The sequence below is a fragment of the Eubalaena glacialis genome, chromosome 10 (assembly GCF_028564815.1).
Source record: "Eubalaena glacialis isolate mEubGla1 chromosome 10, mEubGla1.1.hap2.+ XY, whole genome shotgun sequence".
In the NCBI taxonomy this organism is placed as follows: Eukaryota; Metazoa; Chordata; class Mammalia; order Artiodactyla; family Balaenidae; genus Eubalaena; species Eubalaena glacialis.
The window spans coordinates 22,776,714-22,848,802 of record NC_083725.1 but is presented as its reverse complement, the minus strand read 5'-3'; the positions used below and the strand labels follow the sequence as shown (position 1 = coordinate 22,848,802).

The following is a 72,089-nucleotide window of genomic DNA, read 5'->3' as shown; positions in this document are numbered from 1 at the left end:
CTCATGAGTTTGTTGGGAGACAGTGAAATATCTTCATTGTGAAGAGCGGTAAAGATAACATGTCTGCAGAATGTTTTAATAATAATAAAAATGATAGCAATAACAACACCTAACCTATATACAGCACTTGCTATATGCCAGGAACTCTTCTAAGTGCTTTTGTATATTTAATCCTCACAACAATTTTATGAGATAAGTAGTATTATATCCATTTTACAGAAGAAAAACTGAGGCACAGAGAGGTTAAATCGATTGTCCAAAGTCACACAGCTGGTAAGTAGCACAGCTGGCATTCAAAGGCAGGCAATCTGGCTCCAAGTCTATGCTCTTAACCACCATGTAAAGATGAATGTGAGCGTTTATAAAGTATGCCTTTATCCATCATCTCAGGTGATCCTCCCTGCTCCCCGTACAGGACAACTCATTGGCACAGGGGAACTTGGGCAATTCCTGGCACTGAGCTGAATCTGCCTCTTGGAGAAAGGTCTTGAGTCTGCTACAGATCCCAAACCTTGGGAAAGCTTGCCTGATGCTTGCAGAAAAATACCAAGGTTCATCTTTGTTCTTATAGGTAGGACAGATAATCTCTCCAAACTCTCTGGATTCCCATTGTTCTGGCATCTCAGTGTCCATCAGACAGGAGCTGACCCTGGCTGAGCGGCGGTTCCTCAATAAATCAGAACTCAGATATTCACTGGGCACCTACACCATGCCCAGCACAGGCATGTACATATCCTGTATAAAGAAGCAGGATATGGTCTCCACTTACAAAGAGTTAGCAGTCTAGTAGGAAAGATCAAACAGATGAAACAATAGATTAATTAATAAACAAGGTAATACCATTAAGTAATATGGGATAACATGAAATCCTTTGGTATTGAAAACAAGGCTGTGGGAGATGAATGGAACATGTTGCTAACTGTGTCCCATTCATCTCGTGGTCTTTTTCTCAAAGGTTTTTGTAGGGACACTGTATGCAGCATGGGTAACCCATCCTCCCTTCCCAGGGAAGAAAACAAAATTCCATGTAGAAGAACATTCTTTTCCCAGCAGCTCATGCCATATTCACCAAGATGTGTCTTTGCCTTTTCCTATGTATTTTTCCATCAGAGATGGTAGAGAAGTTGATTTGAGTTCTGTTACCCCTGTAATAACTGTCATAGTGACATCAGCAGAGGGGACTTGAGGTCAAAGGGTAAGTCAGAGATGCCCTTCCCTCTCCTCCTTTCAAGGTGTGCTCTTACTTCCCCAGGAAACTTGAAGCTCCTTCCTAACCCTGGAAATGTAGGGTGCTTCAGCCAGGGCACCATCTGAAATCTTTGGCGGGCTTCAGCCCTTTCTCTCCTAGCTGGGTGACTTTGGGCAAGTTGCTTAATCTCTTTCAGCTTTAGTTTTTCTCATCTGTACAATGGATATATAAACTTGAATGTGCAGATTGGTTCAAGATGGTGGAGTAGAAGGACGTGCACTCACTCCCTCTTGCGAGAGCACTGGAATCACAGCTAACTGCTGAACAATCATTGACAGGAAGACACTGGAATTCACCAAAAAAGATATCCCACATCCAAAGACAAAGGGGAAGCTGCAGTGAGATGGTATGAGGGGTGCAATCACAATAAAATCAAATCCCATAACTGCTGGGTGGGTGACTCACAAACTGGAGAACAATTGTACAACAGGAGTCCACCCACTGGAGTGAAGGTTGTGAGCCCCATGTCAGGTTTCCCAACCTGGGGGATGGGCAATGGGAGGAGGAATTCCCAGAGAATCAGACTTTGAAGGCTAGAGGGATTTGATTGCAGGACTTTGACAGGATTGGGGGAAACAGAGACTCTGCTCTTGGAGGGCACACATAAAGTAGTGTGTGTATCGGGACACAGGGGAAGGAGCGGTGACCCCCTAGGAGACTGAACCAGAACTGCCTGCTAGTGTCGGAGGGTCTCCTGCAGAGGTGAGGGGTGGCTGTGGCTCACTGCGGGGACAAGGGTGCTGGCAGCAGAAGTTCTGGGAAGTACTCCTTGGCATGAGCCCTCCTGGAGTCTGTCATTAGCCCCAGCAAAGAGCCTGTAGCCTCCAGTGCTGGGTTGCCTCAGGCCAAACAACCAACAGGGAGGGAACTCAGCCCCACCCATCAGCAGACAAGTGGATTAAAGTTTTACTGAGCTCTGCTCACCAGAGCAACACCCAGCTTTACTGACCACCAGTTCCACCCACCAGGAAGCTTGCACAAGCCTCTTAGATAGCCTCATCTACCAGAGGGCAGACAGCAGAAGCAAGAAGAAGTACAGTCCTGCAGCATGTGGAACGAAAACCACATTCACAGAAAGATGGACAAAATGAAAAGGCAGAGAACTATGTACTAGATGAAAGAACAAGATAAAACCTCAGAAAAACAACTAAATGAAGTGGAGATAAGCAACCTTCCAGAAAAAGAATTCAGAATAATGATAGTGAAGATGATCCAGGACCTCAAAAAAAGAATGTAGGCAAAGATCAAGAAGATGCAAGAAACGTATAACAAACACCTAGAAGAATTAAAGAAAAAACACCCAGAAGAATTAAAAAACAAAAAACCGGCAATGAACAATACAATAACCGAAAAGAAAAATGCACTAGAAGGAATCAATAGCAGAATAACTGAGGCAGAAGAACGGATAAGTGACCTGGAAGACAGAATGGTGGAATTCACTGCCATGGAACAGAATAAGAAAAAAGAATGAAAAGAAATGAAGACAGCCTAAGAGACCTCTGGGACAACATTAAATGCACCAACATTTACATTATAGGGGTCCCAGAAGGAGAAGAGAGAGAGAAAGGACCTGCGAAAATATTTGAAGAGATTATAGTCAAAAACATCCCTAACATGGGAAAGGAAATAGCCACCCAAGTCCAGGAAGTGCAGAGAGTACCAGGCAGGATAAACCCAAGGAGAAACATGCCGAGACATATAGTAATCAAACTGACAAAAATTAAAGACAAAGAAAAATTATTAAAAGCAACAAGGGAAAAACGACAAATAACATACAAGGGAACTCCCATAAAGTTAACAGCTGATTTCTCAGCAGAAACTCTACAAGCCAGAAGGGAGTGGCATGATATATTTAAAGTGATGAAAGGGAAGAACCTAAAACCAAGATTACTCTACCCGGCAAGGATCTCATTCAGATTTGATGGAGAAATCAAAAGCTTGACAGACAAGCAAAAGCTAAGAGAATTCAGCACCACAAAACCAGCTCTACAACAAATGCTAAAGGAACTTTTCTAAGTGGGAAACACAAGAGAAGAAAAGGACCTATAAAAACAAACTCAAAACAATTAAGAAAATAGTAGCAGAGATATACATATCGATAATTACCTTAAATTTGAATGGATTAAATGTTCTAACCAAAAGATACAGACTCACTGAATGGATACAAAAACAAGACCCATATGTATGCTGTGTACAAGAGACCCACTTCAGACCTAGGACACATACAGACTGAAAGGGAGGGGATGGAAAAAGATATTCCATGCAAATGAAAATCAAAAGAAAGCTGGAGTAGCAATACTCATATCAGACAAAATAGACTTTAAAATAAAGACTATTACAGGAGACAAGGAAGGACACTACATAATGATCAAGGGATCAATCCAAGAAGAAGATATAACAATTAAAAATATATATGCACCCAACGTAGGAGCACCTCAATACATAAGGCAAATGCTAACAGCTATAAAAGAGGAAGTCAACAGTAACACAATAATAGTGGGGGACTTTAACACCTCACTTACATCAATAGACAGATCATCCAGACAGAAAATTAATAAGGAAACACAAGCTTTAAATGACACAATAGACCAGATGGACTTAAATGGTATTTATAGGACACTCCATCCGAAAACAGCAAATTACACTTTCTTCTCAAGTGCACACGGAACATTCTTCAGGATAGATCACATCTTGGGTCACAAATCCAGCCTTGATAAATTTAAGAAAATTGAAATTATATCAAGCATTTTTTATGACCACAATGCTATGAGATTAGAAATAAATTACAGGGAAAAAAACTGTAAAAAACACAAAAACATGGAGGCTAAATAATACGTTACTAAATAGCTAAGAGATCACTGAAGAAATCAAAGAGGAAATCAAAAAATACCTAGAGACAAATGACAATGAAAACACGACAATCCAAAACCTATGGGATGCAGCAAAAGCAGTTCTAAGAGGGAAGTCTATAGCAATACAATCTTACCTCGAGAAATAAGAAAAATCTCAAATAAACAATCTAACCTTACACCTAAAGGAACTAGAGAAAGAAGAACAAACAAAACCCAACTTTAGTAGAAGGAAAGAAATCATAAAGATCAGAGCAGAAATAAATGAAATAGAAACAAAGAAAACAATAGCAAAGATCAATAAAACTAAAAGCTGGTTCTTTGAGAAGATAAACAAAACTGATAAACCTTTAGCCAGACACATCAAGAAAAAGAGGGAGAGGACTCAAATCAATAAAATTAGAAATGAAAAAGGAATAGTTACAAAAGATGCCACAGAAATACAAAGTATCATAAGAGACTATTACAAGCAAGTCTATGCCAATAAAATGGACAACCTGGAAGAAATGGACAAATTCTTAGAAAAGTATAACCTTCCAAGACCGAACCAGGAAGAAATAGAAAATATGAACAGACCAATCACAAGTAATGAAATTGAAACTGTGATGAAAAATCTTCTAACAAACAAAAGTCCAGGACCAGAAGGCTTCACAGGTGAATTCTATCAAATATTTAGAGAAGAGCTAACACCCATCCTTCTGAAACTCTTCCAAAAAACTGCAGAGGAAAGAACACTCCCAAACTCATTCTATGAGGCCACCATCACCTTGATATGAAAACCAGACAAAGATACTACAAAAAAAGAACATTACAGACCAATATCACTGATGAATATAGATGCAAAAATCCTCAACATAATACTAACAAACAAAATCCAACAACACATTAAAAGGGTCATACACCATGATCAAGTGAGATTTACCCCAGGGATGCAAAGATTCTTCAGTATATGCAAATCAATCAATGTGATACACCATATTAACAAATTGAAGAATAAAAACCATATGATCATCTCAATGGATGCAGAAAAAACTTTTGACAAAATTCAACACCCATTAATGATAAAAACTCTCCAGAAAGTGGGCATAGAGGGAACCTACCTCAACATAATAAAGGCCATATATGACAAACTCACAGCAAACATCATTCTCAATGGTGAAAAAGTGAAAGCATTTCCTCTGAGATGAGGAACAAGACAAGGATGTCCACTCTTGTCACTGTTATTCAACATAGTATTGGAAGTCCTAGCCACAGCAATCAGAGAAGAAAAAGAAATAAAAGGAATCCAAATTGGAAAAGAAGTAAAACTGTCACTGTTCACCAATGACATGATACTATACATAGAAAATCCTACAGATGCTACCAGAAAAATACTAGAACTAGTCAATGAATTTGGTAAGTTTGTAGGATACAAAATTGATGCACAGAAATATCTTGCATTCCTATACACTAAAATGAAAGATGAGAAAGAGAAATTAAGGAAATTATCCCATTTACTATCTCAACAAAAAGAATAAAATACCTAGGAATAAACCTACCTAGGGAGGCAAAAGACCTTTACTCAGAAAAGTATAAAACACTGATGAAAGAAATCAAAGGTAACTTAAACAGGTGGAGAGATATACCATGCTCTTGGATTGGAAGAATCAATGTTGTGAAAATGAGTATACTATCCAAAGCAATCTACAGGTTTAATGCAATCCCTATCAAATTACCAATGGCACTTTTCACAGAATTAGAACAAGAAATTTTACAATTTGTGTGGAAACACAAAAGACCCCGAATAGCCAAAGCAATCTTAAGAAAGAAAAACAGAGCTGGAGGAATCAGGCTCCCTCACTTCAGACTATACTACAAAGCTACAATAATCAAGCCAATATGGTACTGGCACAAAAACAGAAATATAGATCAATGGAACAGGATAGAAAGCCCAGAGATAGAGCTTCCCTGGTGGTGCAGTGGTTGAGAGTCTGCCTGCCAATGCAGGGGACACGGGTTTGAGCCCTGGTCTGGGAAGATCCCACATGCCGCGGAGCAACTGGGCCTGTGAGCCACAATCATTGAGCCTGTGCATCTGGAGCCTGTGCTCCGCAACAAGAGAGGCCGCGATAGTGAGAGGCTCGTGCACCGCGATGAAGAGTGGCCCCCGCTTGCCGCAATTAGAGAAAGCCCTCGCACAGAAACGAAGACCCAACACAGCCATAAATAAATAAATAAAAAAAAAAAAAAAAAAAAAAAGCCCAGAGATAAACCCATGTACCTATGATCAACTAATCTATGACAAAGGAGGCAAGGATATACAATGGAGAAAAGACAGTCTCTTCAATAAGTGGTGCTGGGAAAACTGGAGAGCTACATGTAAAAAATGAAATTAGAACTCCCTAACACCATACACAAAAATAAACTCAATATGGTTTAAAGACCTAAATGTAAGACTGGACACTATAAAACTCTTAGAGGAAAACATAGGAAGAACACCCTTTGACATAAATCACAGCAAGTCTTTTTTGACCCACCTCCTAGAGTAATGGAAATAAAAACAAAAATAAACAAATGGGACCTAATGAAACTTAAAGGCTTTTGCACAGCAAAGGAAACTATAAACAAGACGAAAAGACAACCCTCAGAATGGGAGAAAATATTTGCAAACAAATCAACGGACAAAGGATTAATCTCCAAAATATATAAACAGCTCATGCAGCTCAATATTAAAAAAACAAACAACCCAATCCAAAAATGGGTAGAAGACCTAAATAGACATTTCACCAAAGAAGACATACGGATGGCCAAGATGCACATGAAAAGATGCTCAACATCACTAATTATTAGAAAAATGCTAATCAAAACTACAATGAGGTATCACCTCACACGGGTTAGAATGGGCATCATCAGAAAATCTGCAAACAACAAATGCTAGAGTGGGTGTGGAGAAAAGGGTACCCTCTTGCACAGTTGGTGGGAATGTAAATTGATACAGCCACTATGGAGAACAGTATGGAGGTTCCTTAAAAAACTAAAAATAGAACTACCATATGACCCAGCAATCCCATTACTGTGCAATACCCAGAGAAAACCATAATTCAAAAAGACACATGCACCCCAATATTCATTTCAGCACTATTTACAATAACCAGGTCATGGAAGCAATGTAAATACCCATCGACAGACAAATGGATAAAGAAGATGTGGTACATACATACAATGGAGTATTACTCAGCCATAGAAAGGAATGAAATTGGGTCATTTGTAGAGATGTGGATGGACCTAGAGACTCTCATACAGAGTGAAGTAAGTCAGAAAGAGAAAAACAAATATCATATATTAACACATGTATGTGGAGTTCAGAAAAATGGTACAGATGAACCAGTTTGCAAGGCAGAAATAGAGACACAGATGTAGAGAACAAGCCCATGGACACCAAGCGGGGAGAGCGGGGGGGGGGGGGGGGTGGCGTGGTGGTGGTGGTGGGATGAACTGGGAGATTGGGATTGACATTTATACACTAATATGTATAAAATAGATAACTAATAAGAGCCTGTTGTATAAAAAAAATAAAATTCAAAGAAAAGTGAATGTGAGGACGAAGTGAAATAATTAATACAGAGTGCTTATTATAGTGAGTGGTACATAGCACGTTTTTCAAAAATGGTATTCTTTTTGTTAACAGCTCTACTACCAATAACCTCAATCACTATCACCACCGTCATCATCCCCACCATCATTAGACATATCATCGCTATCACCATCCTCCTCCTCCTCCTCCTCCTCCTCCTCTACCTCATCATTACCATCATCACTATCTTCATCATCATCCTCTTCCTCATCATTACCGTCATTTCTATCATCATCATCGTCATCAGCAGCAGCAGCAGCATCCCCTTCATCATTCAGCCAATACATTCCCATGTCCCTTTTCTTAAGAACTTTTTAAAATGACTGGCTGGCTAATCTGATAAATATCAACCTCTCCTTGCAGGACAATGGCTTAATTTGTCACCCCACTCAGATAATATCTTTATTCAAATTTTCAGAGATGAGGGAGTGACTTGCTGAAAATGAATACTGACGATTTTAGTCCCTGTGGTGGGAGAGAAAGGAAGTTAGCTTTGGTTGGGTGGACTTCTGGATGCTCCTCAAATCCCCTCGTTTGCAGCTGTTAAGTCTGTCCCCGAGATAAATTCTTTCACGGAGTTCTCTCTGTTTCCTCATGAATAACAGTGGAAACAATGCAGGTAAAGGAGACTTTAGCCCACTAAAATCATTTCCCTTTTCTCCATTAATTATAGAGTCCTGGTGAAGAGAAGACACTTCATTTCAATTTTAGTCCCTAATAGTGGGAGTGCCTGGAGGAGAACAACAAAAGTGTTCGAGGTTGAGATTCTGAAGCAAAAAAAGCACAGAGTTAATTACCTTTGGATTCCCAGGCAGATTTCTATGTACACAGTTGTGTTGCATGTTTGGAACCATGGCTATACTTTGAGAGTTCCTGAAGTAGAGAAATTACCTCTGCTGTATCCAGAGTTAAGCGCTCACATGAGTATGGGCATAAATACCACTTAAGGACCCCACAAGAGAAGCTCTTCCCTGGAGAGATGTTTATTTGGTAATTGAGGAGGGTAAAGGGACCCATTCTGCAATTTTTGCTTGGGGGCTCTCACGTAAAGTTCCATTCTGCAAAGAGCTGTTCAGTTCCGTTGAACTTCTTCACCACGTCAACACGAATTGCAATGTGGAAATGAGTGCAGAGACATTTCCGATGTGGTATTTCTTTTCTTGCCTTTGGATAAAAACACAGTCAGACCTTTGTGTCCAATGAAGATTCTGAAAGGCCACGGAAGGCAGAGTGGGAGAACCTGTAAGGCATCCCAGGGGAACACTGAGCACAAACACAGCACATGCCAACTTGCCTCAAGGCTGGGAGACCGAGGGTTTCTCTGCAGCAACCCCACTCTTCCTACACACTCAACTGAAAGGAACTGGAAGACATCCCCTTGGCAGGTACATGAGGTTTGATCCATTCATCCATTGAACAAATATATATTGAGTGTAAGCTCATGCCAAAGCTATTCTAAGTGCTGAGGATACAGCAGTGAGCAAAATAAGGCAAAAATCCCACCTGACATAAATTCACTTTTTCTCAAATTGGCTTAATATTGTTATAGTGTTCTCTTTGATTATATATATACACACACATATATGTATATATTTTTTATATATGTATATTCTTAGATTTTACATATAAATCTTAGACTTCTCAGATTTATATACAAATAACACATAAAAATATAAATAAAATAATTTAAAATATATCTTCTTACATTGTATGTTCCAAGAATTCAGGAGTTGAGTTTATCTAATTATCTGTGTACAAAGCCCAGAATCACATCATTCATTCACTCAACACATTCTTTCTGAATGTCTACTCTGAGTTAGGTGATGGGGATACAGTGATGAGCAAGACAGAACATCTCTTATACAGATTATAGTGTAACTTAGTGGATATGGAGACAACGATAGTGATACCATGGTTTTTTGACATTTCATTCAGGTTTAATGATGTACAAATTTAAAATCTTATGTTTAAAAAGATATGTCTTACATCCAAAGAGTAATGCCATATTCATTGTTAGTTGACACATTTTCAGCATTAATAACTTTGTCTATCCCTTGTAGTCTTTTTTTTAGCTTTTTCTTTTGAGATAATTTTAGTTTTACAGAAGAGTTGCTAAAATAAAGTACAGAGAATTCCTGGATACTCTTCACCCAGCTTCCCCTAATGTTAAGATCTTATATAACTATGGTACATTTATCAAAGCTAAGAAATGAACATCAGTATAATACTGTTAACTAGATTATAGACTTTATTTGCATTTCGCCAGTTTTTCCATTAATGTCTTTTTTTTCTGTACCAGGATCCAATCCAGGATATCCTGTGGCATTTAGTTATCATGTCCCCTTAATCTCCTCTGATCTGTAAAAATTTCTCAGGCTTACCTTGTTTTTATGACTTGGACAGTTTTGAAAAGCACCGTTCAGGCATTTTGTAGAATGTGTCTGAATTTGGGTTGCCTGATATTTCCTCAGGATTAGACCAGAGTTATGGATTTTGGGGGAAGAACGTCACAGAGGGGTAGTGCCTTTCTCGTGGCATCAGGGGTGCACGACTTATCACTGGTCGTGTTGACCTTGGTCACTTGGTTAAAGTGGTGTCTGCCAGGTTTCTCCACCGTAGTTACTCCCCTCCTTTATATACTCTGCATGTTAGAAGCTAGTTAGTCTGTACTCAAAGGGAGAGGTATTCAATCTACCTCCTGGAGGAAGGCTTACTTTCTTCTTGAGTTTTCCTCACTTACATGTCCTGTCTTTCAGATTAAGGGCTTTAGGGATCATAGTATTATTTCCCCTTTAAGTGATGTTAAAGTTCATAAATCGAACCTCTTTGCACAGGACCTTGTTTAGAAAGTCCTTCATCATTTTACACAATCTTTCAGGGAGAGAGTGAACGTTTTCATTGGAGGTTTTGAAGTTCTTGTTATTTGTAAATTCACTCCAGTACTACAGATGAAATACTTTGTATTCAGTTTAATGCAATTTTAGCAATTGCTTATTGTATTTTAGGGTAAGTGGCTCAATACCAGTTCAATTGTGGAATCATAGAACATCAGGCCTGCGTGATATAAGAATCATTTCATTCAGCCTCCTCAATTTACAGATGAGGAAATTGAGGCCTTGCAAGGAGGCATGGTTTTTCCATTTCTTTTTTTTAAATTGAAGTATAGTTGATTTACACTATTATATTAGGTTAGGTGTACAACATAGTGATTCAATATTTTTATAGATTATACTCCATTTAACCTTATTACAAAATAATGGCTATATTTTCCTGTGCTGTACAATATATCCTAGTTGCTTATCTATTTAGTACATAGTAGTTTGTGTCTCTTAATCCCCTATCCCTATCTCACCCCTCCCTCTTTCTTTCCCCCCCGGTAAACAGTAGTTTGTTCTCTATATCTTTGTCTGTTTCTGTTTGCTATATACATTTGTATGTTTTATTTTTTTAGATTCCACATATAAGTGATAACATGGAGTATTTGCCTTTCTCCGTTTACTTATTTCACTAAGCATAATACCCTCTAGGTCATCCACATGGTTGCAAATGGCATAATTTCATTCCTTTTTATGGCTGAGTAACAAAAACCACAATGAGATATCACCTCACACCTGTCAGAATGGCTATCATCAAAAATCACACAAATAACAAATGTTGGTGAAAATGTGGAGAAAAGGGAACCCTAGTACACTGCTAATGGGAACATAAATTGTTGCAATCATTAGGGAAAATAGTGTGGACGTTCCTCACAAAACTAAAAATAGAACTACCATAGGACCCAGCAATTCCACTGCTGGGTATATATCAAAGAAAAAATACTAATATGAAAAGATACAAGCACCCTAATGTTAATAGCAGCACTATTTGCAATAGCCAACACACGAACGCAACCTGAGTGCTCATCAACAGATGAGTGGATAAAGAAGATGTGGTGTATATACATACAGAGGCATGGCTTTTCTGAGGTTGTTCACCTGGTCAGAGGGAGCCTCGGCCTCCTGTTTCTCAGGGATCTTTTCCTGTAAACCTTCTGTCTGACCTCCTCATCAACTGAGGGAATCTGTACCTTCTTCCCCTGACCCATCCCAGCTCTTTCCACAGTGCAAGGCCTTCCATTCTTTTGGCAGATCAGGAATGAGGCCTGCATTCAGGCCATCCACAACACAGGATTAAGAGAAACACATTTTGCAAACACCCTCAGGCCCCACTCCCACACAGTGCACCTCTACCACTCTGGAAGCACGAGGACTTCCTGTCCTGCAGCCACTTTCCGGCACCTCCAGTCACACCAGCCTCATTCCCAGTTTAGCCAGGCCCTGCCCCTGGCTGGAGATGCTGCAGTTTCAAAGTGGAAACTCTCTCTTAAATTTGGAGTTTCTTGTTAGAGACTGGTGTTGCAGGAGCAACGAGAGCGGTTCCCTTAGAAGACTGAGCCGGCTTAAAGCCATGAAAGAACCAAGCTAATAGTTGAGGGGCAGTGAGAATGCAAAGCTTGCATTTGCGAGAGGAAACTGGAAAAAAGTTTTTCCCTTTCCCCCTATCAGTCACTCCAACTGGGGTTGAAAGGCAGTGAGATAAACATCTGAGTATGCTCAGCTAAAGAGAGCTGTCATTTCTCCTAATAAAAAAAATAAAGCTTAAAGTCCACTCCCCTCCCATGCAGGAGGGGAGCACCAATGATCAAATCCATAAGGCAGTGTTCTCCGGGGGCTCCCTGGACAAGGAAGGGCACAAGAGGTCAGGGGCAGGGCCGGCCCACGGCCCGAGACTAAGTGGTATCCGGGGTTTCAGTCAGAATATCAGCTGGGTTTTGCACGTTGCCATTTTGATGGTCTTGGCCACAGTCAGTGAGCCTGAGAAGCAAAGTCAAGTTAGTGAGAGTGTCCAAGGAGGTGGCTGCAACTGTCTGATCCAGGGCTGCTGCAAAGGGCTTTCACAGGCTGGACGACCCCCTTGGTGAGGTGAGTAAAGATGGTTTTGGCCGCCTCGGTTTCCCTCCCCTGGGTGTGCCTTATCCACATGTGTCCCTCGGTCTAGGGTCTTCAGTACTCACTCCCTTCCATCCACTAAAATCTCTCAGGAAAGCTCAGGAACTCATTCATACTAACATGTAAATCACTGATTCCACTTCAATGTGTTAGCCCTTTAGAGGGACGATTGCCTTTAAACAGAGATAAACACTTACTTGTGGTTTTCAGTCTTGGCTGTGCAGCAGCATCACTGGTGGTTCATTGAGAAATAAGGAAGCCCGGGCTCCACTCAAACTCTGGAATATTAAAAAAGCTCCACAGGTGATTCTCATGCACAACCAGGCCTAGAAACAAGTCCTAGTTAAGTGAGAGGTTCTGTGTGTGGTCCCAGACCAGCAGCATCAACATTGCCTGGAACTTAGGAAAACTGATCTGTGGGCCTGAGCCTGGCCTCCTGAACGGGAAACTCTGGGGGTGGGGCCCAGCCATCGGTCTTTTATTAGATCTTCCAGATGATTTCAATGCATGTTAAAGTTTGAGAACCACTGATTTCAGCAAAAGAACCAAGGTCTAACTGGTAGACCTTGGATCAAGAGTCGGGGAAATGTGGATGGAGGCCAGGGGGGCCTTCTGAAACCACATTCCATAAATGGTGGGCTAGTCTGTGTACACATAAAGCCATCTGTGGTTACTTGTTGATCAATCAACTGAAGCTGTTTGAGATTTGCAGACCATCAGCTGTGTTAGAACCTTCCAGTAGGAAAGACAGCTTTATTTAAAGTGGCAACAACATACTGGGTCGTAGTATTGATTGGTGGTGGTTATGCTGGTGACCATGACTGGCTCCTTTCCTTCCTCTTGTGCTCCACAAGCCACAGACCACAAGTGAGGCTGGTGGACAGGGCAGAGGCAGAGAATAAGACTGTGGTAGGGGAAGTAAATGATTTGATTCGTTAAGCTAAAGTGGACTGAATTAGAGGCCGTGGAACTCTTCTGCACAGTAAGTATTTCTTCAATTGTAAACTATCTCAAAAACAGGGATCCTAAAGTGCTCACCTGAAGGATGTCTTCATGGACTGAAGCATACGTGGGGAAGATGTCCTGAACATTGGCTGAAATGTGAGGATGTTTCAGTTTTACTCAACCAGCACTATTCTTGGTACTGGGCGTACATGGATGAGCAAGAGGGACACGTTCCCTAGCCTCAGGGGCTAGAAGGAAAAACAAACAGGTGGGAAGACCGCTAATGAAGAGGAGACACAGGAAGGATACTGTGTGAGCAACTGGCAGTTTCTCTGATCTTAATTCTGGGGTCCAGGTAAGTCCTCTCTGGGTAAGTGATGCTTAATCTGAAAACTGAAGATTTACCAGGAATCGACCAGGTGAAGGCATGCAGGGGAGGGAAGGAAAGAGTGAGGAGAAGAACATTTATAGACAGCGGAGGAGCTCATGTGAAGGCCTGGAGTCGAGAGAGGGCATAGTATGGAAGTTTTAAGAACTGCAAGCTGAATATGCAAATCCTAGAAAGCACAGCGGACTCGATAGAAGGTGAGGTTAGAAAGGCAGCAAGTCCGGATCCCCCAGGGCCTAGGAAGTTAGGTGAGGGATTTGGACTAGGGCCTAAGGGCGACTGGAAGCCTCTGAGAGGTTTAAAGCAGTGGAAGAAGATGACAGATTTGCATGATAAATAAATCTCTTGGATGCATTTTGGAAAGTGGATTGGAGGGGGGTAGAGGGGGTATTGGGAGACAGGAGACATGCATTATACAGACCAAACTTATGAATGTTTGCTTAGGAAAAATCTGAAATGAACTAAGAAATTATGAGATTAAAATTGTGTTTGCTCTTACATTCTTTTGTCAGCCTTTTTTTCTTTGGATGAAGCAGGTCTATGACAGCCATCTTCAAAGAATGTGTAAGTATCTAACATGTGGCGGACCTACACAGTGCATGGGTAACACAACCAACACTAGTTAAATACTAATTGTTTTCAAATCACAACAGAAAACATGGTGCTGGACACCATGGGGTATTCCAGGAAGGCTTGGTCCTTGCCTACAAGAAACCAACAACTGAGTTATGGCAATAAACAAAAACACTTCAATGTCCATTGAAAATTCAGGCAGTATGTGGTTAATGATCACAATTGAAGATGGAATCATAAGTAGTTTCATGGAAGATGTAGGTCTTGGGCAAGGCTTTGAGGATCCTGGGAAGTGAGTGGACGGACAAGCATGGGGAGGACATTCCAGGTGGGGGAGTAGGATGAACAGTGGGCCTTGTGGGTGGATCCACATTTGTGGTTTCAAGTTGTCTTGGTTTTCAGGGAAAGTCAACCAAACCTCAGACATGACAGTAAAGCACACTAGCTTTTGGCAAAGAAGAAGGGAGTGGTGAATGTTGCCGTCTTAATTAGTGGTCATTTTTCTGCTGTACCTGTTGGAACTGCAGCAGAACAGGGGCCTGTGGGTAGACTTGCTGGAAAGGGATTTGGGGTTGACTTGGAGGAGGCCTGGCAAGGGTGGGTGAGGGGCCTAGGCTCTGCTGCAGAGGAGCGCAGTGGGCCTTCACTAACTGACCTGTCAGCCCAGAAGTCAGAGTGCTCTGGTTTTTAGAGCATTACCTAATACCAAGGCAGTTTAGAAGTTACATGTAACAGGAGGGCTCATTTCTGAAGCCCCACACCCCTCACTCCCCCAGAAGCCCTAATGCTTTGCCCCTTAGCACTGAGGCAGTCTGCCTTGTGCAGGAAGCTCAACTGTTCTGAAGGGTAGATTTGGCTCTGAATTGCCCTCAAGTTTCAGGTGCAAAATGTCACTGGATGACCACCTGCCGTCATCCTGGGCAGGGGTTAGGGAGGCGGTGGAAGGGCAGAGGGACGGAAACGGGACCCTGTAACAGCAGAGTCAGTTCTGGACCAGACTGGGAGAAGACAGGCGTGTCTCTGAGGTGGCTTCTGGGAGCCGTCTGTCACGGCCAGTGGGCCAGGATGAGAGGTTGAGCCAGGTGATGGGGGTGATGCAGGAGTGTGTCTCAGAGTCTGTGAGGTGAGCTCAAAGGGGATATTCTGAGGCAGAGCATTTCCAGCTGTGTGTGTTCTGTGCAGGTGCTTGTGGGGCTGCCTGGACTGAGGGCCAGGGAAGCTGAAATGTGGGGAGACCCAGAGACAGCCTACGGACCCACCCTGTTTTCCCTGGAGTTGGTCCTCTTTTATCTGTTTTATACTTTGGGGATCTGCTTAATAACTCATTTGGGGAAAAAAAAAAAAGGATTCTGATGACAGAAATCAGTTAAAAATCTTTGTCAATTAAATGACTTTTCCACGACACGCTGCTTTGGTTCCTGCTTGAAAGAATGTCCCCCAGATAGGAAAGTGCTTGTTGAGCACCCCGACTCTGTGGTGCACACCGGGGTGGCAGCGCTGAGCCCCAAGGCCGGCTCAGCCTGTCCAGAGTGGTGAGGCTCTGCTGGGGTCGCGGGGGCAGCGACGGGGAGGAAGAGGCAGAGAGCTGCCGGCAGGAGGAAGAACAATGGGCCAGTGTGAGTGTGCCCGAGGGTCCGCGGAGGTGACGGTCCACCAGGACTGTGGAGGCGTGTTTGTCCAGGCAGGAAGCCACAGGGGATCCTGAGCCAGCCTCCCTTGGCACGTCTCCTGACCTCAACTGCAGCGGAGCCCCGGGCACCTTGAGGATGGTGGGAGCTGTTGCTGGGAAGCCCGCCCCAGTCCGCCTGGCAGGGCCAATTTGTTCCTGCTTTCGTGGTTGTGCTTGAGGGCTCCTCCCCGTCCCCACTCCAGGAAGGATTCTCCACTGCACTCGGGTTGCTCAGCCTTCCCCCTTAGTCACCTCATGGCCTCACTGTCCGGGGAACATGTACTGAGCCAGGTGGGGCACTAAGATCTAATGAAACAGCTGCCAAGGGGGAAGGGTCCGACGGGGACAGTGCACCGCGTAGACTCTCCTTGACACACGCGGAACAGACGGTTCTATGAGCGTGCTGGGGCTCTCCCACTGTGTGAAGACTCTTGGGCCAACACAGGTCTAACCATATCTTGGTGGGTGGGAGTAACTGTATGACAAGATGACACCGTTCCTGGTGTTGATGACTCAGGGAGGAGGCCTGCCTCTCGGACCAGGTATCGGGTTGGGCACAAGTGTCTGTGAAGGAGTAGGAGTGGGCCCACGAGGAGATAAATAGTAAAAGTGAGGGGGCAGTACAGGTGGGACATGTATCTGGCATTAATCTGAACATCGTATATGGAAAACATCACAGAAACATTGTTTCTGTGAGCCAACAGAAAGAGCTGGTCATGGCAAGTTCTGAAAGTCGGACTGTTGGCTTGACTTCACCACGGATGGTGTTTTACATGTATGCTTTACATATAACTAATCTAACCCTCATAGAAATGCTATAATCTATGTACTCAGAGACGATAAGTAACCTGCTCAAAGTTGGTGGAGGCAGGATCAAGGCTAGGTATTTGGCTTGTGAGTCTGGACTCTCAACCACCAAGTTATATATACACCATTGCACAGCCTGGAATGCCTATTCTCCCCAAAGCTCAGAGCCAAGCAATGAGGGGTGACAGAGCCAGGCCAGGCTCCCCCTCCCTCTTTTTTTTTGTTTAGAAAAGACAGCTAGGTATTGTAGAGGGCAACTGGGTAAGGCAAGGGGTTCTCAAATGTGATCCCAGAACCAGCAGCAGCAGTGTCACCCTTTGAAGCTTGGTAGAAATGCAGATTCTCTGGCCCTGTCTCAGACACACCAAATCACAAACTCTGAGAATCATGATTTTGACACATGACGAAGTGTGAAAATCACTAACCCATCTCTGCCCTTGCCTATCTAAATGACAATGGGCAGGTAATTTCTGATCCTGGTTTCCTCATCTTTAAAATGAATGGCTCACTCCAGATTCATTTACTTTTTATTAATCCAACAAATACCTACCATGTGACAGATTCTGAGACTACAAAAACACTGTGCCTTCAGAATGGAAAAAAATGACAACCAGGTGGCTTGGGGTCATCTACGGTCACCACTCTAGATTCAACCCTAGCTGGCTCTTGCCGGAACAATTGTTAGAAACACTCTCTCTATACCTCCCCTTTCTCCTAACTCCAATGTATCTCCACACTGTTGGTAAAACCACATTTAAAGGGAGTGTAACTGACCCTATTTCTCCTCGGTTAAAAACCTCCAATGGCTCCCTATCGTCTATGCTTTCCAAGTGGATCACAATGAAGGACCAGGCTGCTTGTGATACTTGGAAATGTCAGAGGCCTCAGACACAACTCCGCTCAGGACACATAGGCCTGCAGGATGGTTAGGAGTAAGGACTCCTGGCCAGCGAAGGTCCTAAGTTCTACAGAACATGCGTCCCGTGGATGAAAGAAGGAAAGGGTAAGAATCTTATGCAACATTTGGCAAAACTTTGCTCTTTCTTGGGGATCACGTGACATTTCCCCAGGTAAACCTGGTTAAATTTCCTGCCTGCATTTCAAAACCTACAAAATGTTCAGCGCAGGAGAAAATGGATTTGTTGGCTCAATACTCTCACCAGCGTGTTTGGTCTGCTGTGGCAACTGGAGCTGTTGTGCTCATCAGTCAGCAGCCTGAATCAAGCCCCTGGGACTTAAGGACTGCAGATAACCTCGATAGGCTGGGAATTTGCTCTCCAGGTTCAAGTGCAGCCGCTGCTGTCTACATGGTTGTCTCACCCTCTGAAAAAGAACGAAGAACTGGTGATCAACGAATCCATAAGAGTTTAGTGAGCACATACTCTACAACTGGCATTGTGTCAATTTTCTTGATAAAAAAGAAACCTGAGATGATTCCCCAAGGAGCTCAACACTTCTTGCACCAGAAGAGGCAGTCTTCCAAGGTTCCTGCAGCCCACAGCTTGGTGGCATCTACACGCTGGGCAATCTACGCTTGAGCTGAGGTGGGTCTGGGACTGCTTAGCAATCTGTCTGGATGTTTGCTCTGAGTCTGTGCATCTTCCTGTGAAGGCCGCCTCACTGGTACGAAATGGTCCCACTGTTTCAGAAAGATACGTGTTCTGAGTTGCATCTTTGGCTGTGCACGTAGGACTGGAAACCTTTGGAGAAAGAAGGAAGGCAAGGATGTTCAGGTCGTATTAGACTGTTAGCTTTTGGGCTCAGCATCCCCTGGTAAAATCCTTCTAGGCATCTGTGGCAGAGTGGGAAGCTCACCAGAGCTTTGGTCCCGCTCCCTGCTTATCTGACTGAGCTTGGGTCTCCCTGAGCTCAGTTTCTACTTTGCCACTGTGAGGGCAGTGGCTGGTGCTTAGCTGGTGTTTGTGGAATTTGTTGAATGTAGAATATCTGGTTTTAATGCCATTGATGGTTTTATCTGTATCCCTTAGCTGAATTTTTAGAAATGTTTTTCTAAATGTGCCCTGTGGAAATGTAAGGCTGGAGGCCTCAAGATGTTTATTTGAAGAGATTCTTTCTGATCTACTGCTTTCCTTGTTCTGGTGAGAAGAAATTTGTGCTGTCTCTCTTCCACCTCCTCCCAACTCCCACGAAAATGGAAGCTCTTTGAAGTCAGGGACCTTACTTTACTTGTTCACTGCTGTATCCTCAGTGCCAAATACAGACTGGATGATAGTAGGGTGACAGTCAACAAATATTTGCTGAATGAATAGATAGATGAATGGATGGATGGACGAATAGATTGAGGGATGGAGGGATGAATCATTGGTTACATGGGACTTAACTCTCTTGGAAGGTAGTGTCGTATGGTGATTAAGAGGTGTGGAATCAGAGTGCCCAGGTTGGAACCCTGGCTCTTTTGATGAGTTGTATGTTTTAGCCAAGTTTCTTAACCTCATTCTATTTCTTCATCTGTAAAATGAGGCTAATACTTCAAAGCATTTCTATGAGGATTAAAAGAAGTAATATGTGCAAAGTATCTAGAACAGTTCCTGGCATATAGAAAAGTCCAGAAATCTTGGCTATCATTGGCTTTGTGAACAGGAAGGTACATGTGGGGTTCCTGGAGCTGTTGGATCTCTGTCTTCTGCCCCACTGCCAACACTTTTTTTTCATGGTGTGACTGTGTATTTGTGGAACACACTAACTAACTGAAATTTGTTTTGTTTTGTTTTTTTAAGGTTCTCATACCATTCAGTTTATATTATTGTGATCCTGTTACATTTCTTGCCCTGTTTTTGTTTTGTATTTGCTCCCATAGACAGTGGTAGAAATGCTGGGCTCAAGTCAAAAACTTCCATATTCATTGTTAATAAAAGTAATAATAACAACAATAATGGCTACCTTTTATAGAGTTTGTATGCTGGGCATTGTATACTTTTCTGGCTAAGTAATTGCCTGGATCAGGGGTCATGGATACCCAGGTACTGACTGACTGTCGTATCTGACTTTGTCTCTGGGTTTGCTGAGGCCAAGCTTAGCTTCGTTCACTAGTTTCTCTCTGGTGTTAGTTTGACCACACATGCCTCACTTAGAGTTACTGCTTCATTGAATTAACTGCTTTGTCTTTGGAGGCAGATCTTTTTTTCCTTTGGACCCTTGAGATGTCTAAAATTCTGAGTTGTCTTTGTCCCTTTCTTGTCTTTTCTTTTCTTCCATTTCCATTTCTATTTCTATCATCTCCTTTTCATCTTCTCCATGTCTTCATTCATTCATTCAAGTTGCTCTCCTACCAAATTAGAGAAGTGGCAGTTCAAAAAAAGCAGCACAGCTGCCCACCCCACAGCTCCACCTGTGACCAAAAGTAGCCCAGGAGCATGGCACACATGCAAATAGACTTGTCCTGACGTGTTGGAGCCTTTTCCTTTTTGTAGTAAACTAAACCTTTGATTCACAAGGAAATGGACTTTAGCTCTATTGTAATTCCTATTTCGATAGTGTTTGGGCACAAATCATGAACTACACTTAGTGAAAATACTGAGTCACTGGAGGGCTTGGTGTTTCAGAAAGAGGAAGAGGAGGAGGTTCTTTGTTGCATTTTCAGAAGGAAGGGTGGTTGACAAGCATCATCTCAATCATTGGACAAACCCCCTTCACTTTACTCCTTTGAGCCTTTAGCTCAAGGGGAACAGGGTCCAACAGCATCCCTGATGTCTGTTGTTTTGGAGGCTCTGGTCACTTGGGGGACCTTTTAACGCTACACAGAGAAGCAGTGAGACTGGGCAGTCTGAGTCATGGGCATGCAGAGTGGGTGCCAGGTCACAGGGTCACCTGATCACTCTTCCCTGTAGGGGGGGACTACAAGAAAGGGATTGTCTCTGGGTGCAGAGCATTCATGGTGCCAAGCTCCCTCCTGTGTGTGGGAAATGATGGTTATGTGCTTAAGTAGACAGGAGATCTTCCATGCTACACTTAAGCTGGAGCTTTTTGTTTTTCTTCTTAATTAGGGCTTTCTAGGGGCATTCCAATGAATAAGAGTTGAAAGAAGATAGAAAAAGAAATCTTGAGAAGAAAGGAAGGACCAGCGTTTGACTGCCTAAGTTAGTGCTTCCTAAATCCCAAAGTAATGTCACCTGAATTTTTTTTTTTTCACAAAAACCAACCAGCCAACCGAGTCATGGACCACTCCAGACCTACTGAGTCAGGTTTTTAGAGGGTGGGGCCCAGAAATGTCTCTTATAATTATTCCATGTAATTGGAACTACTTACTAGGAACTCTTGTGGGACTTTCCATTATTAAAAAAAGCAGGTTTTTCACCCCAGTGATAATTGCTTGAGCACAGGGCCTATGTCTTCCTCACCTCTGTATCACTGACATCTAGCGTAATTCCTAGCACACAGTTAGTGCTCAGTAAGCCTTTGTAGAAGTATCATGGAAGATATTTCTTGAAGGTGGCCATCAACTGTGCAAGACTGTGGGGGAAAGTATTGTTTGTGACGTGGAGGTGAAATTAATTAAGCCTGTTATTTGGCGTGTACTGCCAAGTATTGGAAGGACAACATGGTGGAAAGAATAACCTGGAGACTTTTTCTTTTGCATGGGCTGTTTTCCAAAGCTCATGGTAACAAGGGCATCAAAGGTAATAACCACTAGGTTTTTATGACTATCTTCCAGGATTATTTATGACAGTCTTGGGACATAGATCATAGTTATACCAACCTGACCCTTGGTTTTCTCATCGGCAAAAAGGGGGCATGAACACTTGCCAGCTGCCTGTGTTGGAGGGAGTTTGTCAGTATGACTAGAGGCCATCTGTCTAGCGTCAGAGGGCATTCAAGTATAGCCATAAAGAGTTGGGCATCCTGCAGCCTGCCATGGAGTCCAGGCTGTTACATACAATAAAGCACTAGCTTCTGAACATTGGCATCCATTCAAGTCACTCTGACATAGGTCTCTGCAATCTTTATTTGATCAGAATGAAAGTGATTTCCTTTTATAATTGTTCCTAGTCATAACGTCTAATTATTTAAAGTACTATAAAGCTGGAAATCTCAACCATTAAGGACATTCTTTGATAAGGACCTGCCAAGTAGCTGTCGGCCATATTTGTAGATGGCGCCTGGGGACTGGGGAGGCTGAGATGTGGTGTGAATCCCACTACTTCTTTGGCAGGGGTTATGGGAACTGCTCTTCTCTTGGAAAAGTACAAATTGGCAAAACTTGAAGGGGTCCCTAGTGTGCATGAATTTGAGAACAAAAACATGAAAGGGAATTCAATTATGTAGTCTCTTGATCAAAGTGAAACAATGAAAATTAGTGTACAGAGAGGACTCTATACTAGGCTGTTACATTTAATCGTTGCAACTATTCTTATTATTACTTTGATTTGGAAGAGCAGGAAACTAAAGCTAGGAGAGTTCAAACAATTACCCAAGGCCACACTGCTAGCAGTGCAGCCATATTTCAAACCAGGCTCTCTTAAATAATCTCTCTGTGATGCCCGGATGCCTTGACCAGAGGCAAATTCTGTGGAAAAATGAAATGATATTCATTTGCAGGGGAAATGAGAAATGGATTTAGTTGACTCAGTGTGTAAAGGAAACACAGGAGATTGAGTATAGGCAGCAATGGAACTTGATATTAAACACAGGGATTACTCATATCACTTGGGGTCTCATTCTTGTTCTAGCTGAACTTAGTTAATTTATCCTTCATATATTAAAATTTTTGATCTCATAATATTTATCTAAAATAAACAGTGGTTCTTAACCTTGGAATTCTTGTAAACACTATGGATTGTGTCCCAAGGAAAATATATACACATACGACCCTTCCTTTAAAATCACCCAGGTCCTTCCCTCCTGTTCCACCACACCTCTAATGTCAAGAAATCTTTCTCCAGATACGTAACTTTACAAATTGCTCTGACTTTCTGGGCCACAGACAATCTTGATAGTCTAGGGGATGTTCAACCCGCAGGCATCAGATTTTCTATGCTCTAGTCTGTTCTGGGTTCTTATGGATGTATTTTCTCTTTTTTTTTTCCAGCCTTAAGAAAATTCCTACAATAAACTTTATCCAGGTGTTTGACCACCTTTTCCTCCTGTATTTTTTTGCGTCATCCTCCTGGGTTGCCCTTTTTATCTGATTGCTTCCTCCAAGAGCAATTTTAATGTCAGGTCAGGTATGCTTAAGGATACTTCTGTTATGCTACAATATTTGAATGGCAGTTTGGTTGGATTTAAAGTTATAGGTTCAATGGTCTTTTCTTCTATACTTTAAAAATATTTTTTCATTGTCTATTTGCATCCAGTTTTGCTATTGAAAATTGTACTATCAGGATGATTCTTGTTCCTCAGCTGTTAATATGATCTTCTTATCAGAAGATCACCAAGAATAAAGTTAAATGGCAGATTAGGAGAAGAAATTTGTATTGAGTAAAACTTATTATATCTAGAATTATACATATAAAATATATGAATAACTCCTGGTAATCAACAAGAAAAAGACAGCAACCCCAGTAGAGAAATTGGCAAAGAAATGAAAAAACATTTTAGAGAAGAGGAAATCCAGGAGGTTAGGAAGCATATGAAGAGATGCCCAAATTTATTAGCATTAGTAATGTAAAATAAAACCACAATGAAATATCACTACATCTATTAGTTTGGCAAAAATTAGAAAGCTGGATGATACCAAGTTTGGTGGTGAAATGGAAATACCTAAAGCCTCATGGAACTGCTGGTGGGAGTCCTGGTTGCATTTAGTCAACTTAAATACATGCATATCCTTTGACCTAGTAATTCTACTTCTGGGCGTATAATTCCAAGGAAGTGTTCACATGCCTCTGTAAAAGGATGCATATCAGAATGTTGATGCATATCAGAATGTTGATGCATTGTTTGTGGAGGGAGAGGTTGGAAACAATCTGGTTAAGTATGATGCAGTGCTGCATTCCACTGAATACTTTCAAGCCATTAGGAGTGACAGATGGAATGTATACATAGCAATGGGGATGGATCTTACAACATAGTTCTGAGTTAAAAAGTAAGAAACAGTATGAGCTCTATAATACAGCACCACTTACGTGAATTAAAGATTTATGTGAGCAAAACAATACACATTGTGTGAAAACAGATACAAATGTCTACAGATAAAAGGATTGACATCAACCAGATGAAAATAGTTGCTTTGATTGGAATGGTGGGTATCTGGTGGAGGTGAGGGGAGTCAGAAAAAAGAATAGCCATGGTAGATAGGGAGGAAAGTGAATTAATGAATAAATTAATGAACAGATGAATGAATGAACAAATAAATAAATAAATAAATGAGTCCATCATGGACCAATGATGATAAAGTGCCATGGATGAAGAGGATGATTAAAGCCCAAATGAAAAGGGAAAAATAACCTAATGTAGACAATGGCACATAATGAGCACTTAGTAAACATTTGTTGAATGAAGAAATGCAGTCTGTGGTGAATCATTTTTGCAAAGCTAAGAGTTCTTTACTGAATTATTTTAGGAGTTTTGATTTTGGCATATCAATTTTAAAAAAATGTGAACACACCGGTATTTCAAGACATCTGGATGGCATTAACAGAATTTTTTTCCTCCACTTCTTGAGGTATTGCACAAACATGGACACCTTGTCCTCTTTCAAACTATGCCATGTAGTTTGACTTTTGATTCTGACTTATGGAAAATGTCTTCCCAGCAAATATTTGCCTTTTTGATCAAATCTTGGTTCCCAAATACCTGCCTATATGTGGTCATTGATATCTACTTTGATATCCACTTTCTTTGCTGGAGGCACTGAGTTGGACTCTGCTTCCTGAGTTTTGAGGTTGTCAGCAGTGGCAGGGTTTAAAGCTGGCCATGACGGTGGATGTGCTGACATGTTTTTCTCTGCCACTGTACAAGATTTGATTTCTTACAGCACCTCCGGGTTTGTCCTTGTCCTCCCCTCTTTCCAGCGGATTTATCCCTGGGGATATAAACTTCTATTGACCTGCTCCAGGTTTTAATATTAGTGATCCTATATTTCTGCTAATAAACATAGTTCACATTTGGCTTTCACTGATTTCAACTTAACGAATATCTATTTGTGTTAATTATTTAAAATTCCAGCTCTAGTCAGATGAACTTGTGTCTTACACCCAGCTTATCACCTAATAGCCCTGTGATACTGGGCAAATTAAATTTCCTAAGCATTTGTTTGTTCTTCTGAACAATATGGGTAGAAGTTTTCTCATAGAGTTGTGGTGACAAGCTAATGTAGTTAAGGCTCCACATGGAGCTTGGTGCATAATAAGTTGTTATTATTACTTCATGGAAATCATTATGCTAGGCCTGTGAGGAGACACAAAGATGAATAAGAAAAAAGTTCTTAATTTCATGGAACTTGGAGAGAATAAGACAGATGCCCAAACTACAGAGCAATGTGAGAGAGGACCAGTGAGGTCACATATCCTCCTAAGAAGCCTGTGAGACATTCAGAGAACTGCTTCTTCATTTTATAAACAAGGAAACTGAGACTCAGAAGGGTTATGTGACTTGGTTAAGGGGACATAGCTAGTGAGTGCCAGAGCCTTGTTGGGAACACACGTATCCTCTGACGGAGCCAGGCCTGATGGATGTGTCCCTGTTTCCATGGATACTCTTCAGTGTGGCCCAAGGCCTTGTAGCACTGCTACCTGCCAGGCCATTGACTGGAGCCTCCATGTCCTTAAGCCCAGAGGCTTTGTGTTGAGGGCTCATAACTCAGCCAGGAGATAGATTTTGTTTTTTGAGTGAGTTTGGTTGGTTTATGTGGCTGGTATATGTGGACAACATTTCTTCTCAAGACCTGCTTTGAAACCAACAACCCATTAGAGACAGTATTCATTAAATTCATCACTTCATTTGAATGAACTTTTATTGAGAGACAGATATGCTCCAGGTCCTTTGTTGGCACTGGGGAGACAAAGACGAAACCTCCTTGCAGAGCCTACAGAGGCATGCAACAATTTACTGCCACATAACAAACAGACAAAGTGCTCCAGGACCTGAGGAAAGAGGGACGGATATTTTCTGGATGAGGAGGTTTGATGGGTCAGAACATTTTCCACTGGAAGGATCCTGAAAAATGAGGAGATGATTTTCCGGTGAGGAACTGGAGAAGAGGAACCGAGAGAGAGAGGACAGAAGTGTCAAAGGCAGGAGCTGCACGGGTGCAGAGTGGTGCTTAGAAGGCACTGGGGACCAGTGGCAGGGGTGGGCGTAAGTGGGCCATGAGCCTGGGAAGGTAGACAAGGATTAGATTGCCAGCGGCCTTCTATGCCTCCAGCTCTGTGGCTGAAGGGACCAGGTGAAGGCTTTTTAAGCTGGAGAATGGCATGATTCGATCTAGGTTGTGTGACACGGCTCTGAGGCAGTGTGGAGGGCAGAGCAGCAAGGCCCCAGACCGGCCGGAGGGGGCCCAAGTCAGGTGGTCTTGACCCCAGACTGATGGGGTCATTAGGGCCTGAGCATGTGGAATTCAGGTACCCAGTAGCAGAAAGCAACCAAACTGGGAAGAAGTCCATGGCCTAACACCCCAAACACTACCAGCGGGTGAACCCCATTACTCTTCCGCCGAGTCACTTCATATAGACAGGTGGTGCCGGCTAGGAGGGAGGCTGCGTTCACATCACGTCTGCAAGTTCTCTTCGAGTGCCCTGCTCCAGTCAAAGAGCCCGGGCGTCTTCTATCTGCGCCGAGGGAGCTGGCCTCTTTCTCCATGGGCATGTGGACCATCAGAACCGGTGTTCCCCCTATTTAAGCATGATTAGGCCTGGCCATTTTGGTGGTAGCTGGGGGGCAAGGGGAAGCGCTAACGTGGTTCAAAATGGAATACACAGAAAAGCAATATTAAAAGAACGAGGAGGTTGTTTAGTGAGGCCTGAAGAGTCTACAGGTGTTTCCTCCTGTGTTGAGAACCAGTGTCCCCTGGGAATCGCATTTCCCGTCGAGCAGGGCCCAGGGCGGACTGAGCGCTGCCGGCACCCCGGTGGTGGAGAGGCCTGAATGGGCGCCACAGAAAACCCAGAGCTTTCCAGGGGGTCTTAGGGCCCATCGCAGTGTGGAGGGGGGCACGACTGGACACACACGCTCACGGAGTTCACACTCACGCACACTTGCCCACGCCCCGCGCACCCTGGCACCCCGTGGGGTTGCGTCCCGCGGCCCACGGCCTCCTGGGCCGCCTGGTTGTGCAGATCCAGCCGGCTGGCCGCGGGCATGGCGGGGTGGGACGCCGGTGGGCCCGTGAGCGCGCGCAGGGGGGTGACGGGCGCCCCGCTGGAGAAGAGGGGCGGCGGCGGCGCCCGGGGTGGGAGGATGTGATGACGCTGTGCCCCCGCCGCGGGAACTCAGGCCTTTAAAAGCCGAGGAAACAGCCTTGAGCAGGCGGTGGCTCCACTGGAGGCAAGCACACCCGGGTCTCACATTAAAGAAGCCAAACTGTCTGCTTCAAAGAGAAAAGGCAACATCCTGTCGCAGGCCATGCTCTGGCAAAAACGTAAGTGGTTTGGCCGTGGCTGTCGGAGCCGAGTCAGCGAGGGAGGGCCTGGGCTTCACCAGGCATCCGGGAGCCGGGGAGGTGCGGGGCGGGGGGGGGGGGTACCGGCAGCGGGGTCCCTGTCCCCAGCCAGGGGAGCAGGAGGGGCGAGGTGGGCGAGATGCAGCTGGGTGGAGAAACCAACCTGTCAGAGGTGATGCTGATTTTCCAGGCTGGAGGGGAACGAACTAGTGTTCCAAGGTGGGACGGCTCATCCTGTCTCCGCTGCCCGCATGAATCACCGTGGTGAAGAAAGGGCAGCTGATGATTCACAAAACACAATTTGGAGGGGGAAGCGTGGAGCTCTTTACCAGAGTGCCTTTACTTTTATAAACAGCTACTCTTTAGCCTGTGGTTCAGTTCCATGGGCCTGTTTCTCTCTGAGTTACTGAGCTTTCTGCCAAAGGCACGATGTGTCTCTGTGACTGCATCGGGACGATGTGGAAACTTGGCTTGTCAAGCCTGTCCTCACCTGCTTTGCTGTCTTTCTCCTGTCATTCATCTTCCCCTCTTGTGGCAAGGCTCCTGTGTCCCCGCGCAACAGGGCGCGGGTTTACCTCTAACCTTAATGTTTATCCCTGGAGTTGGATGGAACATCTGTGAACTTTATTTTCCATATGTGGGACTGAACAGAGACTCGTGTTATTAATAATTGAAATCACACAGAGATTATCAACAGCATTCCTTTCTCAGAAAAACAGAGTCAACTCAATGGCCTCATGAGAGTTGAACCTTCCTGGGGCTCAGTTCTGTACTTCCTCAAGAAAGAAGTAGTACCAAAAAGTTTCTCTGTCTTTTTAAAGGTGCTTAGGTCTTTAAAATGCCTTTTAATGAATTCAGGTACACCCTACCTCAAGCAAACTTAATATAAGAGAAACTAGATTTACAGAGAAAGATACATTAGGGAGTGTTTATTTATTTTACAAAAGATATTCTAATGGAGACCTTACAGTTCTGAAAATATACCATCATTGATCAAGTCATAACTTACAGTCACTTATCAGCAGTTCATTGTTTCCTTTATTTCTTGTGTAAATTTTCTTCAACTGAGCTTGTTAATGTGTAATGTGAAGGAACGATTTCAAAATTTCTCAGATTGTGAAGTCTCATCATTGTTCGATGTTGGCAAGATGCAATTTTTTTCTTCAATGAAAGAAGTGAATTCTAATTTGCATTTGAGAGTTATGGAATCCTTCCAAGGTAACTAGGGATATTCTAGTATGGGTGGTGGCCACTGCTCCCAGCAGCAGGATAGAGCAAGACCCTCCCCTGCGGGGGCAAAGGCAGCCGGCCCTGTGGGAGTGCATTAATGGTGGTTGGTGGGCATTAATGTCCCTACTGGGAGCTGCTGAGCATCCATATGCCCCGACTCTGACACTTAGAGCTCGATCTGTGGATTTTATGTGAGCCCCTGGAGGGACTTCTGCCTTTATTCCTACCTACTCAGAGAAAGTCACTTTCTTCTTTTTTTAATCCTCAGGTTTCTTATATGTAAAATGGGGTAAAAATGATACCCATTCCACAGAGATACCCTTAGTAAGATGAGATGCCACCGAGATGATGTTGATTGCTCTGGTTCTGCTTCAGTGCCTGAGATATGGGTTGCTTCCCTGCACTCATGAGCTGCCATATTTCCCCCTCTTTGTTACACACTGCATTTTTTCTTCTTTAGCTCCACCTAAGAGATTAACAATTTTTTTTTTAAAGGGGATGCTAGAGGCACGTTTCCTGCTCACTCCCTGGAGGTCAGTCAGGTACAGCAAAACTCCATCCCCAGGGAGACCACGTTGTAAATTCATCAGTGGAAAAACTGGGGTGAACGATTCTACCTGTTCAGATGCACATAATCAAAATTCTTTTTAATTGCTCTTTGGCACCTTAAAGGAAATTAGGAAAGGCCCTGGGCACTGGGCCCATCCCCTTACCCTAAGTGAGGCCCTTGTCTAAGGCACTGAGGGCACGTGGGTGACTAAACCCTGTGGGAAAACCAGTAAAAACAGGGCAGCATTGTCAGCCCACTTAGAATCACCTGATGGAAGGTCAGAATTTGAAATCAGGCACCAAGAGTGCTGAAAAGGCACTTTCTTTTTTCAGAAAACACCCTTGAGGCCTGAGCTGAAATGACTGTACTATGGGGTTCTGGAAAGGGTTAAGAAAACATTCACTTTGTAGATGTTGCCTCCTCCCTACCTGGCCCGTGACCCCTGTTTGTGGACTAAATGTGAACATGGACTTTGGTTCAGATCAGCTCAGAACTGTGGGCACACAGAGGTAGAAATCTTCAAGTCACAACCATGAATTTGAGATTTGCTTGACCAGCCAGTTGGACAAAGAAGTCATGCTCCCTGCAGATCCACCCACTGCCACCACACCTCCCCCCCAACCCCGGCGCCCCCCCCCCCCCGCCAGGTTCTGCACTTGGTCCAGCAGGTGCCACGTGGATGTGAAGAACTGACATCCACCCCAGCAAGAAGCCCTTGTTAAGGCCAACTAGTAACGGTGCCGTAGAAATAGCAGGCACGTTGGGGTGAGACAGGCCTGGGTTTGAAAGTTGGCTCTGCCGCTTAATTATTTAACCTTTTCGCATTCTTACAAATCTGGAAAATGGGGCTTCTAATGCCTGCCTTACAAGGTTTTTGTCAGAACTAAGTAGAGAATAGGGAAAGTGTCATCATGTCTCCTGAGAATTAATGACAGTGGTAAGAGAGCACCTTCCCTCCTGGGGCACCTTTTGTGGGCCCATCTCGAGTGATTAGGGCTATGCCACATCTTTTCTAATTATTTCCCACATTTTGATTAGCATAGTTAAAAAGGCACATCAAAATATTTTTGAACGATAGGACCTTACATACAGTTTTCCAAGGGTCTAAATCAGAGGTCTGCCAAATATGGCCTGAGTGCCAAATCAGTCCCACCGCCTGTTTTCATAAATAAAAATTCATTGGGACACGGCCATGTCTATTCATTTACATATTGTCTAGGGCTGCTTCTGCTACAATGGAAGAGTTGAGTAGGTGCCACAGAGACCATATGGCCTGCAAACAATATTACTATCTGGCCCTTTACAGACAACGTTTGCCGACCTCTGGTTTAAGATGATTTGGGTAGTACTTAGGATGTTTATTTCGCTAAGTTACTGGGTATCATGGGCTTGCACAATGCCAGCACCAATGGGAGACAAAGCTTGCAGTCAACCGATTACATGATTTACACAATGCCGAAATTTGACTTGGTTGACTTCTTCCTTAAAAGCAATGGAACTGTGTATAATAAACTCAACACCACTTGTTAGAAAATGAATGAATTGAACAACTGCTTTTTATTGTTATTTATGTTAGAGAAAGATCTACATGATAACAGAAGGCCTGCTTGACTGATTTTCTTTGAATTAACTGCTTGTCTTGATGCCCCATAGACTTGGTCTTGGTGTTTCTTTGCTGTAGTGCTCAAGGAGGCATCTTAAGAACAGGAAATACTTATTATCAAATTATTATGGCATGAACGTTTACTTTCAGACAGCTTGAACCGAGCAGAGGTTCACCAAATAGATAAATTAAGGTCTCAAAATTCTCATTGACATAGAACTCTATACTTTCTCCAAGCTTCCACTAAATAGCCAACTTTTTGAAGACAGTTGAAAGTTCAGTTAAAGATAAGAAAACCTTGTAATATACATATAATTTTTTGAACTCTATCTCCTGCGTAAATTCAGATGAACTTACAACAAGAAGTAATTTCGGTCTGTGGACTGCTTCTAATATTTCTAGTCTGTGTTATAACCTTTGCTTACTTAATAAGCCTAATGAACACCTTTACTTCTTACCAAGTTTATCTATTGATGCAGTGGTTCTTGTTGATAAGGACAATTAAGATCCAAAAGATATTCACGAATTCATGTGCACAGGGGGAGGTGAAATAAGTGACACACATCTACTAAGCACACAGATTAATCGGTAAAAGAGCTGATGATTTTCAAGGTGGACACTTTACTTCTTCTCCCTATATTAACTAAATGAAAAACCAACCTTGTCCCCCTCTACAGCCCAAAAGTTTATGAGTCAGAGGTTTTGAAAGCTGTCTTCTGATTCAAAGCTGCAAATCTGTTCTGTTGTGAGGAACAAAAAAGGACCAGGGTTGTCCACACTTACTAGCTAAATATCTGGACATTTAATTCACTTAGAAGTGCTGTAAATTTTTGTTTTTAAACTTTCTCATTACAAAGTAAAGATACTAGGTTTTTGTCCTTCTGACTTCTTTCTAAAGTGGCTTGTTTCCCACTAGATGAAGATGTCCACCAATTTCTCACTTTGAGCTAAAGAAACCAGGGTTGGCTAATTGATTATGATTATTAACATATTTTTCAGCTTTATGAAATACTTAGTAACATTGTGGCTTTCTCATTTTCGTAGAGAAACTGCTTGATAAGAGTGGGCCTGCCTGGGATGGAGAGGCTTCCTCTGAAACCCTCTTGTCCTGCTTGTGTGATGCTCAGACAAAGCGCTACTCTTGCAGGCAGGAAACATGGATTCTACTTTCCAACCTCTGGGTAATTAGGTGTGGGGCCTTAGACAAGCCACCTAACCACTGCGGGTCTCAAGTGCTCCAGCTGTAAAATGGGACTTCTGTTTTCCTGGCTGAGGATAAGGAGACTGGGCTTGACTGAAATCCTTTTCCCCCTCGAGTTGCTGAGTCTTCATGAGTGCTTATAAAAAATAAATACGTATTTTCAAATGCATCCCAGGTGATTCTAATGTGCAGTAGAGCTGAGAACTGTTGACCTGGAGGCTGAAATTGGTGGCTTATAGTATACTTTTGGACATTGCACCACTATGAGCAGAACATGTGCAATCCTTTTCATAGGGATGAATATCAGCTATGGGGTGTTGAGTGCTTCCCTGGTGCCATGCAGTATACCAGATGTTCTGTTGGATCAGTTTGGATTGCATTTGGTGGTTATTGAAGAGACCAGAAAATACATGGATTTAAATAAATAAGACAGTGGTATACTTTCTCTCACACAAAAAAGTCCATAGTAGTGTGCAGGGGCGGTACGGAGGCTCTAAGCACCAACAGTGTCTCAGGCTACTTCTGTCTTTCTGGCCTGAGGTCCTTGGCATGTGGCCTTTGTCCTCAAGTTTGCTTCATAGTTGCACTGTAGCTCCAACCATCACATCTGCGTTTCAGACAATGAAGAAGAAGAAAAAGGAAAGGCAAAAAAATCATGCTTCTCTATCATGGCGTCTCCCCACCAACACACAACTTCTGCTGACATCAAATGACCACTCCTATCTGCAAGGGAGAATAGTGTAATTGTTTAGCGGGGCGCATTGCCAACCTTCCAAAATGTCGGGGTTGACAGTAAGGAAGGAGAGGGCAGATGTTGGGTGTGGCAACCGCCAGTCTTTGCCACACTTTGAATGTATTATCTCATTTAATCCTCATAAAAATTCCATGAGGTAGATTCTGTTTTAAGCTCTGTTTCATAGATGAGAAAACTGAAGCTTAAAGATGAGGTTAGTAACTCACCCTGAGTGCTGTCGTGCTAAGCTGTCCTGTCTCTCTACCATGGTGCCCGTCTCACTCACAGGGCTTAGGAGGCGCTCTTGGTAGAAGCATAGGCCTTCCATGTTAGATAAAGGACCAATGACAAAATGAAGTACACCAGCTGGCAGATGTCTGTTCATACTTTGGAAACATTTTTGGTGCACATGTTTCAGCTTGCTTATTGAAAGAAATGAAGTTTTTGCTTTCCTGCTATACCTCCTTCACTGGGCTATTTGCAGATACTTTAGCTGAAATGGAGGGTTCAAAGGGGAGGGAAGGACCTAGAATTGCCCCCAAATAACATAGCCTGTCTGTTTTCTTGGGAGCCCTGTGTGGCAGCCTGTGCTGGGAGCCAAGGCTTTTGCCTTCTCAGCACTTCCTTCATTCTGAACTGTCTAGAGTTTGGAAGACTCAGGCTCTCCCTTCACGTTGTGTGTGTGTGTGTGTGTGTGTGTGTGTGTGTGTAAGTGAGGTGTGGAAAGCAAGGTAGAGGGGATTATTTTGAATTAGAGAGTGACAGCTCTGTTCTTTCTCTCCCTTCAGCGGTTTAAAGCTCAGCCTCTGGGGCAGGCAGATCTGAGTTTGAATCCTAGATTTATGCCTCACTGGTTGTATGAAGCCGGCAAATTCCTTTAGCTCGCTTTGCTGCCATTTCCTTGTATGTACAAGGGGAATGCAGTTCTTCATAGGGTTGTGGTAAGTGTTTACTACTGTGCTTGGCATTAAGTCAACACTCAATAGCTATTAGTTACTATTATTATGTTCCTGTTCTCGCTCACTCTACCTCTGAGGACAAAGTTTATGCCGCTAAGCCTAGATTACAGTTTGTATGGCCTCTGAGTTCTGCCTTTCTTGTGAAATAGCAGGATGCATATTTCCAGTCTTATAACTCATGGTGGGGTTAGTGATCAGGGCTTACACGGATGGTTAAGCTGGCCATCCTGTGACCAAACTTGGAACTTGGACCACAATTTCCTACCAGCCTCATAAGGTGGGATGGTGGAAGGCTTGTATTGACTGGCAAACTTGTGTTTGTTTTTTAAATTCACAAGATTGGACTTGAGGTGTTGTAATCTAGCTTGAAGTATGCAAAAAATAGAACAAATGATACTGAAAACTGAAACAGCAATGTGCTGCCTCCTTTTCTTAGTAATGGTTTCATTAGTATCACTTTCTGGGAAGAGCAGGTAGCCAAAGAATTACAAACCAGAGTCATACTCAGACCAGGTGTTGGGACCAAAAAGGATTTGACCACACTTAAGAAAGATGAATTACTTATTAATTCTCTAGAAAGAATCATGAATTTAATTGGAAGAGGAGTACAAAGATTGCTATAACCTTCCAGGACTGAGAAATGCTGGGAAGACAGAAAAGAAAGGAAAAAGGGAGGCAAGAGAGCTGAAGATAGAAACAAGTTTTAATGCTGGATGAAAGCAACACCAACTCAGGAAAGAAAGGTATAGAAGGAAAATCAACCATCCGTTTATCGTCCCATGCAACCATGCATCCATCCAATAATGGAATTATTTCCAGCTAGGGAAATCAACCAATGAAGTAAATCCCTTCATCAGGAGGGAGAGGAAAATGGAATCAGGGAAGGTGTCATGGAGCATATATATGGCTTCGGATGTGGATCCTCAAGAATAAATGGTAATCAGCCTTCTTGCTTAGATTCTGGGGAAGGAAGAGGCATCCTAGGATGTAAAATATTATCATTGGGAAGAAAATCCAACTCTATCTATCTAGGCTGGTGTCTAAAACATTTTTGTCACAAACCCCTTTATTCAAACCAAATCTACTGAAGACCTCTGATACAAAAGTAAAAATGGAGCACTTCTGGGAGGCTCTTGGAGCTCTGATTGCTCATTCACCCCCAGACTCCCCTTGTTCCTTCCCTTTCTTGGCAAAAAATTCCCTTTATAGGCACCTTTACTCTATTCCAGAGTTTTTGATTACAGCCTGACAATCCTGACCTGGACCAGTCCTCTACTCCTTAGCAAGAACTCTAATACCTGGTCACAGATCCTTGGTTTAAATACTTCCAGGGTAAGGATCTCACTCCTAGAGAAAAATGAGTCACTGTGAAGCATGTTGTATTGGTTTCCATGAAGCTTTGAGACTCTGAAAGTCGTGTTTTCAGTCTACATAGGTATCTTGTGAATAAGGAAGGGGGTACATTCCTCAAAGATTGACCTAGTGACGTCTTTCCCAGGCTTGCTGTTCTAAGTTCTTCAGTGTCCTTCACAAGGGATTTCCCCCACATCATAAGGTCATTGGTTAGTAAACCAGAGACTTAACAAAAAAGCTCCTTTTGACTGGCAATTACATCTCACATCATGAATCAATTATTAGGGCTGACCTTCACTCACGTAGGCTGTACCCAGGCCACCATGAGCCTTGAGTCTTGAGCGGTTGGGTCTGACCCCAAATACATAGCTGATGCTGGGTCTGAAGAGTCCTTCCTCCAAGGAAGTGGTCCCTACCTGAGGGTCTCAGGAAAATTTTATTTATTTTATAAGAGTCTTTGGTCTTGGAAATCCTAAACTAGATATTGCTTAAATCAAGGAACAAACAACTGAATGTCCTCAGTTCCTAACCACAGGTTTTTCCTGTTCTCGATCATACTGGCAATTATAGATTTAGGCTTTGTGTCTTAGTCTAAAGAGGGAAGATGTATCTGTCTCCTCCATCTCCTCATTCTGGTGCTGCCTTTCTATAGAATTTGGGTGGGAACCCGGGGTTGGTTCACTCCCTGATGTGGTCTCGTGCTCTCAGTGTGGATCCCTTCTTCCCCCATTTTGATCCCTGTTGCTCTAGATAAAGCTGAGGCAATACCCAATATGTCAGCCAGAAGTCTGTCTTGCTCTATAGCTGATAAAACTTCCCTCTCTGACCACTGAAGAGCCCTCCCTCATACACTGCCATGTTTGCATCCCGTATGTGATATGTGCTCCTAGGTTTCTAGTCCTTTGAAGATGTATCCATGACTATGGCCTCAGTCATGGCTGTGTCCCTGTCCTTTTGGAGATACATACAGGTTCCTTGAGGGGCTACATCTTACTCTGTCTGCCACTCAAAAATCTCCAAGGTACTCCTTCCTGGAGTTGTCCATTAAAAAGTCAAATCTGCCACAAACCTAATCCTCTGGTGGCTTTGGAAGAAAACAGTCCTTCTGCTTAGCTCATGGTATCTTTACGATAGGTCAGTGCCAGGAGTTTGATGTCTCCTCTCCAGGCTTGCTCTGTTTGCATGTGAGGTCTTTGACCAGTCTCTCTGCGGCATCATTGGCCTCCCTAAACAGGGCCATCCTGCTGCTGGGGACATAGGCCCAAGTACCTGAGGGATGATTTCCAGGAATACAAGGAAGGCAGACAGGCTTTGCTGGAGGAAGAAGGCCCTGGGTATATTGAGGATAGAGACATTCAGTATCAGGATGCAGCAGGATGAGGGCAAGTTAGGGTCACTGTACCAAGGCTACTTCTCTGATGAGTGATAGACCACAGATTTTTGGCTGAGAACAAAGGAGAAACAGCCATCTCTTGAAAACCTATTACATGCTAGGTGTTTTTGGTTAATTTCATACAATCCTCATGATAACCCCATGAGACGGAGATCATTATTCTCATTTAACAATTGGAGAAACTGAGGCACACACAAGTTAAATTAGTTGCCAAGGGTCACATAGTGATAAGCTATGTAGTAGGCTTTCCAAACTAGATCTGCTTCGGTTCCAAACAACGCCACACCACTTTTCAATGCCAAGGATTTTAGGGTTGCATTAGATGCTTCTTCCCTTCCTAATTAAAATAAATGCACCATTAGAAGGAGGTGGTCTCTGACTTCACTGAGAGTAATTGTAGCCTGACTCAAAAGCCCCTGCAATTATGAATCTCAGAAAGTTAGATTTGAGACTCAGCCTAGAACTTCTGAAGCCAGGTGCTTTCCATCTTGGAATCTGAATTCCTAGGACTGGTCTTCTTCCGCTAGTGGGCTAATCAGCCAAGATAGGATAAGTGAAACATCTTTGGGGTTTATCCAGGGTCCCTAGGCTAAGGAAGGATCCTGAACATCTGGGGCTCCTTTGTTACATCTTGGGCAAGGCTTCCATTCATGATGTGGGCTGAGCCTGACCCCAGAGCCATCTCCCTGCACTGGAGACAGAACAGTCGAGCCTCATGCACTCTTCTCTTTATACAGCCCCTGGAGGCTGGGGCCCCTAGCTTGCTGCTCATTCAAGCCCAACTGAATCAAGTGAGGCTTGGACTTGACATGCTACAGAAAGGCTTTCCCACCCAATTTACACTAGATTGTAGTTTACTTTTTTTTTTTAATGTCAGCCAACAAAGAAATCCCATATACATGTAAATTTAGGTTTTTATTATTAAAAACCTAATTAGGTTATTATTATTCAATCAAATAATAATAAATATTATCATAATAATTCAATTATGAGGGAGATGCAGCTCTGTCACCGTTTGTAATTCCAGGTTTGCTTGTGCAATTATTTGATTAAGTCTATATTCCCTCCTAGACTAGACAGTAAGCTCCATGATGGCAGGGGTATGGTTTCCTCCGCTCTGTTCACAGAATGCACTGCCAGGGGTCTCCTACTGTTGACCCCACCCTGAGACATGGTGTCTGAGACAGGAGCTCTTTCTGCTCTGGTGACCCCAGTTTCTGTAAAAGGCGGGCAGATGCAGCTGGTTTCTCAGGTGGACCTATCCGCTGTCATTTCAGTCGAAAAATACCAAAAATAAAACTTTGCGGGGAATTGTGTGGGTCTCTCAGTTCTCGCCACTCCTCATGTGAGCAGACTGCTGGTAAGCTTCTCATGGACTTCTCTCTCCCTCCTCGGCTGGGAGACGCCCTGTCTTGCGGGAATTGGCAGTCAAGGGAGACTGGATCAGGGTGGTGCGAGCCCAGACTCCCAGCCTGGAGGGAAGAGGGTTAGAACTGAGCAGGGGACCATTCAGTGGCCCACCTCCAGTGTCCCCCAGAGAAATAAATGGGATTTACCGGGGCAGGAGGCAGGATGTGAGGCAGAAGCGGACTGCACTTGGAATCAGAGGTCCTGGGTTTAGCTGACGACCCTGCTGTCTACAAGCACAGTCCTCAGGCAAATCACTTAAAATCTCTGAGCATCACTTTCCTCATCAGTGAAAAGGAGGGTGAGAAGAAGACCTCCCCTGCCTATTTCAGAAGTTGTGGTGAGTCTTCACATGAAATCATTTGTGTCAAATTCTCTGTGAGCCACAGGACATCATGCAAAGGTGAGCGTGGTGATTTCTGAGTTCCTGGGAGTTAAGATCATGACCAGGAATCACACAGACCTTTGGCAGTCATGCATTCAACATACCTGCGTCTCCACAGAAAAGAGGCCTCACACTGACACTCTCTGGGAGTAGGGAGCAGAATCCAAGAGCCTTCCGTGCTCCTTTTGTTCTGTGGGAGGGTTGGAGGGAGGATGGATGTGTGGTGTGAGGGGTGCTGAGGGCTCTGGGGGAGGGACACCTTAGCAGCAGTGCCTGTGAGGGAAAAGTCTGAAGGCTCTGGCACTAGAGGCCTTGTGGCCGAGTCTACCCAAGGTCATGGGGTGGGACATCCAAAACTTTTGGGACAATCCAGGTAATACTGAGCTGCAGAGTGGGACACTCAGGTAGGAGCCTGGTGGGTAAACGGGCTCTCTACTTAAGCCTAACATTATTTGGGAGGAGTGTTATCGCACTAGGTGTTCATTCCACGCTGGCTGTGGCTTCCTTTAAATAGGGATTACTCAGCCTCTAGACCCCTCTGGAGTTCTGTGGTTCTAAGACTGAACAACCCTCTGCAGTCCCCCCAGATGTACCTTAGGCACTTCCCCTGGCTCCTCTTTATCAGGGTGTTCCCTTTAGGTCCTTTTGGCCTGGCCAGGTCTGGGGAAGTCCTAAGTGACTGTGGCCCTCGTTTAGCTTTCCCAGCGACGTGCCTATGGTTGATCAGTGAGCTCTGTGGGGACTGATGGGGATATGCCTCTTAGAATGGGGACACAGGGAGGGGAATGCCGACTGTTCCCTTCCTTTCTGTGACCAGGCCAGAGAACATGGGCTCAGCCGCCATCTTTGAGATCTCCTGATGGAGGCATCCTAGTCTACACATGAAGTTGTCAAGACTTACTCTTGATTGGCTGACCAGTAGCCTTCAAGCAACATCAAATCCTAATTCAGTTGAGGTTCCACTTTCCCATATCTTCTGTATACCTTTAAAGCCACCCTTTTTGTCCGTCTATCTATTTCTCCTCTTCCCTGTTATGCAGATTGCTAGAATATGTGAGTGACACTTTAATATTTCCTGGCTGCAGGGTCCTTCTCAGTTCAAACATTAGTGAATAGAAAACCTAAATTTACATGTATATGGGATTTCTTCGTTGGCCTACATTAAAAAAAAAGTAAACTACAATCTAGTGTAAATTGGGTGGGAAAGCCTTTCTGTAGCATGTCAAGTCCAATCTTTGGCCAAAGCCCAAGTTCTTTCTTCCTGTTTGGGAAAAAATCAGCCATTGTCCATGAATGCAAAGAGCAAATTTTAAAACTTTGACTCAGACCTTCACCAAGAACACTTGCAGTAGTGTTTCAATTAAGGATATGGATAATCCTTCAGCTGAAAGGAGCTAAACGTTCCTGGGAGTCCTCATCTGTCTTAGGTCAAGAACACAAGCAAGCTTGTTTACATTAAAGTGAAAAGTGTCAGCAACTTTTGTGACTTTGTTTTCAGTTAGAAGCTAGGACAAGTTTGTTAGCCCTAGGCTTGAATTCCTATTGTTCAATTATTTGTTTTTGGTTTTGCTCTAAGTAACGAGAATATTATTGCATTTCTCCTTAGTGAGTCTTTTTTATTTTTTAAAATACTACTGAAGGTTCAGCAGCAAAAGTGAATCATATGTACTGTGGTTATTTGGACTGATCAATAATGTGTTATGTGTCCTTCTGGGCTAGGAAAGCTTTGTCTTTCAAAATGGCCTCATGTGGCTGCATCCTCAAGTTTCAACTAGTCAGTTGTAAATGGGAAGCGCTTTCAATGAGCTAGGTTGTCAAGATGGGTGGGATGGGTTCCTCTTCCTGGTTCCCTGATGATGGAAATGTAGGCTTACCATGGATCCCACCTTAGATTCTAAACTTAAGAGCAGCAATCCTGACTGGTGTCCAACTCACTGCCTGGCCCTGGTGGCTCATGGGAAATCTGTAACAGGACAATGGCTGGGAGAAGAGTATTTTTTCAAGAATATATCGGAGGCTGTTCTAGGTACTGCCTGCCTGAAGAGGGCTCTCTTAAAGCTGCCCTGAGGAGATGGCTGGGTGTTGGCTCCACTAGGACCTACCTCCTTAACCTAGCTTTCTCACTGTGGTGTGAACATGGTTTGCATGGGGTCATTAAATAAACAAGTGCTGGCAGTTTTGCATATTTCCTTGGTGATGTTTATTATACCTCATCAAAGGACCGAGGGCCATGTTTATTTAAATCTGTAGAATCCTATGTTCCCGAAGCTTGGTGCAAAGCAAGCGCAGTGCCCACATGCAGCCAGAGTGCTGTCTCAGGTGACCCTCCGGCTTGAATCTGTCATGGTCTGTGCCTTCCAGTGGGACAGCAGCTGCAGGGCTCTTATTTTTGTGATGTGAAGCATGTCTGGGTATGCGGCAGGGGGAACTGAAATAGCCTCTGCTGACTTTTTATACTTTCAGATTTTTTCGTTGCTCATTTTGGAAAAGGGAAGCCCTCACTGGGGCCAAATTCTTAGGTTTTTCTGTAAATGAGTGTTGTTTTTTTTTTTTCCCCAAACAACATTGGTGACTGACTTGCCGTGGTGGAAAGGTAATGTGGCTGAACTTCTCAGACTGAAAAAGGAGATTCCCAAGGAGGGTCAAGAGGCTTGCGTTTAGATGGAAGGATTTTTCTCAGTGCTGGACACTTGGATGCCCACAGGGGACTTAAAGGGCCTTCAAACCACAGGATAAATTGTGAGAAAGCTTCAGGCTTTGAAAGCGTGCTGCATGGAGCTGCAATTCGACCGGTGCTATGAAAATCTCTGGTCAACTCTACTTTGGGAAATTGGACTTTCATCTTTCTCTGCTTGTGTATTACTATTTTGATCTCCTGTTTTATTTTCCTTGGCTCTTCTTTTATTTAGTATTATTATTTGAAGAAATTATTTTAATAATCTTTAATTTTTCTTTTAAATATTTTAGTTTAGTTGTTTTATTCAGGGATCCAGAAGACCCAAGGCAAAGCAATCATGACTGAAGACAAACTTCTTTTCCTCTTCCAAATTTGTATTTGTGGGCTCATATCTCATGCTAGCAGCAGTAGGGAGTCCAGTGTTTACTGTGGAATTAGAAATGTTTATCGCTGCTTCACAAAGGTTGGTGTGAAAGGCACCAACGGCAAGTTTTCACCTTGCAAATACACTTGGCCGTTGGGGTCCTGTGGAAATTGTCTTGAGGCTTCAGATTTTGATATTTCATGGGCACTTTGCAAACACACTATCAGAAGTGCCCTCACTCTTGCCTGCTCACCTGACCACAGTCACAGGGTTCCTTGGCAGCTGGCTGGGGACTCCTGGGTGGGCAGTCAGGAGGTCCTTGGGAGCTGTAGGAGTTTCATGACTGCAATAGGAAGAGGTGGGGACTTTGAAACTGTTCTCCATATGGTGGTTGTTCCAGGGCACACCTGTTGACACTGTGGGTTCCAAGGAAGTCCAGACATCAGAGGGTGATGACCTCTGCTCACAGCACCTCCCCAAGCCCTCTTTGTCCATTGATTCAAGAACAACAGAAAGCAGGAAGCTCTCACTTGCCAAGAAGCTGGAAGTGCCCAGCTGTCCCCTTTGCAGCCAAGTGGTCCATGCGTCCACTTCCCAGAGGGGAATGGGATTGGAAGTCCTCTGGGCCCTTCCCCAGAAGTGTACATGCAGATCAGAGGGGCATGAGCCGTATACCTGTCTTTGAACTGGTCTGAGATGTGTGCATGTGTCATGGAGCCTTTCTTGTCCCCCAGCTGAATTAAGAGTGTGATCACCATGCTCAGACCCCCAAATAACCCTGTCCCTTGAGTTTCTCCCAAAGGCACAAGGCCTCAGGCTGCACTTTATGCCTAAGAATAGCTGGAAACCCAACCGGAGACAAGTGTAGGTTGAGTGATACGGGTGTGAACAAAAGCTGGTGTAGTTGTGGGTGACCCTGAGAATGAGTGAACAGAGTGCGGGAGGCCCTTGTTCTCTGCCATGTCAGGCCATACCTGGGGCCTCTGGTCACCCCTGGGCATCACCCATCATAAGGGGAAGTGGCAAATGAACTTGTGGAGGAGTGAAGCAACCAGAAGGAAGGTTAGAGGGATTCAAAACATGTCGTTAAGAAATAGCTGAAGGAGTGGAATGTTCGTTCAGACTCTACAGGGGACCTGGGGGTCTGTCTTCAGGTGCTGGGAAGGGATACTACTACTAATACTAATGATGATATTAGCTCACATTTTTTTCAATGCTTCCTCAGTGTAAGCTCTATTCTAAGCATTTACATGTGATTCTCAAATTATCTTAACAGATATATACCATTATGATCCTCATTCTGTAGATGAGAAAGTTGTAAATGGATTATGAATTGTGAGTTTCATTAGAAGGTAATGCCAGGAAAAATGGTGCTTGTCACCATGGGGCAGGTCCAGTAGGAGGAAGAGCTTTCTGACATTTGCACTCTCCAGAGGAAGGTAAACATGGGTGGAGGAAGAGGAAGGAAAATAACGTGTGTTGAACAGCGACCGCATGCTGGACATGGCTTTGGGAGCTTCCCGTGTGTTATTTCAGTTAATCCTCACAAGAACCGTGTGAGACAGGAACTATTATCCCTATTTTACAGATGAGGGAACTGAGGCTTAGGGATGTAAAATAAATCAACTGAGGCCTTTCCACCAGAAACTGACAGCCCAGGTACCTTGAGCTCTTAAGTCCATTGTCACTGCTGTTTAAACAAAGATGATGGTGCACAGGTGGTCCCAGGGTGCAGGTACCAGTCTGGCTCTCTCTGCTGTACACTGCTGCTTCAGCCTGAATTTCACAAGTTGTAACTGTTTTATTGCTTGCCTGTCCCACTAGACTGCAAGATGCGTGTGGGCAGTGGCCACATCTATCTTGCTCAGTGCTGTATTCCTAGTGCCCATCGATATTTGAAAGAATGAATGAATACCAGTAGAGATCCCTTGTTATGACAGGGGAAGTTAGAAAGAGGATGTTTAATCTCCACTTGGGATGTTAGAGGGAGATCAAGAATGCATTAGCAGTGGTTCTAATCCCAGCAGAGCTTCAGAATCACCTGAGAGATTTTTATAAATGTAGATTCGTAAGTCCACATCAGACCCCTGGAATCAGACACTCCAGGAGCGGGGCCTGGGTATCTGTACTTTGCATCACTCCCTGGTCGCTTCTGCTACTTGGCCAGGTTAGGAAGCCCCCATAAATGCATCTGAGCCTGGGGTTCTCTGACTCTCACGTGTTCATGGGGCTCTTGGACAACCCTTCTCTCTTCCCCCTGCTTCTCTGCCTGGGCTTCCAGGGCAGGCCATGTGTGTGCCTGGAGCATGGATGGAGGTCTGGTGCTGGTCAGGCTTGGGGTCTTATCAGGTGGGTATTTACTGAGCAAAGTTTAGTTAGGGCAGCACTGCAGATCCGGCTTTAATAGATACCCAGGCTTCCGGGCTTTTGATTCAGAGCCCAGGTCCCTGGGCCCTTATCAGTGGATGATAATGGACTCCCATGTGAGTCGTAAGGCCCAGTGCTACTTGCCTTTCTTGGCTGACCCAGGCCTGCCCTCCAAGGGCCCAGGGCCTCCGGCTGTGGGCCATCTGGGAGGGCAGATTGTCACTGCCCAGCCATGGCTGCTTTGGACTTCTTTTCCTGCCAGGGAGAGCCCTGTGTTCCAGCTCATGGTGCTTTGGTTTCCTGGCATTGATGGCAAAAGGCAGATGAAACTTCTCTCAGAGGCAAGGCTGGATACTCTCTGGCCCCAGGGCATGTGGATCACCATTGGGTATTTGTCCTGGGAGACACAGAGAACCTGGGAAGCATTCAGTGCAGCCCATTCTAAAGTTCCAGGAGAGGTGAAGGGAAGATGAACGGCAGCACATTTTGAATAATCATCCAACCAATTAATCAACAAATAACTTACTGAGCTTATTATGGACATGCTACTTGGGATGATATAGAGAAATAAGGTTTACTATTTCACTTTGAGAAGTTTATAACCTAGCTAGGGGCATAAGAAATTTACCCCCAAAAGGATTACTAATTATTACATAGCAGACTACAAATTTATTGAATGCTTACTCTGTACCTGATTTTATACTTAGCTTGTATTATGCTTCCCATTTACTATGTCAGTGACTCCTTACGACACTCCTTTGATAAGAAACGGCAGGTTAAGAGGCACAGAGAGGTTTAGTAACTCGCCCAGGATCACACAGCTAGAAAGTGGCAGGCGCAGGTTTTGAGGCATCTGACTCAGAGTCCCTGCTCTTATGCCGTCCTCTGCTGCCCCCTGTGATGAATACTAACCTGTCTGGAAGTGTTGAAGAGGTTGTAGGATGAAGCAAATTCTGTGGGCTCTGTAGTCAGCTAGGAGGCTTGCAGTCGTAGTCTTGGGTCAGGAAGAATCCAGAGGTGGAGAAAAGTGAGAGGGAATCCTGACCATGGGAAACTGCAAGTAGAGACGAGGAGGGGAGACATTCAAGGGAGGTGGAGAGGAGTCTAGGTAGACCTTCTGGCTGGAGTCAGGCTTTCCATAGTGGTTAGTGTACAAAGAAGTTGGGAAAATGGGTTGAGATCGCCCTGTGGTGCTCGGGCCTTAATCCTCTGGGTGCAGGGGAGCCGTAGAAGGTTTGGGGCAGGAGGAGTGATAACACCGGGAGGAGCACCCTAGGAAGTCTCGTGCGATCCTGCACGTTCAGGCACAACTCTGGTGAGCAGGCAGACCCTCGAGGAGGGGGGCACGTTGGGGCGGGGCCTGTCTGCGAAGGGAGACGAGTACCAGCGATGCTCTCTTCACAGCCACAGCTCCAGAGCAAGCCCCGGCCCCACCCCGGCCGTACCAGGGCGTGCGGGTGAAGGAGCCAGTGAAGGAGCTGCTGCGGAGGAAACGTGGCCACGCCAGCAGCGGGCCGCCGGTGGCACCGACCGCGGTGAGGGGGCCGCTGTGGCCAGAGTGTGTGTGTGTGTGTGTGTGTGTGTGTGTGTGTGTGTGTAGGGGGCTGGGGGTGGTCAGGTGGCGGTGTATGTCCCGCTCCACGGGATACTCCTCCAGGGCACGGAGGCTGCACGTTGCCCTGGTGTGGCTGCCGGAGAACGGGCCCAGGTAGAAGTGCCTTGAAGTGGGATGAGGAATATGGGCCGGCTGGCTTGGTGCACTGAACAGCAAGTGTCTCACACGTCCTGGTGTGAGTTGAGGGCTCCCCCGGGACGTTGATGAAGCCAGTTCCCTCAGTGCACAGCCTTCTTGCTAAACGGGAACACCGATCCCTCGAAAGTATAGGTGGTGATTGTTGGGACATGGGGCTTGGTTCTAACAAGGGAGCTTCTTGCACCCCACCCGATACTCTCCTGCCCTGGGGCCCTCTGGGCGAGCTCCCTGCAGAGGGCCAGCGGGAGATGGCTGAACCCTGATCCCGGTCTTCCTTCTCCCCTCTAGGTGGTGCTGCCCCATCAGCCCCTGGCGACCTACACCGCAGTAGGTAAGAGCTCCCCACAGCCCTGGCCTCCTCCCGGCCCCTCATCTGGGTGAAACCTGCAGCTCTGTAATGTCCTCCTTCCCACAGGTCCTTCCTGCCTTGACATGGAGGTCTCTGCTTCCACAGTGACGGAGGAGGGGGCCCTGTGTGCCGGCTGGCTCTCCCAGCCCGCCCCGGCCACCCTCCAGCCCCTGGCCCCATGGACACCCTATACGGAGTATGTGTCCCATGAGGCTGTCAGCTGCCCCTACTCAGCTGACATGTATGTGCAGCCCGTGTGCCCCAGCTACACGGTTGTGGGACCCTCCTCGGTGCTGACCTACGCCTCCCAGCCGCTCATCACCAATGTCACGGTACGTCACACAAAGGCCTTTCTATACCCACCCATGCTGAGGGCACCCTTTTAGAACCGGGGCTGACTTCCAGACCCCTGATCTTCCTTGCTGTTGATTCCCAGGATAATCCCATCATCTAAGCCCACCCCATCCTCCAGGAAGGCCTACTTTCATTCCCAATGACTTCAAATATCTTTCCTAGAAAAGGCTTATGGCCTCCTTTGTCATGCTTTGTGCTCCTCGGGGTTGGCACGTCCTCCTGCCTCTCTGTCCTAATTCTCCCCTGCTGCCCCATGTGCAGTGAGTCTCGGTGATGAGTCTAAATTTTTATTGAATGGTGATACTTGTGTGGGGTCTCTTGCCAGAGCCAGCCTCTTCTTCCTACTCAGATTATTTAGGCGGTGATTGTTCACCCAATAATGGGAGTTACTAGAACATTTTTTGGCTGAGCAACAGGTGACACAATTTTTCAGAAAACTGTACTTTTGATGGAGTCAGACCCACCTGCAGGGTAATTTTTTGAGTTCCGCCTCTAGTGTCAGATTGCCTGGGTTCAAATCTCTGCCCCTTCCTGAGCTTTGTGACTTAATGCTCTGAGTCTCAGTGTCCGCATCTGTAAAATGGGTTGATGTCAGGATCAATGACGTGATGCACGTAGAGGGCTTAGAACACTTCCTGGGCTCAGCATAGTTCCTAGCATACAGAAAGCACCCGATAGATGCTAGTTATTATGATCGTCGCCAAGTTGGCCAACAATACTAACCAAGGGCCGTCTTCAAGTGCCGGATAGGAAAGGAAGTGCTTGCTCCCCCAGGAACGGAGGAAGGAAGAGAAACAGTTTTATGTGAATGATGCCTGTTTGACCAAAGGAATGGGAATCCTCCAAGTGTTCAGAGGAGAAAAGACCTGTGGTTACAGCTACATCCAGCTCCAGTCCAAGGAAAACTGTGGGCCTCATGAGTCACTGCAGAACCCACCCTTGATGATGGAACTTGCTTTGGTTCCCCAAACCCCCTCTGTTTACTTCAAGGTCCCATGTCACCCTGATGCTCCTGCCCCTCAAGCACCGTCCAGGCACAGGCTGCAGGAGCCCTCCCACTCCATGCCCACCTGGCTACTCAGCAAACCAGTTGTGGGGCCTGAATGATGGTGGATGGGAAGGAGTTAATTAAACACCTCTCCCAGGCAGCTCATTTCCATATCAGAGGCCTGGGATGGAGGTGGGGAATGGTAGACACAATGGTTTCCCAACCATTTCAGGACCAAGCATTCCTTTCATTATTTATCCTTTCCTCAATCTCACCTCTTGCTTTGAAAGGTTCTGTGTAACAAACAAACTCTATTTATTAAGAAATAATTTATTTGTTTTGCCATTTTGTAAATTAACTCATCAAAGCTGGTTAGAGCTGCCAATCAGCACTCCAGATCAGCAGGAGATAAGACCTGTTATGATGACAGGTTGATGTAATTCTATCCCTGAGCCAAGAAACCTGCAGTCGCAGTTGACCTGCGCAGGTTTATGACTCAAAACTGTAGGATTTCTGTTTGGATTTTTGAAATACTAGAAATAACAAGGCTTTGTTGGGAGGCTGGAAGTCCTCTGAGACCCTTTCCAGCTCCATCATTCTATAGAAAAACATCCTAAAGCCTTGCTACTCAAACTGTGGTCCCTGGCCTAGCTGCACTGGCGTCACCTGGGATCCAATTAGACATGCAGTATCCAGGCCTGACCAGACCTCCTGTACCAGAATCTGCATTGCAACATGGTCCCAGGAGATTAGAATAAGCTCTTCCCTGAATGACTCTAATAGTTTGCTCCCAAGACACAGTGGCAACTGGAGGAGCTATGACAGAGAAGGGAGTGTGGTAGGGGGAGGTTTTGGTCTCTCACACACACATCTTTCCATGCAAAGACCTTCCTCCCCCACCTGCTTCCTCAACAGTGGAAGATAGTAAGAATCCAGGCCCTGGCTTTGCAGGCTTGAGCTGGGATTCGTAGGGTGGCTGCTGTGCAGGTGAAAGATGTTGTTTACAGAGGACCTGGGAGAACGGCCCTGACCTTTGGAGGTCCCTGGGATGGCCACATGGGGCCCAGCTAAGAGGCAGCGGAGTGTGAGGTAGTGGGAGGCTAGTGGAGCTGAGTCCAAGGGGTCCTTAAAATGCCAAAACTGCTGTGTGGAGCCTGGACAGTCTCTGTGTCTGGACACAGCAGTGGCCGCTTTGGGATACAGCTGCTATGCTGTGTGACGGGCTTGTTGTTTAACATGCTGTGTTTTCATTGATTTTAAGATGCACACCTCCCCCCTCCTCACACATATTTTAATATCTCTGAAGTTGGGATGCATTTTATATTCAGTGAAATCTGGAAAAGCATCTCTAATTCGCTCAGCCCTATGATGTCAGTCCTTTGTGTAATCTATTTTACAGACGCTTCGGATGGGGAAGTAGCATGAGCAAGGACATATAGCTAGTGAGTGACAGGGTAAGGGATGCGGAAGTGTGTCTGGCTTCTCCCTTGGGGAAGACTTTGAGCAGGGAGAGACGGAGCCCTCTGGAGTGAGAGGGCAGGAAAGGGCTGAGGTGAGGGAAACAGAGATCCCCATGAGGACCAGGGTGGGCAATGGATATACCCCAGGGCTGCTAACCAACCAGTGTCTCCCCCATCACAGACGAGAAGTGCTGCCACACCCACAGTGGGACCCCAGCTGGAGGGCCCAGAGCACCAGGCACCTCTCACCTATTTCCCGTGGCCTCAGCCCCTGTCCACGCTGCCCACCCCCACCCTGCAGTACCAGCCTCCAGCCCCAGCCCTGCCGGGGCCCCAGTTTGTCCAGCTCCCTATCTCTATCCCGGAGCCAGTCCTTCAGGACGTGGAAGACCCCAGGAGAGCCATCAGTTCCCTGACCATCGACAAGCTGCTTTTGGAGGAAGAGGATAGCGATACCTACGCACTCAACCACACGCTTTCCGTGGAAGGCTTTTAGGGCTGGCTCCCACCCGAGCATCCTGTCCCTTGAAACTGGGATTTGAAAATGAACCTGGGATTGAGCCTCAGATTCATATCTGTTTGGAGTTTCATAACTACAAACTACAGTTTCTACCCCAAACTAGAATTGTAAACCAGACTTCCTTCCTCCCTCCCTCCCTCCCTTCCTCCCTTCCTCTCTTTCTTACTCTCCCTTTCTTATTTCTTTTTCCATTTCTGTTTCCTTTTGGGAGGGAATTATAGGGTTTTAAAGATAATATTTGATGCCAAGTGTTGCCTAATCTGTGGCCCAGGGCTTTCATTTCTGCCACGTTTCCTTCCTGGAGAAGGCCCCTCTCTCCAATGCCCACTGCTTCATGGGAGCAGCTGCCCTGCTGAGCCGCCTTCAGGCAGTGATGCCCTGTGCTCTGTCATTTTGAGATGGATGGGGTGCCCTGTGAGAAGACCAGCCCTGCCAGCATCTCCAAGGGCAGAACCAATGCCAGAGGCCTTGAGCTGTCAGTTCCCACAGTTGCTCCTTTGTTTGCTGTTCTCAGCTTTGGCCAGATTTACAGTCTTGACGGCAGGGTCTCAAGGCCTGGGGCTCAGCGAGGTGGTGGGTGGAGGGTGGGGGGAAAGGGAACATCAGAGTGTGTAGGGGCTGGGTCAGAGGGCCAAAGGAGGGATGGGGGCATGGAGTGTGTACGTGGGGGGGGAGGGGCGAGCAGGACGGCTGAGGAATGGTTTGCTTTAGATTACTTGGTTATTAAGAAGGGGAATACATTTAAGAAAAATATGGCTTTAATAGGTGGTTTTGCTGCTCTCCTTGAGGATGCTTGCAAGGAGAGCCGAGCTTTTGTAAACAGGATGATGGGATGTGTCTGACTGCGTCTTTCCACGTCCAGACCCTCTTTGGGGCTATGTGCAGGCCAAGCGCCACTGAGGCCCAGGGGTGACTGAGACCTGGTTGAGTGTGGCCACATGTGCTTCTTTAGTGTCTTAAGCCTCCATGGGTCACGCTTATGTGGAGCCAAGACCCCCTCCCCAAGCACCATCCTTCCTGGGGGTTCTAGAGCCTCAGCCAGAAGGACCATTAGGTTTCATTTCAATTTTTATTTTTATTTTTTTGCTGGAGAAACATCAGATTTGCAGGGGCCTGAGCACAGTTGTCACCAGGGGTGCACAGCTCCTGGCAGTGGCTATGTCCTTTGGGAACTAGCACATCTGTCTGCTAAGGACACCATTGTTACTATTAGGCAGATGCGTTAGTTGGAGGACTCCGCATAGAAGTAATGGACTTTTCTGCGAAGTGACCCTTTCTTTGATATATATATTGTCATTTTAAATAAAGACTTTGGAGAAAAATTGCCTTTTTTTGGATTTTTTCTGCTTTGGGTTTATTTTGACCCAAATTTCTGGTATCTGCCTAAGATCCCCAAACAGATATCTTGAATTGTTTTTATTTAGACAATTTTTAGATTTAAAAGGTTAAGATATCATTTTAGATAACAAATTTCTATCTTTGTTGGCAGTGATGTGAGTAGGAAAGGGAGAAGGGGGTCTCAGGCCCGTTTGATCAAAAGCCCTGGCTTCCTATAAAAAACACTATGCACGATTTTTCCGCTTACTGTTTGAGGATTTGAGAAGATGCAGAAGCGATCTCCATAAGGGAGTTTAAGCTGACAAAACTAGCAAAGAAATAAAGTACTTGACATATTTGCTAAGATTTAAATGGTGTCTTTTTTTTCTTCTTATCTTGAGGTCGGATATCTTGGTTGCAGCCATCCATCTAGGTTTCTTCCTGGGTTTTTCTGTTAAGATGGAAACATTTTCAATAAAGATTTGCTCAGACTTTTCTGTGCTGAAGTGTTTTATTTCTTATCAGATTAATCCCCTTAGCTTGCAGTCCCATGTCAGGCAGTGCCATTCTAGGAAGGAGCTTATACTAGTCTTGTTGATTTTGCAACATGACTGGCTGCCAGGGAAGATAAAACCAGCCCCACTAGGCTTGCAGCCCAGTTATCCCAAGCAGGACATGTGAGGCCAGGAGGCTTGGTCTCCAGGAGAGTAGGGATCCGAGGAGAGGAAGAAAATCTTTGTAACCCTATTACTCTTCCTGTTATTCATGGTACGTGAATACCTGGGCATGATGCTGGGCGTCCAGGGATAAATCAACCGCTGGCATTTCCACAGCATGTTCTTAGCGTCCACCAGTCAGAACCCAGGGCCGTGTACATGGTGCTGAGCGCTATGCGCAAAGGGAGCCATCTCTTAGGACCAGACATCACAATGAAATGGAAACTCAAGACGCCAGCCAGCCTCCTCTAGCACCAGTCCTTGGAATGAGTAACAGTTTGGAGGGATCTCCTTTTCCTGGCGATTTTCTGAGTTGCTGAGAACCTCTGAGCTCATTGCCTTCACTGGTAATATTTACAGGGGTGATTTTTTTTTAATGATCCACTTTTTTCTGCTGTGTGTCTTATTTCTAGTTTAGGGGGACAAAAGTACATCCAGTTATTTACCTCAGTTTAGATTATCATCACCATTGTCTTTTTTGTTTATTCTCCATATAGATCATAATCCAGAAAAAAGATACGGAAAGAAAGGGATTTGAGGTTTTTTTCTCCAGCTTTACTAAGGTACAACTGTAGGGGAAGATCTTTTAAAAATGCACTTTGCAGGGGCTTCCCTGGTGGTGCAGTGGTTGAGAATCTGCCTGCCAATGCAGGGGACACGGGTTCGAGCCCTGGTCCGGGAAGATCCCACATTCCGCGGAGCAACTAAGCCCGTGCGCCACAACTACTGAAGCCCGTGAGCCTGCAGCCCGTGCTCCGCAACAAGAGAAGCCACCGCAATGCGAAGCCATGCACCGCGAGCCCCCGCTCGCCACAACTAGAGAAAAGCCCACGCGCGACAACGGAAACCCAATGCAGCCAAAAATAAAAATAAATAAAATAAATAAATTTCTAAAAAAAATGCACTTTGCAGTCCTCACCTCCTTATGTGATAGAAGCGTGAACCACTTGCTCTACGATGTGAAGAGGGTGGCCAGCTTCTTATATATGTATATTTAGTAATTTTTAAATTGTATCCCTGAACTATTCTATAAATATAACATCCAATATAAAACAGTCACAATAATAGAAATTTAAAAGATGAAGTAAGTATAAAATAGATAATATTTTAACTAATTATTTTATTTATTAGCGGTATAAAAGTACTTTTGACCTCATTTACTATAAATAATATTTAGAGGGAGAAATGTTATTGAATATGTCTAATTGCTTTTAAAAATCTTTGTAATATACCAATTTGAAGATCTGGGTCTAAGTTCAATTGATTTCAGTTCTCTGCTTGAATAGATGTCATAGCTGAAAAAGATACCATACAAAGATATTTACATACAAATAAAATAGTATATAATTGGCTGTGCTAAGTAAATTACAAAACTCATTTCGAAATGCCTTCCATCAATTTTGCAAAGGCTTTATTTTAAACTTTGGCTAGTAAATTTCATCTTAGTTTATGTCAGCTAGTTTTGCAAACTCATTAAGGGGGTTGACTTTTTATTTTTTAACACATTGAGTAAAAACCACTCAAATTCTTTATTTGGAAAATATAAAATAAACTAAAAAATTCTGCTTCTACTTTTTAAAAAAGTGTAAAGATAAGAGGTTTTACAGGTGACACATACCTACATTGTTGTTAGAAATAATATCACATAATGGTGGAATCATTCCTAAACATGCACTAGACTTCACTTTCTAAAATTTTCCCCATTCATTTACTTTCTAAAAGCACTATTAAAATGTCATCTGTACCTTGATGGGCTGGATTAAATGCAAATTGTGATTATTACTTAAAGAAAATCTGCAGGTAGCATATTTTGGACAGTCAACTTATCAACCAAAAAAGGTCAGAAAATTTAGTGCTATTGTAATTTTAAAAAATTACTAATAATTTATTTTTAAGTTTGACAGTTCTTTGGAGTTTTTTTGCCATGAGATAATCAGTGATTCTCTTTGTGGTGGAAGAATCTCATATCATTATAAAGATTGTATCATTTAAAGTTATTGCACCTATAAAATTAATCACATTTGTAATTGCCCTGTAAACTTCAAAGGTTGCCGTATGATATGGAAATGAATAAGCTGAGCAAGGGCATCACCATCACGCCTCCTCTCATGCATAACTTCCACTTGTCCCTGCAGACACTTTCAGAACCATGGATCACACATAACCAGGTGGGATGCCAGCATTAGTCCATGTTAGGTGACCAATTTGTCCTGGTTTGCCTGGGACCTTCCTGGATTTAGTCCTGTGTTCCAGGAAATCCTTTAGTCTGGAGCAAATTGGGACGTTTGATCACCTCAGTCCACATATTAGGTACAACTAGATATTAATTTCTTCTTTTCTCTGTTTTTTTTCTTATAAATTAGTAGTTTTTTGGTCTGCACGCCAATGGTTTGTCTCATCTGATTACTAGGATACATGCGTCCCACTTCAGAGCTTGTAACAGAGATCCTTGCTTGCTAGAATTCTCAGTAAAAGCTCCCCTGGGGACCACATGAGGGAAGCTGGCTCTGGCCTGAAGAACCTTGTCCTAATGGGTTCTAAGTCAATACTAGGTCTAGAAACACCAGCAATTCTACCAGGGAATGATCCTGGGGTTTCTCATTTGAGTGGTAATAGCATGAGATACACATTACATACTGTCTTAAAACTAAAATCAAGTTCTCACAAAAGGTTTTCTTTATGTAACCCGATCTTAAAGCAACACCTGTACGAATATGACAATGCCAGCTCATTTGGGAAAATCTTAAGAGAAGGCACATTTTTCCTACGGTCAAGGTGATGGCTTCTTCTACCAAATTCAATCAGGTGGGACACTTTAACAGGGGTCTCTGCCTAGACTGCATACTAGAACTTCTTGGGGGAGTTTTAAAAAATCCCTGTGTCCAGACCAAGACTTAGATCAACTAAAACAGAATTGCTGGGAGTGCGAACTGGGCATCAGGAATTTTAAAGCTCTCAGGTGATTCCAGTGTACAGTCCAAGCCCAGAACCACTGCTCATCTACCCTCCCCTGCCAGTGGTTTTGGGATAGCTGTCATATCTGAAAGCTGAAAAAGAGATCTCAGAGACTTGTGCATGACATGTAGAATTGATGCTGTTCTATTTAATTAACATTGTTTTCCTACCAAGCCAGGCAGGGGTATAGTACTGCACCATCTCTTCATTAGAGGGTGAAAGCCCGGTGGTCTTAGCAACCACTATAGGAGGGCTGCTATCAGTTGAGAGATAGCAGCTAAAGTCATTTCAGATGCCCATTATCTGATAGCACACGGATTTTCTTTTAATATGTGTAGTTCCCACAAGTAAATGCAAGAATGAAACATAAAGGAAAGAGCAGGATGTTAGAATCTTCTCCCCTTGCCTCACCTGTGTGCTCTTAAACTTCAGTAATGGATTGATGTATTCAATATGGAGCTGCTTAGGCCAGATGAAAAGATAACGGGGACAACAGCTATGGTAGAATCCCCCATATAAGCCTATGCCTGTGGTCAAGTCAAGGGCCTCCCTGGGCAGAGGGCTTTATGACGTTCAAACCAAACCAAACCTTAAAGGATGAGCCATGTAGGACCGAGAAATCTGCTTCTTCCAGTGATGGAATATAACTAAGTCTTGACCAATGTCCTTATTTGCTATCTTAGATTCTATGTATTTCAGTGGAGAAAGATCTTGATGTCTGGAGGGCCTGAGAGAACTGGAGGACTTGGGGCCCAGGAGTGTAAGGAAGGTTGTCACCAACTGCTGGTAAATGAGACTGGAGACCCTTGTTTTGTTTACCAGGTGCAACAGCATCTATGTGCCGGGTACTTGTCGTGGAATCCCAGGCCCTGACCACAAGACGCTCAGAGTTAGTGGGGCAAGTGGAAGGTTGCAGTAGAGTGAAATGAGTGGTAGATCTAAACACAGTTGATTTACCTGTCCCTCCTTTACCAGTGAAAATGTTATTACCATCTCATTTAATCTTCACAAAAAGCAAATAAGGACTGTACAATTTTAATTGCCATTTATGGGAGGAAGACACAGATTTAAAGAGGCTAAGTAACACGTCCAAGTTCACACAGTCAGTAAATGGCCCTGCTGGTGTTCAAACCCACCATGTCCAATGCTCATTCTTTTAATCATTTTGTCATACAGCCAACAACATTGGCTCTGGCCTGAAGAGCCCTGTCATAATGGGTTCTAAGTCAGTACTAGGTCTAGGAACACCAGGGATTCTAACAGGGAATGATCCTAGGGTTTCTCATTTGAGGCAGAGAGTAGGGATGTAGACCAAATATATCTATTTCTTACTATAAATCACAGTATCATAGTGACCAACTAATATGTCCAGACTTGGTGCTGGGACACTTTAAATTTCAAGAATTTGTTGCCTTCTTGGTTCCTGGCATACTTAACACAAATCAGAATATTTAAAGGGCTGAAATAAAATGTATTAATATTTTGGTTAATTTCAACACAATATTCAGTTCTGTTAAAGTATTTGTGAGAGTCTCTTAATCTGTAGATTTGGTTAAAAATGACTTTCAGAGGAAGGATATGATGAATGTGAAGTTTTTACAGAGATAATTCGAAATGCGTATTTCACTTGATTATGAAAAGGATTTTCTTTTGTTTTTCCAAAAGACTTAGATTTACATATTCACATTCCCCCTTTTAAACGGAAACCTGCAAGCCACCTATTAAAAAGAAATAGCCTAATTCTTTCTGCACAAGCCAGTAAAGAGTCCAAGGGCTTTTGGGTTAAGATGCACTAAAAATGCCTCAGTGCCATGGCAGACCTGGATTTCTAGAGGTGTGCTTTCTTTATGTCTAGGGAAGTAAGTCAGGATAAAGAGTTTTCAGAGTTGCAGCATTTGCAGCATTTGGCCCTGTTCACCCCTGGGAACAGTGACTCTGGTCTATGTACTTGAAGACAAGGAGGCAGACCGGAGATCCTCGTGATGCTGAAGGGGCTTTTGCTCACCACAGTGACTCAGCACCAACTTACAGAGACTAGCTCAGACTGCTGTGCATTTGCTGCTGTGTTTCATGTCCAAGTCTTGATTAGGGGCACTTTTGACATGGAATAACAGTCTCTTTCACATATCAAAAGCCATTGTTACCTCATCTGAGGCAATGGAGCATAGTGGAAGAAAGAACAGTTTGGAGCAGACAAAAGTCGGGTTGAATGGGGATAATATACGTGACAATATAATTAAAGAGACCACTGTCATGTCTGACATTTCATAAGCCTTTCATAAATGTTAGTACCTCTTAAGTAGAAGGTTAGAAGGTCCTGCATCTGAAGCTTTTAAAATTTAGAAACAGCTCACAGTTTTGATAGAAATACTTTATATAAACAAAATTTAGAGGCAAATCAGTTTTCATATAGCTGATGTTGAAATAGAATCTCCTGGCTGGGAAATAATTTGCCTTCCTGTTTACAGTTGTCATTTTTCACCAATTTTAGGTCTGAAATAAGAGTACTTTTTACATAAATAATGTAGTTGTCATAAGCTTTATTATATTAGTAATCACAGTTTTTAAAATTAGAATGTACTCACAGACTTGCTGAAGTAGTAATGACTTGCTGTATATTCTTTTTCTGGGAAAGTTCAGTGCAATGAATGAGCTGGGTTTATGAGAAGTCTGGGTGTTGGATAACCCATGCATGGTGCAGATGGGCTGATGGGCTAGTATGCGGCATGGAGAGCACATCTTCCAGGGGCTGAATTCCTCAGGGTTATGTCCTGAGGTCACCAGGGAGAGTTTTGATCTTTCACATCAGTGTTACTTTTTTTCTACCCATCATCTTATTATGCAAATGTTCAAACATGCACAGAAATTTAAAGAATTGTACAGTGAACATCGACATACTCACCGCCTAAGATTCTACAATTAACATTTTACCACAAATCTGTCTAGCTCATTTACTCACCCTCTATTTCTCCTTTAATCTGTCTTGTATTAAGATAGATTTCAAAGTGAGTTGCTGATACCAGTACACTCACCCCTAAATACTTTACGATGCACACAAGAAACTGATATTAGATTAGGGTTTGTTTGGTTTTTTTTAAATTGTGAGGTCAAATTTGTGTATGGTGAAACAGATAAATCTTAAGGGTACCATTAAATTAGTTCACCTGTGTAACTCAAATCTCTGTCAAGACACAGAACACTACCATCAACCCCAAAATTTCCTCATGACCCTTCTCAGTTAATCTCCGTGCCTACCTCTGTAAAGGCAACCACCAATTTTTCTTTTCACCATAGATTGATCAGTGTTGCCTCTTGTAGAATTAACATGAATGGAATGACACAGTGTGCACTCTCTTGTGTAAATCTTCTTTTGCTCTGCATAATGTTTTTTATATTCATCTGTATTGTGCATGTATAGGTAGTTTGTTCTTTTTTATTGCTGAGTAATATTCCATTGCAAGAATACCTACTGTAGTTTGTTTATCCATTTTCCTATTGATTGACACCTGGGCTGTTTCCAGTTTTAGTTTATTATGGATACAGTTGCTAAGAACATTCTTGTACAAGTTGGGTTACTTTGTGTGTGTGTGTGTGTGTGTGTACATACATTTTTATTTCTCTTGGGTAAATACCTAAGAACAAAATTACTGGAGCATACAGTAGATATATGTTTAGTTTTATAAGAAAACTGTTAGATCTTTTTCCAGAGTGGTTATACCACTTTACACTCTCACCAGAAATGTATGAGAGTTCCTGTTACTTCACTGCCTTGCCAACATTTCGTCCATCTCATTTTGGTTTTAATTTGCATTTCTTTGATGACTAATGATGTTGGACAATTTGTTCTACATTTATTTATTGATCATTCATCTTCCTTTGTGAAATGTCTGTTCAAATCTTTTGTCCATTTTTAATAGGTTAATTTGTCTTCCTTTTACTGAGTTATAGGAGTTCTTGATATACTGTGAATACAATTCCTTTGTTAAGTATATATTTTGTGAATATTTTCCTCCAGGCTGCAGCTTGCTTATCATTTTTCTAATAGTATCTTTTGATGAGGATAAGCTTTTAAACTTGATGCAGTACAATTTATCATTCTTTTCTTTTATGGGTGTTTATTTCTGTGTCTTATCTAAGAAATCTTTCCCTCCCCAACCCCAAGTTGTGAAGATATTATCCTGTTTTCTCACAGAGGCTTGGTAGTTTTATGCTTTACATTGAAACCTAAGATCCATTTGTGTCTGTGGTATGATACAGGAGTCAAGGTTCTTTTTTTTCCTACGTGAACATTCAGTTTATAGGAGTCAAGGCTCTTTTTTTTTCCTACATGAACATTCAGTTTTCCTAATACCATTTGTTGAAAAGCATTTCCTTTCTCCATTGGATTTCTCTGATGTTTTTGTTGAAATTAAGTGACTATATAAGTGTGATTCTATTTCTTAACTTTATTTTCTGATCTTTTGATACTTTTTATCTATTCTTATACCACTACCACACTGTTTTAACTAATGTAGCTTTATAGCAAAACTTGAAATCAAATATGTAAGCCCTCCAATCTTGTTTTCCTTTTTTCAAGATTGCTTTGAATATTATAGGTCCTTTTCATTTCCATGTAAATTTTAGAATCAGCTTATCAATTCCTACAAAAAACCAGGTGAGATTATGATTGGGTTGCATTAAATTTGTAGATCAACTTGTAGAAGATTGACATCTTAAAACACTGCATCTTCTAATCCATGAACATAGTACGTCTCTCCATGTATTTAGACCTTTAAAGTTTTTCTCAGTAAGGTTTTGTATTTTTCAGTGTACAAGTCCATGCGTTTTTAAAATTTATTAAGTATTTTACGTTTTTGATGTTATTATGAAATAAATTGTATTTTTAAATTTTATTTTCTCATTGCTACTAGTATATACAAAGCAATTATTATTTGTGGATTGACCTTGTATCCTTCACCTGCTAAACTTATTTATTGGCTCTAGTATCTATTTTTTGTAGATTCGTAATGATTTCACATGTAAGCATTCATGTCTGAGCAGAGGTTTTACTTCTTTCTTTCCAATCTGAATTATTTCTTTTCCTTGTTTTATTGTATTGGTTAGAACCTTGGGTAAAATATTGAGTAGAAATGGTGAGAGACAATGTATTTGCCTTATTCCCAATCTTAGAGAGAAACAATTCAATATTTCACCATTATATGTGATATTAGTTATAGGTCTTTTTAAAATGTAAAACCTTTATCATATTGAGGAAATACCCTTATATTCCTAATTGCAGAGTTAAAAAAATCACACTGGTGCTTAATTTGGATTTTTTTGATCCACTGAGGTATTCATGAAGATCTCTGAATATCAGAGGAGGGGCTGGGCTATGAACATCACTGTCACAACACACATTTGATGAGCATCAGCTATTCGTCTTCATTGTGTTGTATGTAGTAGAGTTTGGCCTGGAGGCAGAGGGCTGGATAAGGTGATCTCTGGTTGGCTGCCTGCCTAAGATTCCATGACTCCTTCTTATGTAAGCCACAAGAGAAGCTGATGTCTCAAGCTGCCACTCACTAGGGAAACTGATCTTCCCTGAAGGAGCCCCTCCCTAATTCTCACCTGGCAGTCTAAGCTCCAGGTGGCCAATTTATTGGTCCTCATGGGGCTGGGCTGCTCCAGCTGGACCCAGGAGCTCAGCTATGCAAACACCAATTATGAGTTTGTATTTGTGTTGACCTCACCTTTTGCTTTCAAACCTCCAATGCCCACCAGAAGGAATCTGTCTAGGGAATTTGGACAGTAGTGTTTTTTTTTCCTTTTTTTTGGCTTGTTGTTTATTTGGGTTTTGCTATGATGAATTTTATATCTCATAGACATGAACTTGTGATTTTTAAAAATATACCTAGCTTTGTTACAGTGATTTTTCTAAAAGAAAAAAAATGCACTTTGCCTTTATTTGTCACCGCGCTAACTTTACTTCAATCACTTGCTGCTCCTACAATAAGCTGTGGACCTTCCTGCCTCTGTGTCCTTGACATGCCCTTTCTCTGCTGTTGATTCATCTCCAATGTCCAGTTCAAATACTGCCTTCTCTGAGAAACCCTCACCATCTGGTCAGAGTAAATGATTCTGAGCTCCCAAGGCCCACTGAAGAAATCCTTCCACCTCCTGTGAACCCCAAGGATCCTCTGAAGAAAACACTTTCCCCTTCAAGATGTGTGGGGAGGCAGGGATTGGGCTTCAAACCCACTGTAAGGACAAGACTGAGGGATGAGTTGTGTGCCTGTCACACCAGCCCTGGGTGGTCACCCTCTGCTCATCAGGTTGTCACGTCCTGGGAAATCTCTTTGCATTGATCAACAGTGTCTGTTTTTGCTCTATAGCTGGATGGAAAGGGTTAAGCAGTTAGGCAATTCCCCTGTGGCTTGGTAATTTCTGGAGAATCCTGGCACAAGTAATTTGCATAAGGCAGAGTTATCTCCTGGACGATGCAGTGCCCTGCAATCCCAATGCAAACGAACTGCAGCTGTATTAACCTCCGAGGCTTGGGGGACTGATTGGACCATCCCTGGGAGCCCTTGCAGATCACCCTTCCCCATCCGGCCCCAGGGACAGCAAAGTAGAGACAGAACTTCCTTTGTCTGGGGTTGGAGTTATGCCGAAGGTGATTCTCCCCTCATTTCATCTCATCAGCAATAGGGCTCAGGAGACTGCCGGAGAGCTTCGCCTATGAGGTTATACAGACCTTGTTTCAAATCCTGGTAGTCATGTGACCAAGGGCAAGTTGCTTGGTAACCCTCTGCCCTCATTTCTCCATCTATAAAATGGGTCCTCAAAGGATTGCCATGAGGATTAGATGAGATAATATAATATATGCAAAGTACTTAGCCTAGGGCCTGATGACTTGAGTGATTTGTGGCTGTGATGACGATAAGGAAGAAAACCTGCTCTCAGAGATTCCTCTCTGAGACCTGTGAGATCTGACATTCTCCCCTGAATAGAAGACCATCGGCAGTGTTCTAAAGACATGTGGCCCCCTCTCACTGAACTCTGCAGCTCCATCGGGGGTGACCAGGGGTCCCTCCTGCATGGGGACCCCCCCATCCGCTCAGATGATCTGCTGCCTATTGAGGGATGAAAGGGAGAAAGGGATGACACTGAATCAGATATCCCACGAGAAGAGTCTTAGGACACTGTGCAAACAGAAAACTCAGTCCTGTGCCTTGCGCTCTGATCAGATTCACTTCTCTACCAGCACGAGCAGAAACTCCTGGATCACACCTGCCAGCAGGGCCCCGGCCCCAAGAAGTTACAAGAGCCTAAGCTCTCCGCCCTTATGAATATCTACCCCTCTGTAGGATCCCTGCCATCAGAAGCCCTCCTGGTGAGGAAGACTCTGCCGGCCTCTGTGAACAAGGAGACCTAGCACGTGGGCTCACCTTCTCCTCATCTCCAAGGAGATTATCGTTTTCTATTCTTGCCCCATTAATGGGGGTGAGGGGGTAGGACAGGAGTCTTCAGCAGGGACCTGGGAAGTCCCCAGGGAAGACTCAGTGAAGAGGCTGGGGTCCTGGTTGGCCCAGAAGAGTCTGAAGGGCCTGGTGGGGCCAGGAGAACTAGACACCCTGGGACTGAAGATCACCTTTGACCCTTCCAAACTTCAATCCGGGCTGGTCTTTTCTTTAGGTCTGGGACTCTTGGATGCCCTCGGACCAGCAGACCCTGCTGACCCTGGGTTGGAGGGCCTGGATTTGGTGCCCAGCCTCAGGCAGGGCTCGGGTTCCCACTCTTCACCCCTCCCCATCCCCGGTGCCCGCACCTGCAGGGTATCACGGCGGTAGAAGTTAATGAGTGATTTATTAAGTCCCACAGGTGATATTCCTGCTATTCGGGCCCCCAAACCCAGAGGGCTGAAGCAGACTTTCATTCTAGGATTTAACAATCTGGAAAACTTGTTTTGCCGAGGAGTGTGGATTCGGATTCTGTGTATCGTGGAGCAGTTTCTTTGCCGAGATGGCTCAGGAAAGACTCTAGGGCGCTTGGTGTGGGAGGCAAATTCCACCCTGCGCGCTCCTCGGGGACCGCGTTTCCACCGAATCAAGATAAAGCAGGTAGAACTATTGTCAATATTTAATCAGATACACGGATTCGGCTCTGTAAAGGCAACACTCAGGACTTGTGTTTGCAGACGCTGGCCAAGCGCCAAGAAAGTATTAGTCCCTCCCACGTTTTAAGGGCAAGATTACAGAATTTCTCCCAAAGTATGTCACAGGAATTCAGATGAATAACTGAGCTGCATAGCAACCCCAGACCCCTACCTCTTCAAAGCCACGCTGCGGTTCTGTGCTGGGTCGGGCTGGGAGGGACAGAGCCTTGTCTTCCTAAGTGGACCTTCCCAGGCCCCCTTATTGCCCCGACCTGCTCTGTTTGCCTTCTCTGCTCAGATAGCGCTGAGAGCGGTCAACCGCGTGGTGGCCTCACAGGAAGGAAGAAATGCTCTCTTTAAGTTCTTATATTTGACCTTTCTCTTTCCAAATGACTTACTCTAGGGATTCGGTGTCCTTGGTGGTGAGCTCCTGTCCTCAGAGCGAACGGGCTCCGTCAAGTCGGGGCTAGGACCACAGATGCTCCGAGGCCGAGTCCTGGGTCCCGGCCCTGCTTCCATAAACATCCATTGATCTCAACAGACAAATGCTTCCACCCGTGTTCTCCACCCAACTCTCCTCTTGGATGTCACTTGCCCTCCCATTTCTTCTCCCTTGGGGTGCGTGTACCTGCATGTGCCTGTGTGTGGGGTGGAGGAGGGGCATGAGCTCTTGCTGTTTCCCTGATAGAAATCCTGGAGTTGTGATGAGGTATTGTTACTTCCCAGCAGATATGTGCCAGCTCGAAGGCATAAATCAGAGCTCCTCCAGATCTTTAGGAGCAATAAAAGTTGCCTACAATGATTGATCACTATGTACGCACAGGGTTAAGAGCTTTATCCATTACCTCATTTAATCCTTCACTACACCTTCGGAGCTAAGTGTGATTATCAACTTCATTTTATAGCTGAGGCTAAAGAGACATAGAAAGGTTAAGTAACTTATTTAAGATCACAGAGCTACTGAGTGGTCAAGTCAGGGTAGAAGCCCAGATCTGTCTGAGTCTACACTGCATCCTTTACCACCACATGCTATCATTTTTCTAATGTAAGTAATTAAAACAACTTTATATTAAATTTACTATAATTGCACAAGTAACACATGAATACCTTATTCTTGTGAAAACTTAAAACTGCTCAGATAGAGCTGGAATCCCCTTTGATCAAATCCCCTATTCTTTGTTACTTTCCCTCACTCGGTGGGTAGTTATTCTCAGTTTGGCTAATATAATTTCAGACCTTTTCCTATATATTTACATACATCTAAATGTATGCATAGAAAACATCAGCATCACTAGCTGTGCATAAATACGTGGAATCATGCTTATAAGCATCATTCTGAAGCTGCTTTCCTTTCACAATAGGTCTTGATTCTCTTTCCATGTAAGCATAGCAGATTCGTTCATTCCTATCACTGCCTAAAGTTAAATGTTATGTGTATATACCATAGTTTTCTGTTTTGTTGGTCGTTCCGCAATTGGTGAACATTTGAGTTATCCACTTTCCATTATCACAACGTTTCAACCAAGATCCTTGAACATAGCTCCTTGTACACTTTTGTAAGTATTTTTCTAGGACAGAGGAAGTGGGGGTGCTGTGTGATAGAGTATGCAAATTTTAAATTTTAATAGATACCGGCAAATGATCCTCCAAAGTGGCTGCACCAGTAAATAACTTTAACAATTGTTACACACATGTTGGGGGAAAAGTACTGTCTCTCCAGTGAGGACGGCACGAAAGAAAATGGGCTGAAACGGCAATAGGACACACACAGGCAACAGGCAGCAAGTGACTGAGCTGTGGCTTCACAGCCTTCTAGTTGGGCAGCTGACAACCTCTCTGAACCTCAGTGTTCACATCTGCAAAATGGAGACAACAATCTCACTAACTCAGAGGGCTGTTGTGAGGATTAACTGAGATGATACATGAAAAACTCATAGTATATAAAGCCCTGATGACAGATATCATTAGCTCTAGGGAAGGTTCGGGGCTGTCTTTCCGGGAAATCTTTAAGGACAGCAAACCCATATCTAGGCTGGACCCAGGTGCTGTCCCCTGGAGGCAGAAAGTTGGATGACAGGGCATTGATGCTCAGCCAATTTGAAAGCAGAGCTATAAGCCACTAGCCATGACCTTGAGCTTGACAGGCCAGCCTAGGAGTGGTAGAAGACCATACAGCATGGACATTCACTGCCGTTTTATGAAAATTACAAGGTCATAAGAAATGCTCTTGATGTTTTTGCCCTTGAAATATCTTGACTTTTTACCCCCAACTTCTTTAACATTCTGTGTGGCAAATATTCAGGATTTCAGGCCATCAGGGCAATGCTAGAGTAGTAATGCTTTATTTGGTGGGTTTTATTTTCCTACCAGCATGGCATAGTCATCTTGGCTCTGACCTTCACTTGGTATGAATAGCCCTGAGAAAAATGTGGAACCGCTTTAGGTCTCAAATCCTTTGTAAAAATTGGATGATAATAATATCTATAAGTAAAGCTAATGTTTATGGAACACTTAAAATGTACCAGACGTTGTGCTAACTAATCACTTTACATGTAGTATTAGGTTATTACCTAATTTAATGCTCACAATAAGTAGAAGTGGGTGGTGGTCCAGGAGGCAAATCTGGGTTTAAACCCACTAGCGATAACTGACCCCAAGTGCCAGGCTGGGCCCAGCTCTCCTGGGGAGTGGTCTTCTCTTGGGCCTGGTAGATGAGACCAGTATTGGCAATTCTTGGCTTGAGAGGAAGCAAAGAGGGTCATGTGTTGCTGACCTGCTTCTCGGAAGCCTTCATGGTGATCTGATACTTGCATGGCAGATTGGGACTGAAACCAGAGCTCTTGAACCACCTTGAGCTTCTTAAACCGCTGTCTCCCTTCTCCATCCTTCCCTATGCCCAACTCCGTGTGCCAAAACCCAGTCTCTCTTTCTCCAGCTTCTAAACTGCTGAAACCCAAGGGGGAAATTCTACAGGGGGAGCAGCACCTTAGCATCTTGGCACCTTGGAACTCATCAGAGCTGATTTCCTGTCAGGTAGGAATGCTGAGAAAAGGGCAGTGAGAGAACGGGACACCACAGAGGTAAGATTTGGAGGTGGAGAAGTTTGGAGACTTGCCCTGGGAGGACAGGCCTAAGCATGGAGCAAAAGAGAGAAACACAGGCAGAGAAGGAAGGGGCTTCTGAAGAAAATCTATATGCTTGTGACCATCCCTGTCTTGGTGACTCAGTTGTCTCCCCATCAAACCCAGGACCGTGAACTCCCTTCTCGGGATGTGACAACCGTCATACTGTCCTCACTGGGCAGCCTGGGAGCTCAGATGGGAGCTCTGTCTTCTCAAGTGCCTCTTGGAAACTCCTGTTCCCTGAGCAGGTAGGACATGGGGGAAGCCAGTCATAGGAACATGGGTCTGTCTGGGCATCAGAAGCTCTTTATCTGTATGAAACTGGACATCCCAGGGCCCTTCGACGGTCACGCCTAGCAGCACCTGGCTCATCACCATCTTTAAAGGAAACCTGTTTCTTGTGTGGTTGTGCCTGGGCCTGAGCTGCCCCCTCCAAATTCAACAAGGACAGTGTTCTGGCCCAGGGTGTGGCTGACTGAGAACAAGATTGGGGGCCCTAAGACCAGGGTTAAGTAGTTGGGTGACCCTGGGCAGGTCTCTTTGGCACCGAGCTTCAGTTTTCTTCTCAGCAGAGTGTGGGGCTGGCCGGCTCTGAGTGGGGAAACGGTCACCCCACAGCACGCAAGGTTGAAGGCAGCTGAGCGTTTAAGCAAAGGAGGCTAGTCTCTTCCTTGGTGAAACTGACAAATACCAGCTCCACACGGAACCGACTTCTTCAGAGGTCCTAAACCAAAGCTAGTGAGTCTGAGGGTCTCACACAGTGTGGGGAGCTTCTGAGCTTCCAGATCTCTGTTTTGCCAGGGGCACTCACTGTTCCTAGGGTGACCAACTGTCCCAGTTTGCCCAGGACTAAGGGAGTCCCCAGAAAGGTGTGGGGGATGTTGAGTGGTAAAACTGAGAAATTTGAGGCAAACTGGTCAAATGGGTCACCCTAACTCTTCCCCGAGCTCTCTTCCTGGAGGCCTAGGGCAAGGCCCGTCTGCCTCTTGGTCTTGGGCTGAGTCCAAACCCAGATGCACTTGGCTCTGACCCACTGGAGTCTAGCAATGGACCTGGACTGCTTGCTTTTCTTGCCCATGGGCTTGGTGTCTTTCTCTCCTCTGTGCCTTGTCAATCTCATCTCCCTCACCCACTCGAGCCAGACAGTCCTGGATTTCAACTCTTGGGGAAGTTATTTGACCAGGTGTTCTCATCCGTACAGCATAAAATGACACATATTGTGCTCTCATCAGGTGCCAGACAAAGTGCTAAGAACTTTCCATATCTTAACTCATTATTCCTCACAGCAATCTCACGAGCATTATTATTATCGTCTGTATTATCAGGCATTATTATTATTATCTGTTTTAGTCAGAGTTCCCCAGAGAAACAGAACAAATAGGATGTGCATCCATCCATCTATCTATCCAGCTATCCATCTATCTATCCAGCTATCCATCTATCTATCCAGCTATCCATCTATCTATCTATCCATCTATCTATCCAGCTATCTATCTATCTATCTATCCATCTATCTATCCATCTATCTATCCATCTATCTATCTATCTATCTATCTATCTATCTATCTATCTATCTATCTATCCAGCTATCTATCCAGCTATCTATCTATCTATCTATCTATCCATCATCTATCTATTTATCTATCTATCTATCTATCTATCTATCTATCTATCTATCCATCTATCTATCCAGCTATCTATCCAGCTATCTATCTATCTATCTATCTATCTATCTATCTATCTATCTATCTATCTATCTATCTATCTATCATCTATCTATCTATCTATCTATCATCTATCTATCTATCATCTATCTATCTGGAGAGATTTGTTTTAAGGAATTAGCTCACATGATTAAGGAGGCTGGGAAATCCAAAATCTGTAGGGATGCGGAACAGCAGGCTGCAGACCAGGGAAGAACTGATGAGCGTGGAAAATGAGGCACAGAGAGGTAAAGTAACTTGCCCAAGGGCACATAGCAGTAAGAAGAGGAGTCAAAATTTGAAACCGGGCAATCTTTTTTTCAGAGCCTAAGCCCCTAATTACCATGGTAAACAGCCTTTGTAATATGGGACTGTTACTATACCTATTACCTTGCTGAGCTCTTGGGAGGATAAAAAGAGATACGTTAATCATTAGAGAAATTCAAATCAAAACCACAATGAAGTATCACCTCACACCGGTCAGAATGGCCATCAATCATCAAAAAATCTAGAAACAATAAATGCTGGAGAGGGTGTGGAGAAAAGGGAACCCTCCTACACCGTTGGTGGGAATGTAAATTGATACAGCCACTATGGAGAACAGTATGGAGATTCCTTAAAAAACTAAAAATAAAACTACCATATGACCCAGCAACTCCGCTTCTGGGCATATACCCTGAGAAAGCCATAATTCAAAAGGACACATGTACCTCAATGTTCATTGCAGCACTATTTACAATAGCCAGGACATGGAAGCAACTTAAATGTCCATCAACAGACGAATGGATAAAGAAGACGTGGCACATATGTACAATGGAATTACTCAGCCAAAGAAAGGAATGAAATTGAGTAATTTGTAGTGAGGTGGATGGACGTAGAGTCTGTCATACAGAGTGAAGTAAGTCAGAAAGAGAAAAACAAATACCGTATGCTAACACATATATATGGAATCAAAAAAAAAAAAAAGGTTCTGATGAACCTAGGGGCAGGACAGGAATAAAGACGCAGATGTAGAGAATAGCCTTGAGCACACGGGGTGGGGGAAGGGTAACCTGGGATGAAGTGAGAGAGTAGCATTGACATATATACACTACCAAATGTAAAATAGCTAGCTAGTGGGAAGCAGCTGCATTGCACGGGGAGATCAGCTCGGTGCTTTTTGACCACCTAGAGGGGTGGGATAGGGAGGGTGGGAGGGAGGCGCAAGAGGGAGGGGATATGGGGATATATGTATACATATAGCTGATTCACTTTGTTGTACAGCGGAAACTAACACAACATTGTAAAACAATTATACTCCAATAAAGATGTATAAAAAAAAAAAAGAGAGATACTTTATGTGCTTGGTGACTGGCAGTGAGGAGACACTCAATACTTGCTACTTCCCTTCTCCCAGATCTTTTCTGTTGTAAACAATGAGCCACGTGGCCACAGATAGTCTGGTTACTATTACTATTAGACTCAGATGGTTGGCACCCATGAGGAATGGATTTTTAGCCAGGAGTGCGTGTGCCTTATGCACGTTTATTATGTTGCATGGCTGGGGCAGTGGGGTTGCTGGGCCAGTCACCTGCATTCCTCTGTGTGTCTCTAAGCCAGAGCAGGGCCAAGCCAGGAGCCTGGAGAGAGATAACAGGGTCTGGGGCAGGCCTGTAAAGCCCAGGGCCCTGCAGCCAGCAGGGAGAGAGGGGCCAGGTGGCCTCAGGGGCCTTTGTGAGCCTGCCCTTTGTCCCGGGCCATGGCCTTGGCATGTGCCCAGCCCCCCATCTCTGCTGCCAGATGCTAAGATGTGGAACCAGTCGGACGGTGATCCCTGAGGCCGCCTCACCTGATCCTCTGCCCCAGTTATCGGTCCATCTGACCTGAGACCCACGATGAAGCTATTGAACTGCTGGCTGTGGTATGTGCAGGTGACATTCACGCTCATGTCTGCAAGCTGCTGTGCAGGACCCTGTCAGCTTTCGAGGAGACGCCACCAAAGGCAAAGAGGTGAGCTCTGGCGCCAGCAGGCCTGGGCTCAAATCCTGACTCCATTTACTAAACTTTGTGACACTGATCAAGTCAATTTACCTCTCTAAGCCTCGGTTGACCTCTGAGCTGGTTGGTTCAGCTACAGGGACTCACACCTGTCAAAGGGCTTGGCCCAGAATAGGAGCTCCTTTCTCTTCTGTGCTTGGAATCACTCCTCATCTGCTTAAGATGTTGATTCTGAGGCCACCTTCTCTGACCATCTGCTCTGTCTTCCTTGAGTCTGGAAGCATCAAGAAGGGCTCAAAGCATCTTTGACTAGCCCCATGCTTGGAGCCTAGGCTTACAGTAACTGACAAAGCCAGGCTGGGCTCCTGAGAGGGGGGCCAAACTTGGCTGAAACCCGGACGGTGGCAACAGTCTCGCTGCAGGGAAAGCACCCCAAACTGCTGGGGTGGATTCTTGTGCATTTCAGTTATATCTCCCGGGAACAATTCCTGGCTGGTTTTGATTGATTTTTTTGGCTTTCAAGTTATAGCATATGAATTTCTAAATTTCAAAGCCCTCTAGCCAATATGCAAATGGCTTTAATTTGAGGTGTGACAGGTGGAATTAACACTAGAAAGCCAGCACTTTTTTGGTTCCTGCCATAAAGCTGATCACCGAAAAGCAAGATTATTCTTTCAATTTATAGAAATTGTTTGGGTCTCTTCCATCCCATGGTCCTTCTAGGCTGTGGTGTTGAAGAGGAAAACATTTAAGGAGAAAATTCTAAGAAGAAGGAATTTTTTCCCCGCTTTTGGATATGACACATCGCTTTCTGTGTGGGTTTAGCAGGAGTGCGTTGGGGGCTGTGTTTGGATGACAGTTGGGTCAATCTTGGATCAGAGAGGACAAGACTTGTTTTGGTCCTTTTTTGTCAAGTTTTCCTTTTTCTTTAACTCCTCATGGACTTGTTTTTGTGGGACACTCTGGCCCTACAGAACAGTCCCTGACTGAGTAATTGGGATTAAGATAATGGTTAAAAGCATGAGCTTTAGAGATGGACAAATGTGGATTCAAGTCCTGACTTTTTCCACTTCCTGCCCTTGTGACTATGGGAACTTCAATAACCACCCTAAGACTTGAGTACCTGTAAAATGGAAATCAAAACAGCACCTGCTTCATTTTGCCAGGGTGAAATACGTCATTATGTCAATCACACAGTACAGCACATGATACTTGAAAACTCCCTCACAGAATGTTTCATTCTTTGTTTAATGTATTATTAACAAACTAAGGAGCTCCAACCCATTAGCAGCTGATGGGTCATACTGTGGTTCCAGACTGTGCTGCGTGCTCCATGGGGAGACAAGAGAAAGATTAGCCTTTTTTCTTGGCTCTGAGGAGCTCCGGGAGAGACAGGACTCACACATGAATAGAAAATGATGAGCCAATGAACAGGCAAGCCAGTGTCTAATAAAATGCTAAGTTGAATGAGACCGGTGATAAGAGGGATTGAGATTCAGGGAGGGAGGATGCTATGAGAAGTAAGGAGGTGCCCAGCATTTACTGAGTACTTACTATGTGCTGGCTTCACAGGACTGGACCCTCAGTCCTTACCATAGCCCCGGGAGGTGGATGTTTTCACGCGTGTTTTACTCACCAGAGGGCACTGAGGCTCAGACACATGAAATAACCTGCTCGAAGTCATCCAGGTAGAATTGGCTGGAGTTGGCATTGGAGTCTGGATGACGGAGGGTGGGCTTGAGCTGACCTGGAAAGAGGGGTGGGGTGTGGAGAGGCAGAGGTTGAAGGGGAGCTCTATTCCTTGGTTTGCTGCCTTTGGCCCTTGGAGCTGGGCCCTGCTTGGAAGACATTAGAAATTCTGCCTGGGACCCACCGCTGGGCTTGCCATGCCTGACAGGCAGTGGGCATCAGTGCCAGGCAGTCCTGGCAGGTGGAGACCACATACAGCTCCTACCTTGCCACAGTCCAGCAGTGAAACCCGACCCGTGTCTTGGCTCCACAAGGTGCCAGGCATTTGCCTTCTTATCAGGCTGGGCACATTCCATGGCCAAGTGGCCACCTGGGTTGCCTGTCAGGGTAGATCCACTTTGGGCTGTGTGTGCATTTGCATTGCTGCCTGTCCTGCGACTTTTGCACTTTTGAGAGTCTGGCCTGGCGATGCGGGGGGCGGGTGCCGGGGTCCGCTGCCTTGGCGGCTGCCCTTTGTGGCAATGAGACATACTGCATCCTGGGAGAAGCGTGGTTCCGGTGTAAGAGGACCTGGCTTTGAATCCTGCCCTCCTTTCTTGGTTGTATGATCTGGGGCAGGTCACCTAACCTCTCTAGGCCTCAGCTTCCTTTACCCAAAATGGAAATGGTAAAAAATACCTATGCTCAGTTTCAGCTTGAATATCAAATATTATAAAGACCCTGACCTACCTTGCTAGGTGCTCCATAAAGTTAATAATCATTATTTGTAATGGTAATCACTGCTTCTGGAATATTGAGAGTTCTAAGCTCCAAAATCGTGCTCAGAAGGGAGTGAGCGGGGATGAACACAAGGGTGTGGTGTGAGGCTGCCACAGTATCTCGCTTGTGCAGACTCGGGGGAGCCCCAGCTTCCGGTCCTCAACTGTGTGAGGGAATTTGAGCTTGCAGAAATCCTGTGCTTCACCAGATTGCTCAGAAAGGCTGTGTGACTGTGATAAAACTTTGCCCCTACAAAGTCTCTGTTGGGCTGGAACTGGGTTTGAGGAGAGTTTAGCTGAAATGCATCACCCAGTAGGGAGCTATAGTGAACATAACGTGCAAATGCATGTATACGTTTCTCATCCTTCATATCCGGGGCTCAGTGGAGAAAGAACACAGTATGTGTCAGATGCACCTGGGTTTAAACTGCAGCTT

General features: G+C 44.3%; 1 protein-coding gene across 1 annotated transcript; it reads left to right on the top strand.

Moving 5' to 3' along the window:
• Window positions 1-43,797: 43,797 nt before the first annotated feature.
• On the top strand, window positions 43,798-49,258 carry POU2AF1 (POU class 2 homeobox associating factor 1). Its single transcript, XM_061203680.1, has 5 exons — window positions 43,798-43,840; window positions 45,263-45,393; window positions 45,900-45,942; window positions 46,027-46,292; window positions 48,944-49,258. The coding sequence occupies exons 1-5, from the start codon at window positions 43,798-43,800 to the stop codon at window positions 49,256-49,258; spliced, it is 798 nt and encodes a 265-aa protein (XP_061059663.1).
• The last annotated feature ends 22,831 nt before the right edge of the window (window positions 49,259-72,089 follow it).

Excerpts from the sequence above, each read along its gene's own strand:
- POU2AF1 (XM_061203680.1), top strand. The coding sequence starts at position 43,798 with ATGGATGGAGGTCTGGTGCTGGTCAGGCTTGGGGTCTTATCAG. Across the intron at positions 43,841-45,262 it reads CAGGCTTGGGGTCTTATCAG|CCACAGCTCCAGAGCAAGCC; the intron begins GTGGGTATTTAC and ends CTCTCTTCACAG. Across the intron at positions 46,293-48,943 it reads CGCTCATCACCAATGTCACG|ACGAGAAGTGCTGCCACACC; the intron begins GTACGTCACACA and ends CCCCCATCACAG.